This window comes from Mya arenaria, chromosome 8 (assembly GCF_026914265.1).
Source record: "Mya arenaria isolate MELC-2E11 chromosome 8, ASM2691426v1".
NCBI classification, from domain to species: domain Eukaryota; kingdom Metazoa; phylum Mollusca; class Bivalvia; order Myida; family Myidae; genus Mya; species Mya arenaria.
In genome coordinates, this window is record NC_069129.1 from 28291157 (window position 1) to 28363245 (window position 72089).

At 34.1% G+C, this 72089-nt stretch overlaps 3 protein-coding genes and 2 long non-coding RNA genes across 6 annotated transcripts; 1 reads left to right on the top strand and 4 right to left on the bottom strand.

Annotated features, from left to right (window-relative positions):
- Positions 1-7011: 7011 nt before the first annotated feature.
- Positions 7012-15654, bottom strand: LOC128242280 (uncharacterized). 2 transcript variants are annotated; one of them, XR_008262570.1, is made up of 4 exons: positions 15532-15654; positions 11849-12007; positions 11420-11607; positions 7012-10718 (listed from the first exon to the last, which is right to left on the bottom strand). It is a non-coding gene; the product is annotated as an uncharacterized LOC128242280 (long non-coding RNA). The 2 variants fall into 2 exon arrangements; XR_008262571.1 differs by lacking the exon at positions 11849-12007.
- A 122-nt stretch (positions 15655-15776) lies between these two features.
- On the top strand, positions 15777-25627 carry LOC128244958 (uncharacterized). The gene is made up of 3 exons (XR_008263017.1): positions 15777-15911; positions 22819-23218; positions 25408-25627. It is a non-coding gene; the product is annotated as an uncharacterized LOC128244958 (long non-coding RNA).
- Positions 25628-44375: 18748 nt separating this feature from the next.
- Positions 44376-45711, bottom strand: LOC128244106 (heat shock 70 kDa protein 12A-like). Its single transcript, XM_052962120.1, has 2 exons — positions 45618-45711; positions 44376-45460 (listed from the first exon to the last, which is right to left on the bottom strand). Exons 1-2 carry the CDS (start codon positions 45709-45711, stop codon positions 44376-44378), a joined length of 1179 nt encoding a protein of 392 aa, XP_052818080.1.
- A 2846-nt stretch (positions 45712-48557) lies between these two features.
- LOC128244107 (heat shock 70 kDa protein 12B-like) lies at positions 48558-53358 on the bottom strand. The gene is made up of 3 exons (XM_052962121.1): positions 52750-53358; positions 50257-50343; positions 48558-48668 (listed from the first exon to the last, which is right to left on the bottom strand). Exons 1-3 carry the CDS (start codon positions 53356-53358, stop codon positions 48558-48560), a joined length of 807 nt encoding a protein of 268 aa, XP_052818081.1.
- Positions 53359-54140: 782 nt separating this feature from the next.
- LOC128244108 (heat shock 70 kDa protein 12A-like) lies at positions 54141-54915 on the bottom strand. The gene is made up of 2 exons (XM_052962123.1): positions 54703-54915; positions 54141-54365 (listed from the first exon to the last, which is right to left on the bottom strand). The coding sequence occupies exons 1-2, from the start codon at positions 54913-54915 to the stop codon at positions 54141-54143; spliced, it is 438 nt and encodes a 145-aa protein (XP_052818083.1).
- Between the last annotated feature and the right edge of the window lie 17174 nt (positions 54916-72089).

Sequence of the window (72089 nt, forward strand, 5' to 3'; positions counted from 1 at the left end):
CCTATACTTTAGTTAGAAGGCTTCAGTAAGGTATGATTTTGGTGTTTTTTGTTTGCGAAATGTTTTTGGAAGTTTGTCTAATTGACCCGCCAACTTCGGGCCCCAGCGGAGTTTTCGCAGAAAAACACGGGGTTTTTCACTATCCCGCGGGATTTTTCTCCCGTTTTTCAAAAGCTGGGGAAAAATCCCGCGGGGTTTCAATAATACACGATTCAAGTTATTTTAGCTCAAAACAACATCTTATATCAAAAGGAGCATTATGCTTCGACACCGGAAGTGAAATAACGCGAAACAAAAAAACCCCGCTTTTCAGTACGGGGTTTTTCTCCTGCGGGATAAAACTCCAAGATTTTACCGATAATGCAAAATCCGTAAAAACCCCACTTCTAAGCTAGTATATTATTGTTATGATGTTAATTATCACTTGTTTAAGGATTTTGAAATACTTGCTTTTTATTAAAAGAACAATAGAAATTTTATGAATGTTTTTTACGGTAGAAAAACCCAGCAAAACCTGTTTTGACTATTTATGATTTAAACGCGATTATTGCACTTCATTTAAAGCAAAAACAAATGTTACTACATATGTATCTTATATGTTTAATATAACAACCATGTTAGTTATGTAAATGATATTATTAAAGGTAATTTAACTAATTTCGAAACTTATGAAATAGTGTAATGTAACCTTTTAAAAAAAATCTCCTTTTTTAACCGTCTTTAAAAATACTGCAGGAATGAAAATTATACGTGACATTAAAGATTTGTAGCGTTAAAAAGATGATATTGCTTAAAATTGTTTGATTATTGGTACTTGAATCTGACTTTAAACCGGTTTAACACAAACATACAATTACAATAATCAATACCAGGGTACATATATCGGTTAGCCTAAGGTACAGTACGGATTGTAGTATTGCCAGATAAACGACAGTACGGATTTCAGCAGGTGCTTGGATGGTCTATTTACGTCATAGATATTTGTGTAAATAGAAAAATTTGCCTTTGCAGCAAAGTATTAAGGTTGACAATGTTTATCATAAATTTCTCTTGTCAAAATGAACTCAATTTTGATTGTGTTTATATAAATAATAATGTAAGTAGTTGCCTCATTTTCCCATGATTATTTTATGAAATAATTTGGGTAAATCAAACAATTAAGAAATAAAGGAAGATCTACACTGTACTTTATCTTTGATTTAGATTTAGCTAATACAGTATAATTAAGTATTTTAGTACTCCATATAAACAGCTGCTTCTGAGTCTTTAACGGTTTTTGAATAGGCGAAAGTTCCCTATAATCGCATTATTGTGCCTAGTATTTTAGAAGGTGTAAACAAAGGTCCATGCCTTTAATTTTAATACCTATCAATCCTTTATTTATGTTCATCATGAAAAGCATCCAACTTTGACACTGAAATTTAAGACATCCATTACGTTTTGAAGTATTTTGACTGTAAATCATATGACTGTAGCAATCATTGCTTTGGAACACGTTCAAAAGCACTGTAGTTTATCAAATGACCATATATCTCTATGCTGGTGGTCATAGCTTTGGGACACGTTCTAAAGCACTGTAGTTTAACAGTTGACCATATATCTTTATACTGGTGGTCATAGCTGGGGGACACGTTCTAAAGCACTGTAGTTTATCAAATGACCATATGTCTTTATACTGGTGGTCATAGCTGGGGGACACGTTCTAAAGCACTGTAGTTTATCAAATGACCATATATCTTTATACAGGTGATCATAGCTGGGGGACACGTTCTAAAGCATTGTAGTTTATCAAATGACCATATATCTTTATACAGGTAGTCATAGCTCGGGGACACATTCTAAAGCACTGTAGTTTATCAAATGACAATATATCTTTATACTGGTGATCATAGCTGGGGGACACATTCTAAAGCACTGTAGTTTATCAAATGACCATATATCTTTATACTGGTAGTAATAGCTCGGGGACACGTTCTAAAGCACTGTAGTTTATCAAATGACCATATATCTCTATACTGGTGATCATAGCTGGGGAACACGTTCTAAAGCACTGTAGTTTATCAAATGGCCATATATCTTTATACTGGTAGTAATAGCTTTGGGACACGTTCTAAAGCACTGTAGTTTATCAAATGACCATATATCTCTATGCTGGTGGTCATAGCTGGGGGACACGTTCTAAAGCACTGTAGTTTATCAAATGACCATATATCTTTATGCTGGTGATCATAGCTGGGTTACACGTTCTAAAGCACTGTAGTTTATCAAATGACCATATATCTTTATACTGGTGGTCATAGCTGGGGGACACGTTCTAAAGCACTGTAGTTTATCAAATGACCATATATCTTTATACAGGTGATCATAGCTGGGGGACACGTTCTAAAGCACTGTAGTTTATCAAATGACCATATATCTTTATACAGGTAGTCATAGCTCGGGGACACATTCTAAAGCACTGTAGTTTATCAAATGACCATATATCTTTATACTGGTGATCATAGCTGGGGGACACATTCTAAAGCACTGTAGTTTATCAAATGACCATATATCTTTATACTGGTAGTAATAGCTCGGGGACACGTTCTAAAGCACTGTAGTTTATCAAATGACCATATATCTCTATACTGGTGATCATAGCTGGGGAACACGTTCTAAAGCACTGTAGTTTATCAAATGACCATATATCTTTATACTGGTAGTAATAGCTTTGGGACACGTTCTAAAGCACTGTAGTTTATCAAATGACCATATATCTCTATGCTGGTGGTCATAGCTGGGGGACACGTTCTAAAGCACTGTAGTTTATCAAATGACCATATATCTTTATACTGGTAGTCATAGCTGGGGGACACATCCTAAAGCACTGTAGTTTATCAAATGACCATATATCTCTATGCTGGTGGTCATAGCTGGGGGACACGTTCTAAAGCACTGTAGTTTATCAAATGACCATATATCTTTATGCTGGTGATCATAGCTGGGTTACACGTTCTAAAGCACTGTAGTTTATCAAATGACCATATATCTTTATGCTGGTGATCATAGCTGGGGGACACGTTCTAAAGCACTGTAGTTTATCAAATGACCATATATCTTTATACAGGTAGTCATAGCTCGGGGACACGTTCTAAAGCACTGTAGTTTATCAAATGACCATATATCTTTATACAGGTGGTCATAGCTGGGGGACACGTTCTAAAGCACTGTAGTTTATCAATTGACCATATATCTCTATACAGGTGGTCATAGCTGGGGGACACGTTCTAAAGCACTGTAGTTTATCAAATGACCATATATCTCTATACTGGTAGTAATAGCTTGGGGACACGTTCTAAAGCACTGTAGTTTATCAAATGACCATATATCTTTATACAGGTAGTCATAGCTCGGGGACACATTCTAAAGCACTGTAGTTTATCAAATGACCATATATCTTTATACTGGTGATCATAGCTGGGGGACACATTCTAAAGCACTGTAGTTTATCAAATGACCATATATCTTTATACTGGTAGTAATAGCTGGGGGACACGTTCTAAAGCACTGTAGTTTATCAAATGGCCATATATCTCTATACTGGTGACTATAGCTGGGGGACACGTTCTAAAGCACTGAAGTTTATCAAATGACCATTTATCTTTATACAGGTGGTCATAGCTGGGGGACACGTTCTAAAGCACTGTAGTTTATCAAATGACCATATATCTTTATACTGGTAGTCATAGCTGGGTACACGTTCTAAAGCACTGTAGTTTATCAAATGACCATATATCTTTATACAGGTGGTCATAGCTGGGGGACACGTTCTAAAGCACTGTAGTTTATCAAATGACCATATATCTCTATACTGGTAGTAATAGCTTGGGGACACGTTCTAAAGCACTGTAGTTTATCAGATGACCATATATCTCTATACTGGTAGTAATAGCTTGGGGACACGTTCTAAAGCACTGTAGTTTATCAAATGACCATATATATCTCTATACTGGTAGTAATAGCTTGGGGACACGTTCTAAAGCACTGTAGTTTATCAAATGACCATATATCTCTATACTGGTAGTAATAGCTTGGGGACACGTAATTTGTTAAGTGTTAAATCATAAGGAAAGGAGTGTTAAAACAAAAATAGCAAAAGCTGGAACCCTTTAGCAAAATAATGTTGAAGACCACAATTTCAAACGTGTATTCAAAATTAATTACGGCTGATGTGTTGTTTGATTGGTTGATTGACAATGTATCATGTGATATAATGAATGTTTCCATAAGGGGCCAACATATCCACCATTTTTGTTAAAGTCCCGGTGGCTGTGTTGACTAGCCGGCTGTTTTTTTTACTGTTCACTTGGTTTTTCCTGGCGTGGGTTTGAACCCCACAAAAACCAAAATAAAATTTTATGCACTGGATTTTTTTCTGCATTATTCATAACATAAAAAAATGATAAAAATAGTTTTTTTCAGATGCATTACCGGGAAAACTAATATTTGGTCCAAAAACAAAAGCGAGTCACTTTTAAGTACTGCATTCAGTTTACTTGGTATATGCCTTCCAGATGCGTAGTCAGGCTTTACTGAATGTTACGCACGAAAGGGGGATGGTGTTGAAGGAGGAATATCCCTGTAGCTGTAGGGGGGCTCCCCAAGGAAAAAAAATGAAATATAGAACTAACATGTTGGGCACTGATGTGTATTTGGAGGGATTTATAGGTTCGGGGCCGCCGACCTTGTAGTAACCAAGTGATTGATTTAGGCTCAGTAAGCTATCCAACACAGAGAAAAAATGCTTACTATAGCTGATCTTCCCTTTATTCTGATATCAATATTTAGCTTAGCCCTTGAATTTGATGCCATTTTTTGCCATATTTATTTTTTCATTTTTCAAATTGATGTTACACACATGCGTAAGTGCATAATGCTGGCTACGCCCCAGCCTTCAATGCTTCATATGAGTAGTTATGGCGGTGACAGCTGATGTGAAGTTCTAAATCTTAAGCAATGCAGTTTATCAACTGATCACCTGGAATCATGACTTGAAATTGGATGTTCACCTGGATACACTTGAGGAGCAAAGAGGTCATGTTATGTTTGGAAAACTATGAAAAAAAAGTTGTTTGATTTGAAGTCTACAGATAAAACTCAGGATCTATACAAGTGTAAGAAATGTGGTTAGAATCAGTAAAGACTTAAAAGAAAGTCTTCACTGGATGTGTTAAGAAATAGGTAACTTTTGGTTTAATGAAGACATGGAATTAGAGAAAAAAGGTCACATTGGATTAAGAAAGTGATCTACAAGAATAGGTTTATGTGAAGAAAACTACTAGCTCAACAATTGGATTCACCTGAGGAGTTACAAGAACATTGGATTAAGAAGATATACAAAAATAGGTTGGATTATGTGAAGCAACTACTAGTTAAACGGATTTGGATTCACCTGAGGAATTACAAGAAACTATATGATAAAGGTCTTTTTTACTGTGCTTTGAAAAAAGTTCATCTGAAATGGGCCAAAGTTGAAGAGAAGATTGAAAAAATATGAAAGAATTGTGTGGATTTTAGATGACATGATTGAGTCTGTGACAAAAAACACTTCCATTGTTGGTAGTTTTCTATGCTTGGTGAAATTGAGAAATAATTTTTCATACAAGTATGGTTACTTATCTGCATGGAAAAATCAACATAAGTGGAACTTATGTGAACTGTGCCACAAATTAATTCTCCTGAAAGTACACAGTAACTATTATACACTTTCGTTTGCAAATCACCCTGGAATACATAGATCAAGGGTCTGAAGCATTGATTGATCTTGGCTTTTGTTCACGCTTAAACCACCAAGTGAATTTCCTTTCAAGTCTGACAGCTATGGCCTGTCATTTAACTTCATGCATCATTTTGCTAACATCATCTGCAATTTGACCTGTTGTTTAACTAATCACATAGAACTTTCTACCAAAAAAGTGGGCTCATTTCCACACAAACCATCCATGTTCAGTTTGCATTGATCTCCCCTTCACCAGGGCTTTAAAGTATGCTTGCAACAACTGCATGGTTACAAAGGGAAATCTTTAAAGAGTTGATCATGACTACCTGGGTTATCTTTTAAGAGTTGATCATTACCGTACTACCTGGGATATCTTTGAAGAGGGGATCATGAATATCTGGGATATTTTTTAAGAGTTGATCATGACTACCTGGGATATCTGTGAAGAGGGGATCATGACTACCTGGGATATCTTTTAGAGGTGATCATGAATATCTGGGATATCTTTTAATAGTTGATCTTGACTACCTGGGATATCTTTGAAGAGGTGATCATGACTACCTGGGATATCTTTGAAGAGGTGATCATGAATATCTGGGATATTTTTAAAGAGTTGATCATGACTACCTAGGATATCTTTGAAGAGGTGATCATGAATACCTGAGATATTTTTGAAGAGGTGATGATCATGAATATCTGGGATATTTTTAAAGAGTTGATCATGACTACCTAGGATATCTTTAAAGAGGTGATCATGAATACCTGAGATATCTTTGAAGAGTTGATCATGATTGCCTGGGATATCTTTGTGAAGAGGTGATCATGACTATCTGGGATAGATATCTTTGAAGAGGTGATCATGACTACCTGGGATAGATATCTTTGAAGAGGTGATCATGAATAACTGGGATATCTTTGAGGAGGTGATCATGAATAACTGGGATATCTTTGAAGAGGTGATCATGAATACCTGGGATATCTTTTAAGAGGTGACCATGCATACCTGGGATAACTTGAAAGAGTTTATCGTGACTACCTTTACCTGGGATATCTTTGAAGAGTTCATCATGACTACCTGAAGGTGGTATAAATTAACCATCTGCTTTTTGCAAAATGGAAAAATGATTTTAATCATGCCTTAATACATGTAACAGATACTTTTTCAAGCTTCCTGTTGACCTTATAAGGATTATAGTAATCACTTCATACAAGAAATCAACATTTTTAAATACTTTATTTGAAATCATAATATGAAAATAAAATAAATCCATTCAAACAAGTTCTGACACAGCAATTTGACAAATGTTCTGGACAGGGTTTACTTTACACAGAAAGCCAATTGTTCAATGTTCTGTTTGCATACATAAAAGCCCATATTAGGGAGAAACATTTACAGATGTGCATCATGATGAACCCACTGGTTCAATGAAATTTTAAAAGTTTGAAGGCAAAAGCTGTTACATTTGAGATGAACAGTTACCTTAAATGGAGCTTTAAGCAAAAATCTTAGCAATACACAATCTAATATAAAAGTAAGGTAAAAAAAGTTCTTAGTTTCAGCTAACTTCTAAAATAAATAGGGTTGGTCAGTATGCTTTTTTTCTAAAAAAAACAAGAGGCCCATGAGTGCCTATGCTCTAGTGGCATGGCTCATGTGGTTATTTTTGATCCAGAGCATGTATGTATGAGTAATAGCCAACAAACATATTGTTCACGTTTTGTGTTTGAGTTAGCTTAAAACGTTGCACATTTAACATCTGAGAACAGAAAGTGTTGTAAGCAGATTAGTTGCATGAACTACTAGTATTCTAATATGTGCCAAGTAAAGGTCATCTGAGGAGAATAAAATTTGCTACAAAACTGTACTATTGGTCAAATTTTCATTTTTGTAGCTTTAAAAGGACAAAATGGATGGTGGCCCCGGCCCAGGGCACATAATTTCAACTGTTTTGCTAGACGGTCTACATATAATGCTCCACAACAAATATCAAAGATATGAGCCTTGTGGTTTGAAACAAGAAGATTTTGAAAATATTTCTTAAAAAACTTGTGACCCCTGGGGGCAGTGCCAGTTTTGACCCTAGGGGCATAATTTGAACAACCATGGTAGCAGACCAATAAAATAATCCTTATTCAAAATAACAAGGGTCTGCATAGTTGTTTCAGACATAAAGATTTTCAAACATTTCCCAATTTAGTATACCAAACCGGTGAACCCAGTGGCGTGGCCAATAATGACCCCAGGGGCCTAATTTGAACAATTTTTCACATGAATTTGTGACTTTACATGTAAACTTGTCTAAAAATAGACTTCGCTCATGTAGACTTGGCTAAAAATAGCATTTTTTTTTACTTTTGAGGCCCATAATTAAGGTATGCATGGGCAGATCTGGTTTTCGAAAGGAACCAAGCTCTAATTGATATCTTAATACTGTACAAGTTTCATCTATATACAATTAAAACTGAAGACTGTACCATGTTCACAAGCAATTGTTTACAGTCGCAGACGTTCAAGGCCTATAATCTAGGCATGCATGGGCAGATCTGACTGGTTTTCGAAAGGAACCGAGCTATTGGATATCTAAATACTGTTTTATTGAGATACAATCATAACTAAAGACTGTATGGTGTTCACAAGCAATTGTTTACAGGCGCTAGGAAGCACATACTACGTACACATTACCATCACATCAGATATTCTGATCTTTGGCCAGTAAAGCTAAAATTAAAACCGTGATAATGTACCAAAACTACCTATATCAGGGTATATCACTATTGTATTCTTTTTAGGATATACAAGAGCTGTCATGGGGCAGTGCCCTCAACTATATGCTGCTTTGTCTTAGAAATGAATACAATAATGATAAAGGTAATATGCAATAAAGAGACAAAATAAAAATTAAGCATGAAATGCTGCAATGCAAAAAAAACAACAAGTTTTTAATGATTGACAGACAAACCTAATTAATTAAGCCTTTGTTGTGCGATTAAGTTTCAATATTTTTTTGTTTTAGTGACCTTGATCCTATGGGCCCCGAAAGCAATTCTATAATACTTTGTATACTAAGTTTGTAGATGTATTTGATGCTGCCCTCCTCCTGGCCTGCCAACACAATGACACAGTCATGTCATTTTTATAACCAGGTTTCACTTTACAGGTTAAAAAGAGCTGTCGTAAAACAGTGCGCTCTACTACGCCTCTTGGAATTGGACGTAAATACAATAATAGTGTGATGTGCCTGTAAAAAGCAATAAAACAATCAAATAAAAAAAGTGAATAAGAATCACAATGTGACAAAACAAGGTTTGATTTGGTTAAGATTATAAAAATGTGCCTGTCAAAATAAAAAAAATAACAAGACGCCAACGCGGCAACGCCGCATAAAGCTTGATTTTTTATTTGACAATGCAATTTTGCAAACCTAGGATTTGAGCTAATGACCTAGTATTTTTAACCAAAAAGACCCATATTTATATTTATCAGAGATATCATTCATACAAATAACCTGATCAACAGAAACTATTCCATTTGTGTGAGGAAAAACGAACATTTTATAAATACATCAGCTTTTCCAAATATTTTTAAAGTTAATTAAAATTTAAATTTTTGAAAAATATGGTTAGATCTGAAATTCATGATTGGGATGTGTGTTTATAAAATAACAATTGAATTTAGTTATTAACTGATATGGATAGCTTTGGTAAGCATGGATTTTTTTTATGACATCAGGAAAGTGTTTCCTAAGATTTGACCTAGTGACCTAGTTTTTGATCTGAGGTGACCTATATTCACAAATGATTAAGACAACATGTAGACAAATATTCTGACCAAGTTTAAAAAAAGATTTGACTAAAATTAATGAATTTTTATGACTGTGGGATTCTTTCTTCTAAAATTTGACCTTGTGACCTAGGTTTTGACCGGGGATGACCCATATTATAGAACTTTTAAGATATTATGCAGACAAATATTCTGACCAAGTTTCATAAAGATTTGACAAAAATTGTTCAATTTATGATGTGGAATGATTTTCCTAAGATTTGACCTAGTGACCTAGAATTTGACCCGGGATGACCCATATTAAAAAACTTTCAAGATAGTATGCAGACAAATATTCTGACCAAGTTTCATAAAGATATGAAAAAAATGTTGAATTTATGACATGGAAATATTTTCTCTAAGATGTGACCTAGTGACCTAGAATTTGACCAGGGATGACCCATATTCATACATCTTTAAGATAACATGCCGACAAATAGTCTGACCAAGTTTGATTACCATTGGATAAAAACTCTTGATTTTATTACATAAAATGAAAACTTTAACGCAGAATTGTTAATGATAGTATAGCCCACCTATTCTTCGAATAGTCGAGCTAAAAATGAACAAATAATAATTTGCAATGCTAATAAGCTCTTGCTCAATTTCATCATGTCCCTTTCACATATGAGTTGGACTGATATATCAATCACTAAATATTAATGGTCCTAGGTCAAAGAATTCAAGGTTCATTGTGCAGAATAACCACTGTTAGCCATTACCTTCACCTTCGACCAAAAAACTCCGAAAACAATACTTGTCATGTTCTGGTCAAATATAACCTACCATTAATGTTTCATGGATTGAAGTCAACCTACAAAATGTATTTTCAAATTATTCCAAAATATAAATGTGTCTGTTTGAAATATAAATGTGTCTGTTTGAAAACATACGCTAAAACATATGCCCATTTGTTTTTACAATAGTGGCATAATACATATAAAATACAATAAATCAATGACACAATGCAGCACAAAAGAGGTCTTTTATATCACAGATTCTCTGCAAGCCAAGGTAGGGTAATCCCATCCAAAGAGCATGCAAACTGACAACAGCCTGTTGAAGAGATTTTCCTGAGGAACAATCCTGGGTATTCATTCCCTTCCTTCTGTCAGAGTAGAGACGTTTCAAACTGACAGCCTGCAATTTTAATGTACATATTTGAAAACTGTTTATATTCACAGTGACTTTTTATAAAAAAAAATTACATAAAGTGATGTTACATAAAATGTTGCCCATATACAATAAAATGATTAAACAGACTATCATAAACAATAAGTCTACAAGTACGGTATAAGGCCTTAAAGGGACTGTACACCAGACTGGCACTAAAAAAGTTTTTTTTTCTGTAACATATCTCAGGACAATTATTTAATAGAATGTGTTACGCTTTTATGTCATAATTGTAAAAAAAGTACAAACATGTAAAAAAAAATGTGTCACCGAAATTGAAGTCCAGTGTTGTATCAACTGTGCTACGAAGGCTTACTTCAATCAAGTGGTATATTAAAGCTATACACCTAACTTGGTTATATCATGTGATAACATCGACTAGCCAATCACGCATAAGAAATTAATTCTACTAGGTAGACATACCCAGTAATCTTTTTGAATAGAAAAATATGAAATAACTGCTAAACTTAATAAACTTGCAATTTGATCATCTGGTGCACACTGTTGCTTTAACAGCAATTAAAAAAACAACACATTCATGAAACAAATTATATAATTTACTTTGCCTGTATATAATTATTTAAAACTATATTTATTTTTTTTTTAATTATTTTTCGTTTTAAATACAGAAATGCTTATGCTGAGGACTTGGAAAGTTCTATTCTTACACATGGAAGTGGTGCAGAATGTATCCATTAATAGCCACGGCCGCAGATGTAATTCTGTAGATGTTTTCATGGCTGCTACTGATATCATGGACTCAACGGCATGGTCAACTGTTGGTCCAGGCAGCGATATATCTGCCATCTCTGTGGAAGGCTCTGGATGAAGGGCGGCAAAGGTCCATGACCAACTCCTAATAGCAAAATGAATTATTATTCAGAGTATGAGATGCACTATTTATTGAACATGTAAATGTACATGGGTATATCATTTTTGTTCTCACTCATCAACTCAATACTCTTTAAATCGTTGTTTATATTTCAATCCTGTACTTGTGTATAGACCTGTACTTGTTCATAGACATTTCCTTTAGGCCTGGCGGAAACAATAAATGTCTTATCATACAAAATTACAAACACAAAGCACAGTCTTACCAGTTGGCGTTTCAACACAGTTTGTTCTTCAACATTCTAGAAGCAAGCACGTGTAGACAGACACCAAGCACACACTTTAGGGTGATAGTGGTGGTGGTCATTTTGTGCTATTGTGCATCTAATAGCTTGTTAACTGCTACAGGTCTTTTTAAGCCAAATCTAAAAAAAAATGAACATCTGTCAATTGACCTACAGTGCATGAGAAAGTCACCTTTATAGAGTTATATGGTAAGAGAATTTAATAAAAAAACAGAGCTTTTAAGGTAAAGTCCAGTCAAAATCTCTAATATAAATGTGTATGGTCAGTGGAATAAGAACACAGCTGAAGACAATATACTTCCTGCCATATAAACCAGTGTTAGGTATAGATATGTACCGGAGTATATACAGTCATCTGTTAACTACAGTGCTTTAGAACGTGTCCCAAAGCTATATGATAACTAGTATAGAGATATATGGTCATTTGATAAACTACAGTGCTTTAGAACGTGTCCCAAAGCTATGATAACTAGTATAGAGATATATGGTCATTTGATAAACTACAGTGCTTTAGAACGTGTCCCCCAGCTATGACTACCTGTATAAAGATATATGGTCATTTGATAAACTACAGTGCTTTAGAACGTGTCCCAAAGCTATGACTACCTGTATAAAGATATATGGTCATTTGATAAACTACAGTGCTTTAGAATGTGTCCTCCAGCTATGACTACCTGTATAAAGATATATGGTCATTTGACCAACTACAGTGCTTTAGAATGTGTCCCAAAGCTATTACTATCAGTATAAAGATATATGGTGATTTGATAAACTACAGTGCTTTAGAACGTGTCCTCCAGCTATGACTACCTGTATAAAGATATATGGTCATTTGACAAACTACAGTGCTTTAGAATGTGTCCCAAAGCTATTACTATCAGTATAACGATATATGGTCATTTGATAAACTACAGTGCTTTAGAACGTGTCTCCCAGCTATGACTACCTGTATAAAGATATATGGTCATTTGATAAACTACAGTGCTTTAGAACGTGTCCCAAAGCTATGACTACCAGTATAACGATATATGGTCATTTGATAAACTACAGTGCTTTAGAACGTGTCCCCCAGCTATGACTACCAGTATAAAGATATATGGTCATTTGATAAACTACAGTGCTTTAGAACGTGTCCCAAAGCTATGACTACCAGTATAAAGATATATGGTCATTTGATAAACTACAGTGCTTTAGAACGTGTCCCCCAGCTATGACCACCAGCATAGAGATATATGATCATTTGATAAACTACAGTGCTTTAGAACGTGTCCCCCAGCTATGACTACCTGTATAACGATATATGGTGATTTGATAAACTACAGTGCTTTAGAACGTGTCCCCCAGCTATGACTACCAGTATAAAGATATATGGTGATTTGATAAACTACAGTGCTTTAGAACGTGTCCCCCAGCTATGACTACCTGTATAAAGATATATGGTCATTTGATAAACTACAGTGCTTTAGAACGTGTCCCAAAGCTATGACTACCAGTATAAAGATATATGGTCACTTGATAAACTACAGTGCTTTAGAACGTGTCCCCCAGCTACGACTACCCGTATAAAGATATATGGTCATTTGATAAACTACAGTGCTTTAGAACGTGTCCTCCAGCTATGTCTACCCGTATAAAGATATATGGTGATTTGATAAACTACAGTGCTTTAGAACGTGTCCCAAAGCTTTTACTACCAATATAAAGATATATGGTCATTTGATAAACTACAGTGCTTTAGAACGTGTTCCCGAGCTATGACTACCAGTATAAAGATATATGGTCATTTGATAAACTACAGTGCTTTAGAACGTGTCCCCCAGCTATGACTACCTGTATAAAGATATATGGTCATTTGATAAACTACAGTGCTTTAGAACGTGTCCCCCAGCTATGACTACCAGTATAAAGATATATGGTCATTTGATAAACTACAGTGCTTTAGAACGTGTCCCAAAGCTATTACTACCAGTATAAAGATATATGGTCATTTGATAATCTACAGTGCTTTAGAATGTGTCCCCCACCTATGATCACCAGTATAAAGATATATTGTCATTTGATAAACTACAGTGCTTTAGAACGTGTCCCAAAGCTATGACTACCAGTATAACGATATATGATCATTTGATAAACTACAGTGCTTTAGAACGTGTCCCAAAGCTATGACTACCTATATAAAGATATATGGTCATTTGATAAACAACAGTGCTTTAGAACGTGTCCCAAAGCTTTTACTACCAGTATAAAGATATATGGTCATTTGATAAACTACAGTGCTTTAGAACGTGTTCCCGAGCTATGACTACCAGTATAAAGATATATGGTCATTTGATAAACTACAGTGCTTTAGAACGTGTCCCCCAGCTATGACTACCTGTATAAAGATATATGGTCATTTGATAAACTACAGTGCTTTAGAACGTGTCCCCCAGCTATGACTACAAGTATAAAGATATATGGTCATTTGATAAACTACAGTGCTTTAGAACGTGTCCCAAAGCTATTACTACCAGTATAAAGATATATGGTCATTTGATAATCTACAGTGCTTTAGAATTAGTCCCCCACCTATGATCACCAGTATAAAGATATATGGTCATTTAATAAACTACAGTGCTTTAGAACGTGTCCAAATGCTATTACTACCAGTATAAAGATATATGGTCATTTGATAATCTACAGTGCTTTAGAATTAGTCCCCCACCTATGATCACCAGTATAAAGATATATGGTCATTTGATAAACTACAGTGCTTTAGAACGTGTCCAAATGCTATTACTACCAGTATAAAGATATATGGTCATTTGATAAACTACAGTGCTTTAGAACGTGTCCCCCAGCTATGACTACCTGTTGAAAGATATATGGTCATTTGATAAACTACAGTGCTTTAGAACGTGTCCCAAAGCTATTACTACCTGTATAAAGATATATGGTCATTTGATAAACTACAGTGCTTTAGAACGTGTCCCCCAGCTATGACTACTAGTATAAAGATATATGGTCATTTGATAAACTACAGTGCTTTAGAATGTGTCCCAAAGCTATTACTATCAGTATAACGATATATGGTCATTTGATAAACTACAGTGCTTTAGAACGTGTCCTCCAGCTATGACTACCTGTATAAAGATATATGGTCATTTGACAAACTACAGTGCTTTAGAACATGTCCCAAAGCTATTACTACCAGTATAAAGATATATGGTCATTTGATAAACTACAGTGCTTTAGAACGTGTCCCCCAGCTATGACTACCTGTATAAAGATATATGGTCATTTGATAAACTACAGTGCTTTAGAACGTGTCCCAAAGCTATTACCACCTGTGTAAAGATATATGGTGATTTGATTAACTACAGTGCTTTAGAACGTGTCCCCCAGCTATGACTACCAGTATAAAGATATATGGTCATTTGATAAACTACAGTGCTGTAGAACATGAGGCCCAACTAGGAATACCATTATAAAGCCAATTGTCATTTGTTTAACTTGTTTAGGTTAGTTTAGGTTAAATGTCAATAAATTTTGTAAAGGTCAAAATTCAGCTCATTCCCACCAAATCACTGTGTGCTTTGCTGAAAAAAATGATTTGCAAGCATCAATCGTTAAATAATGCATAAAATTATGGAAATATTTAATACCGTCTTCCCAAAATTCTTCGTACTAGAGTCAGGCACAAATTATCTTGCATTTCCAGCTCCTGGATTTTCCTTAAAGCCTCTTCCAAGGTTTTACAAACCAGCAATTTTGTTCGCTGTGGTGTACTCATGTGTTTTACACAGATATCAATGACGTAATTGTGTAAACACGCACCTGCCTAAATCCACACTGTCGTTTATCAAAATCCATACTGTATTTAATTTTTACGACATATATCATGCTGGAAAATTACGAATGTGTCAGACGAATTATTTTGTTTTTCATAGAAGATAAACAAAATCATCGAGCTTTGCAGAACGATGAATCAGAATGACTGAATGACACTAAGTTTTGGAAAATGGATATATCCCTAACTTCCATGGTAAGTCATATATATTTTATTCTATTGCATTTGTGTGTGGCTTGTTGAATATGTATCAGCTAAGAGTAAGAACACAGGTAGATCTACTTGACACAAACAATTTTAATAAGAATATCTTAATACACTTATCCCATATATAAGGCGATTATTGATTATGTGACTTGCACCTGTGGCTAAGAAGTAGGACAACTCTTGGTTATGCACCAGTCAGTTGTAACTGCCCCCCCCCCCCCCCCCCCCCCCCCCCAGTCCAGGGAATGGCAGGGACTTTGACTTTCGGTCTAGCTAAGCCCGGGCAAAGGCCCATTTTCCCCAGCTAACCCCGGTATACACCCAGTCTCGGGTAATCACGGCCTCCCCAGTTCCGGAGAATAGAGGGGACTTTGACTTTCTGTCCAGCCAAGCCCGGGTAAAATCCTTGTCCTACAGGGACGAATTGCCGGTAAAATCCCTGCCAAATGATCCCGTACCCCAAGGACCCTAGGTAAGGCCTCCGGTAATCACAGCCTTCCCAGGTCCGGAGAAAAGCGGGGACTTTGGCTTTCTGTCAAGCCAAGCCCAGGTAAAATCCTTGTCCTGCGGGGACAAACTGCCGATAAAATCCCTGCCAAATGATCCCGTACCCCAAGTAGTCCAAATAATTGTACGTTGACAGATTTTTGATATGGCAAATCCTTAATGTACAAATTGTTTTGTACCAAAAGTGGGTAGTTGTTCCGGGTTAAAGCATATTGCGTCCATTAAATATCATAAAAACAAGTAATATTACCAGATTATGTTATTTTATATTAGTTCCGTACACAAAAAATAAGTATCCAACGAATAATTATGAGTTTGACGGTCTATCTCGAAGCTTGTCGGATGTGGCCTACTTATTACGATTGTGTCGAGTTGTTCCGTTTGGCATAATTGTTGTCTGTGTCAGTCAACTTTCATTTTATTGGAAAGGTAAATGTGTTTTAATGCATTTAATGCTTGTTTTGTGCAAAATAATATCTTTTACATGTATGGTAAATTATGAATATAAACCTTTATGATCAATTTCAACCATAAAATACTGCACTTAATACAATTTCAATATTTTTCAAACACCTCTGGTTTTTACACAAACCCGTTTAGACATTAGGGATTGGAAGAAACCCGTATAACACGTCTATTATTTTAGACTTGTACCCCAAGGACCCTAGGTAAGGCCTGTGGTATTCATGGCCTCCCCACTCTCCTAAAAAAACGGTGAGAAAAAACAACATTATTATTAAAAGTATTTATTCTTTTCATGAAAGTCTTTTGCCTGTAATTGCGCATTCAACATCCTAATGCAATATAAACTGTCATGATCTGCCCCCAGATTTCAGATTTAGTAAGCTTCTTATGACACAGACAACAGTTTTGCCTATATATGATCTGCAGGTTGGCGCATGATTATTATATATTAATGGCATATTTAGCTGACTGCAGTGGTCAAAATTGACACCAGCCCAAATTTTATTTAGCAGGGCTTGATAAAAAATTTAATGCCAAGCATTATTGTTAGAAGTCGGGCTTGTACCTTCAAAAGTCTAATTGGATGACTGTGACTCAGTATGTGCATGTTTTGACATATTTTTGTTACTGTTTGGACTTTCTGGTTGCATAGTTGTGCTTGTTAGATGTAAATTCTTCCCTCAGAAAAAATCTATCCATGGTGTGTGTTTTTCCATGTAAATGTCATTATAACTATAACTATAGTATATATTATGTCACTGTTATATTGGTCTAAATAACTGTTTCAAAGATGTGATTACTTTCAATGTACCTGTCCTCAGAATTACTAATTTGTAAGTTGTATACATGAATGTAATGTCTGTTCGTGAATAACTGTTCCCATGGGATGTCCCGTGCCAAAAAAAAGCTCAGCTTTCTAAAAAGCGCAGCTTTAGCTTAGCTTAAGCTATGCTTTTCAAAAAGCTGTGTTTTTTTAGCTAAGCTATTTTGAAAAAGCTTAGCAAAAGCTGTGTTTTTTATAGAAAGGTTAGCAAAAGCTGTGCTTTTTAATAATAGCTTAGCTAAAGCTATGTTTTTTTCTCTAAAAAGCTGTGCTTTTTCTTCAAAGCTGCGCTTTTTAAAAAAGAGCTGAACAAAAGCTATGTTCTTTTCTCTAAAAGCTGAGTTTTTTCTTCTAAGCTGCGCTTTTTGTTTATGAAGATGCGTTTTTTAAATCAAAGCTTAGCTAAAGCTGCGTCTTTTGACTAGGTAAAAGATTGCCTCTTAGAAAAGTTGCGTCTTTTTCATATTAGCTGCGTCTTTTCCAAAATTAAAATTGGGTTAGTATTTCTTTAAAAGACTAAGCTTTTCAAACAAAAGACTAAGCTTTTGGAGAAAAACAAAAGTTTATATTGTGAAATTCATTTTCAAAATTTTATTATTTATTTATAACACAGTTATTAAAATAGAAATGCCAAATATTTTTCTGTGTTTTTTTTTTATTCAAAACGCAGGTGTCTGAAAATATATCATTTTCCTAAATACCTTTAAATTGTTTTGAAAATGTGTCCCATCTCATCAGGTCCTGATTATTCTATTTTGGATTTTTTATTTTAAACTAAAATTGAATCCATGTTGGTCAAGTTATTCTTTTTCTCTGTACATGCTGATTCGATTTAAAATAAGACAATTTTTGGCTGTCTTTGGCATTTAACCAGTGCCATTAAACTGGGTTTATGTTTAAACTTTTTGCTACTCAGAGCTAGTTTCTGTAGTTTTTGGCATAAATATTTTGGCAGGGACAAAAGATACATCTTTTTTTTATTGGCATCCCTTTTAAAAGTATCTTTAGTTTTATTGATAATCTACTGTCATTAAGGAGTGCATTTAATTTTTTAAGTGTATCTTTTTACTAAGAAGTGCATCTTTTAGTTTAGGTAAAAAAAGTAGTATCTTTGTGTAATAAAGTAAACATTTATGAAATACACACATAAATACAATAATATGAATGAATGAATGAATGAATGAATGAATGAATGAATGAATGAATGAATGAATGAATGAATGAATCAATCAATCAATCAATCAACCAGCCAGTAAATAAGCATTTTATTATTGATCAATATACCTTCAAACTAAAATAAAATAAAATAATGAAATAAAAAGAAAGATTATTTTAAAAATCAAAAATATATTATATTTTTTATTTAAATTAAAAGAACACATTTTACTTATAGGCAATAATCAATTGCATGTAATAACAACATTTATAGAATTATTATTCCTTAAATTTCTTGTAATGCCACTACCAAATTCTTTGTCATTTCCTTTCCAATTTTACAACATGCATGATAAGCCTGATCTTATCTGATTGTACCAAGGACCAATTAAATCTCAGCATTTAGGGAGCCAATTTCAAATCAAAGCTACTGGTAGCCATTTTGTTGGGATTTCATTAAAAGAATTATGATGATGTTTTAATTAATAAATGCATTCACACCAATTAAAACAAATTAATAGTAAAGGGATTAGTGAAGTAAAATAATGATCATTAGATCAGATAAATATGAACTATGATTAGAAACATGACATACCTTTATTGGATGATTTGTGATAAACTGACATGTGAAAGCACTCAGGTCATGGTATGTATTCTTTATTTCAGTTGTTAATTTCACTGTTATGACACTTGACTACTTGTGGGACTTTTATTTGTCAACTTTCAATCTAGTGCACATATTTTAATAAATGTTGTAGATAGTAGCTGGATGTAGAATTATTGGTCCCAGATAGTAGATTTACGTAGTTTTAAAACTCTATGAAGATGCACTTGTTTTCAGCCTTATATATATGTTAATATCATATTAACATATTAAGCTGAAATTGCTATGTTTCCATACATATGCACACTAGCACCTTTAATGCTATACAAATGATTACAGTGTTGGTTTTTGGAGGGGTCATAAAACTGCCATCTGCCACATGGCTTACCAGTTATTGGAAACTGGCCAAATTGGGTCAATCAATTTAAGTTAAGTACTAATAAAGTCATTACATATTTAAAATATGACACCCTGTTTTATTCCAGAGCTGTCAGGAATCTCTAGATTTGACAAAAATATAACAAAAGATCCTTGAGACTTGTCATTTTCCAATTTGTAGCTTACAGTTTCATGATTTTCTATCAATTATTTTTGCCACTGAGTAAAAGGTTATTTTATTATTGCTAAATTTGACAAATATGTACTTGTTTGTCTGTCTGTAAATACATTATGTCCAGTTACAAGGTGTCATGTAAAATTAAATATGAAATAATAAAAATATATGTAACACAAACTCATGTTTAGGATATTTAAATAAAGCAAAATGTCTATGTATTTATTCAAATGTGTTCTATTTTTGATGGTTCAATATATATATATATATAAAAATATTTTTGTAAAAATGGACACTTTTAATGCAGGTAAAATGCACCTGAGTGAATTTGTGCTCTTTTTTAACACAGAAAAATACACTTTAAACACAGCTTTTTTCATAAAATTTGGGTGCAAAAGATTCCCTTTCAATCAGTAAAAAGGAAGTGTGTTTTAAGCACTTCTTTACTGAAGTGTGTTTAACTGCGTTTTTAACACCAAAATGCGCACTTAAAACGCAGTTGAGTGCGTCTTTTTCTAGAAGTGTGTTTTTGAAGGTAATTTTGAGTTGCTTTTTGGAGATAAAAAACGCAGTTTTTCCCCGCACCTTTTAGTGCCCTTTTGCACAGAAGTGTGTTTTGAGTGCGTTATTTTACCCCCCAAAAAACGGTTTAAACACACTAAGTGCATTCTTTTTCTTTAAGTTCGTTTTAAGCGTATTTTTTTTGTTAAAAAACGCATTTTAGATACACTCAAGTGCGTTTTTAGTGTGTTTTTTTGTAAAACCTTTTCTTCACCTGTGGTATTTTTCATGAAAAAAGGAGCTACGTTTTTTTAAAAAAAAGCTGCGCTAAATTAGCTAAGCTATTTGAAAAGCTTCATCATAGAGCTAAGCTTTTGGGCCATTCGCCATAAAGCTGCGCTTTTCATAATTAGTTCAGCTATTTTGAAGAAAAAACACAGCTCCATCCAAAAGCTAAGCTTTTTGGCCAATTCTGCCATAAAGCTGCACTTTTCATAATTAGCTAAGCTATTTTAGAAAAAGCTAAGCTTTTGGGCCAATACCGCCATAAAGCTGCGCTTTTCATAATTAGCTAAGCTATTTTAGAAAAAGCTAAGCTTTTGGGCCAATACCGCCATAAAGCTGCGCTTTTCATAATTAGCTAAGCTATTTTAGAAAAAGCTAAGCTTTTGGGCCAATACCGCCATAAAGCTGCGCTTTTTATAATTAGCTAAGCTATTTTAGATAAAAAAGCTAAGCTTTTTGGCCAATACCGCCAAAAAGCTGCGCTTTTCATAATTAGCTAAGCTATTTCAGAAAAAGCGCAGCTCCATCAAAAAGCTAAGCTTTTGGGCCAATACCGCCATAAAGCTGTGCTTTTAATAATTAGCTAAGCTATTTTAGAAAAAGCTAAGCTTTTGGGCCAATACCGCCATAAAGCTGCGCTTTTCATAATTAGCTAAGCTATTTTAGAAAAAGCTAAGCTTTTGGGCCAATACCGCCATAAAGCTGCGCTTTTCATAATTAGCTTAGCTATTTAAGAAAAAGCTAAGCTTTTGGGCCAATACCGCCATAAAGCTGCGCTTTTCACAAAAATAGCTTAGCTATTTTGCCCAATATCACCAAGAGCTGAGCTTTTTTAAGAAATTAGCTAAGCTATTTTGGCAAAAAAGCATAGCTTTAGCGCAGCAGCTGTGTTTTTTTTCCCAAAAAGCTGCGTTTTTTATATAAAAAAAGCTGCGCTTTTTCGGGCCAATACCGCTAAGCTTTTAGCTGTGCTTTTAGCTTAGCTTTAGCGAACCTTTTTTGGCACGGGCAAGATAAATACTGACATGAAATGTAGATGGATCTTACCAACTGAGGAACTATTTTGATTTTCCTCATTTGCTTGTAATAAAAATTAAACTTTTACATTGATACAAATTTATCAATATATTATTGAATATAAAAGTTAATTATAAAAGCAAAATAATGACACCAAACATGACACATCTTGCATAAAGATTCGCATTTTGATAAACTTCCTGGAATTGTTATAATCAAAATACCTTGTCCTACTCCCACACAATGCAATGTAATAAAGTAAAAATATATACAGTATGCAGCACAACTGTCTTCAAATTAAATCCTTGATTAGGCGAAACAAATATTCTTAGTTTCTACTAACATCCCCCAAAAAAGGGTAGATAGGTAGGCATTACTTTTTTTGGACGACCATAATTCTTTAGCAAACTGACCTGTATCAGGGTATTATTTTAGGTCTCTGAAAAAACGCATTTTGATCAAAACGCCAAAAAAAAAATAGGAAGAAAAAAATAAATTCAGATGGGTGTAAACAAAGATTTGTAATAGGCCTTATTATGTCCATGTTATCTGATATCAGTGATCAAAATAATCACAAGCCCACAAGCCCTGCAAATGTAAAGTTCTTTCTTGGCTGTCAGGGGCCCAGGGCCCACTTCAACTCTTGATTTATGGTAGATTCTGTTGAAAGTGTTTGAAGCAAAATACTAGTTTAAAAATATTGGCTTTGAAGGTCTCCATAGTAACACTTCTAAACCTAACAAATGGAGTGAATTAGAGGGTTAATTGGGGGTAATAAAACACATCTTGATAGTGACAATTTAAGTTTTAATCTTTCAAGTGGTGGTTCAACTAAGGAGGGATATATATATATATATTCTGTAACATTCTAAACTTTAGCATAAAATGTTAACTTAAATTTAATAAGAAAAAATATAATTAAAATGTGAAACTTTTTTGTCATTTAAAAAAACTTGTCACAGCTTCACATTCTCTTATTTTTAAGGCCTTCGACATATTTGAGTGGGATCCTGAAACAACCTCTGACACAACAACTTAATTTACAAGAACAACCCTGCGTATAAGAACTACAATACTTCTGACAAAAACAAACAAAAGCAACTCCAGATTTATGAACAACTCTGATTACTAGAACATGAACACCAACCCCATCTTCAAGAACAACAACTTCAACCCCACAACATCAACACTTCCTGCAGGGACAACTACAAAAACATCGGCTTCAAGAACAAATTCATCCTTAACACAAACATCAGCAACAACAGCTACCCGAATAAAACTACTCTAACTACAAGAACACCAGCAACACACTCTTTAAGAACACCAGCATCATCATCTTCTTCTAGACTTGCAAATGCAACAAACACCAAAGACAAAGTTGAATGGTATGTATATATGAATGCAAAGTTTTGACATACACATGTATAAGATATAGTTATTTGTCTTATTCCATAAATATGACCTACTCATTAGAACGTCATTGATTAAATTATGTAATTGAATAAAACTAAACAATCAATTTGCTATCATGGATTCTTTAAGTCAATGAGCATATGACTTTTTTTATTGTCTTTTTATTTTGTTAATGTCTCAAAAAACATTATTGAAGTATTCAACAATATATTTTGAATAGGCTTTTTTTATTGAAGATTATGTTCATGCAACATAACCTACTTTATTTGTGTGCAATGTAGCCATAAACTTAAAGGGACTAGACACCAGGTTGGCAAGTACAGTATTTCTTCAAAATAAGCCTAGAACTGTCGATGTGATCATTTAGAAGGCTGATAATACAAAAGGGTTATTAGTACTGTGTTTTGATCCGGGAGGTTGTATTTAACTTGAGTGGATTTTTGCAGATTCGGATTTCACAAGGCACAAGCCTCCCGGATCAAAACGCCATACTAATAACCCTTTTATTATATATATATACATTACTAATTTACTTGTTACATCACATAAAAGCCACATGTTTTCATAATAAATGTCATTTTAAAGTGTCTGTCTCACAGATGATGAAATAGCGAAAAAAACAAATTGTCGAAAAATGACATAAACTTGGCATCGATGTGTACAATGCATTGAAACGTACTAATAATTATTGAAGTACCACATAGTTTACAATTTATTTAAGTTATTAGCAGTTACTTAGTATTTTTCCATTAAAAATGATTACTGGGTATGTGTTCAAGGTAGATTTCATTCAATCATGCGTGATTGGCTAGAAGGTGTTATCACGTGAAGTTGGACTTCAATTTTTGCGACGCGGGTTTGACCCGTTCTCCGACACAATCTTTTTTTTTTTACATTTTGGTACTTTTTTTACAATTATGACATCAAAGCGTAACACATTCTATTAGATAATTGTCCTGAGATTCGTTACAGAAAAAACTTTTTTGTGCAAATCTGTGACACAGTCCCTTTAAGGACACATTATTTTGTTTTATGACATCATTTTAACATCACGCAATGACACTTGTAAAGTTGTTTTGACGTGACGTCACAAGAGTTGAAAACGGCTGTAGTGCACTAGAGTGGAATACAGACTACTGTATTTTGCGATATGTATTACGTGTGGATAAATGATGGGTATATAATAAATAATTTTACATGATTAAAATAAACAGAGCAATCATTTGACTATCTCATTTGGGTTTCATTGTGTAAAAATAGTGAATGAAGTTTTCCAAGTTTATATTATATCCATTTATGAATACAGATAAATATACTGATGCTTTTTTAAACTTACTGGGATATTATATGTGGTAAACACACCCCAGAAAGTTTCATATCGACAATATGTGCAAAAGCTGTGAAATTATGTGTCTTAAGCAATGTTATATAGCTATTAAAGTAAGATTAAAAGTTATACACTAGTACTAGTATATCAATTGTATGTAAGTTTTTGACAGTTATCTATTTTTTTTGCAATTGTATCATCTGGTGTCTAGTCCCTTTAATAAACTCTGTTTGAATTAAATTCATACATTAATGAAAAAAATGACAAGCAGCAATTGTCATCACTTGATTGTTATCCTTGCCTTGGGGTTAAATTTTGCGTTCAGGTCAGTTACATGAAAACTATCAAAGTTGTCACTTTGAAACTTGGGGAACTTGTACATCTTATACCCTTCTTCACATTATACCCTAAAGATATTGAGTCTCACCTGTTTTTAGGGTAAAAAACGTGAATTTTGGTTGATTTTGAGAAATGGACACTAAGCTTCTTCATAGAAAATGAAAGGATTATGCCTTCAATATATCAAACTCATTTAGAAGGGAATGGGGAGGATGGGGGATATTTTAGTATTTGTGGACTATAGTCTAATTATTTTAAGTTTAATAAAATAATGTGCTTAGAAGGCGGCTTACAAGCAAACTATCAGAGCTATCACTTTTAAACATTGGAATATTCACTTTCAAATGTACAATATGAAATAAATTTACAATAAAAGGATATAATCAGACGAGCGTTCAGAACCCGCAGGTGGTGCTCTTGTCATATGCCAAATGTGCTGGTATAAACAAGTGCCATTTTTGTGTGAAATTAAAATTTTCCTTTCTAAAATTGCAGGCTAACTTCAATGGAGAGGACAGAATAATGCCAAAAAGACGATCATTTTAAAGACAGGAGGAAGAGGGATATGTAAAGAGTGTTCTGAGGCCAGGATATCAGCAGTGCGTTCAGTCAGGCGAGCGTTTTGTATCTCTGTTGCAACGCAGCGCATATACGTTAAGCGGGAAACCAAACAGCAAACGTTCGCCGCAAACATCTTTCATCTTTACTGAACGCGTTGCAGATTCAAGATGGGGGAGGGAGGGGGGGGGGGGGGGCGGTGGAACAATTTTCGAGAATTATTGACATACATGTGTATAAATATATATATATCATGGTAGGAACTGTTTGCCTTGTCAACTGTGACTTAAATATTTAGTTCTTGTGTCAGCCTGTGCTTATCTCAAATATTTAATGACATTTTTTTTGGTTTATTTGATAGACATGATAATTATATAACTATTAAATATAAATGGCAACAATTATAGATAAAACATTGTAACTCAGGTTAACTTTATAATAGATAATTAATTGTTTAACTTTATATGCAATATATATTAAAGGATGCATATTTCTTTTATTCTTGAATCTATTTTTTGTGTGTTTTTTTTCATATATATCGAAAATATTTTTCATGAATGTGGGTTTTTAATTCTTTGTCAGTCTCAGAAGAATTAAACAACTTGTGTTGAATTTATTTGCTAGACTGAAACTAGGCTGTTAATATTGGTCAGACTAATTGAATCAGAGAATAATATGTACAGCTAATCGGATTACTGACCAATAGAGTGAATTTAGTCAATGATGTATGACCCTAAGATTAAGATTGACTTAAAGCTGCACTCTCACAGATTGAAGTGAACTTCTTTATTTTTTGGCTTGGAAAGAGCCAATTTATGCGAAAATGCATGAACAATAGTGTCATAAGACTGCATACTTTCTTATTTAAGTTCAAGAAGTGATGTTGAATGCCATTACATTAATTTTCGAACAGAAATCTACAAATCTGCGATCTGATCTTTTGTCAGCAGTCTGATTTGCAAAAAAGAATGTAGAAATTTGCTCATTTAAGACAAAAAAATAGAACAGCTGTCAAAACCGTAAATCTGTGAGTGTGCAGCTTATTTGCATATTTTGAACTTATGTTTCTTCATTCGTTTTTTTCATTTTTAAAGTTATTATCAATTTAGATCTTAGAATATTGTTTTTATATTGATTTATAAAATATATAACAGTATTATACTAATATCAAAGTAAATTTGTACTGGCCAATTTTAAATGGACAGTTAAAGCTGTACACTCACAGATATACAATTTTTACAACTCTTATATTTTTGTCTTGGAAAAAGCACATTTTTGCGTAAATATCTGTAAACCAGTGATAAAAGATTGCTGCCAAAATATCAAATTGCGGACTTTCATATTTATGTATGAAAATTAATGTTTTATTGCATAAGACATCAATTTTTGAACTGAAATATAAAGATCTACAATCTAATTTTTCAGCAGTCTTATTTAACTGTTTTCTATGGAATTTCGAAAACTATGGCTCCAAAACAAAAAATAAAAAAATTGTCAAACGTTCAATTTGTGAGAGTGCAGCTTTAATAAATGGTTAAATGTTGTTGTTTTTTAATTCTGATTTTTATAATAAGTTGATGATCGCCATGTATCATTGATAAAACATGTAAAAAAAAAAAATCTTGTTTATTTTCCAACGCTGTTTTGCATTTAAATTTGCTCTCCAAAAACTTCTGATATGTGGTTTTAAAATGTGTGTTCATCCTTTATTCAGCTAGTGGATGGAATTCATTAAACTCCTGTATTCAGTACACCATGCAGCTCTTCCAATTGTTTGAATGCAATTATTTCACAGAATCTGATAATAGAGGGACCGGACTCAAGATTCTACATTGCAAGAAAAAGTGAAAATTGTCAAAATTTATCATCAAACTGTTATGTTTCAACAGTGTACAGTGCACTGAATCTTACTTATGTAATCATATAAGTCGAAATTAACTCACTTTGTCTACCATGTAAATCGAAGTAAATTTAGAAATAGCAATCATGTATTTATCTGTATGTATGTATATGTGACCTTTACATGCTTAAAGTAGATATGATAATACTAATAAACGGGAAAATCATTATGTGCTATTTTTTAAAGATTACTTGTCTCAGAGAGAGAGACTGTGAGTGATGAAATCTTTTAAACACATTAAATGATGTAATATCAGTCTCATAATAATTGGTATTGATTCGGCTAGGCTTGTTTTGAGGTAATATTGAAAATCTTGTTTTTGGATCATCTGGTGTCCAAATCCCTTTAATGTATGTCTGGGTGGGAATCAGCCACCGGGGTCAGCCACCGGGACTGAGTAGGCGACAATGCTAGTGCATTGTCTATCATGGGTTTAATCCCCATATTGAACAGTCCCTTATCCATACTGTTTTACCAACCCTTTAACATTCAGTATAAAACATTGTGGACACAGGGTATAGATTACAAAAGTATTACATTAGTATTTAATGGGTTGTGTCACTTGTGTGTGTGTCTATGGGGGAAAGATTTTTGTTAAGCAAAAAAAAAATTGTAGTCATTAATGGTATTTTTCCTAGACAATAAAATAATTATAGATAATTATTAAAGCTGCACTCTCACACGTTTTGACAACTTCTTTAATTTTTGTCATGGAACCTGAAAGTGCATTCAAGACTGCTGACAAAAAAATAGTCACAGATTTTTTCTTTATAAGTTAAAATTTTATGTTTCATGCTTTTTTCTTGAACCGTAAGAAACGGTTTATAGAGATAAAAGATAAGTTTTCTGACTGAAATTTAAAAATCTGCTATCATATATTTTGACAGCAGTCTTTAACCACTGGTTTCAAGATACCAATAATGGGTAATTCGAAGACAAAAAATAAAAAATCTGTTAAAACGGCAAAACTGTGAGAGTGCAGCTTTAAAATGTTAAGTGGCAGTGAAGGGGAGTGGGGTTTGGGGTTAGTTATCCATTATTTAAACGAAATTATATATCACTTGGTAGTTCTTAAATGAAATTTTAAAGTCTTAAATGAAAGTGATCATGTAGACAATAAATAAACTGGAAGATCACTGATGGCTATAACGGCTGTATATCGACGATGCCGACGGTTACAAACAACTAATTATTAAAATCTGATTTTTTTTTATTACAAACACATGTTAACTTAATATTATTGACTCAATATAAATATGTAAAACAACTTCACTTCCTTAACAACATCCAACCGCTGGAAATTGAAATGGCTTTTGTCGGTGTTTTTTTTTTCGTTAAATAGCATTCCTGATTTTTGCTGGGTTTTTCTCCCGTAAAATATGCATTAAATTAATAGATTTCTCAAATGAAAGAAATGACTCTAGAATAGTCATTCAAATTAGTATTTACATTAAAGTAATGTATAAAATCTCAAAAACATAAAGCTTGAATTGATTTCTTTTTTTTGCTAAAATGTAGGAATTTTATCCCGCAGGAGAAAAACCCCGTACTAAAAAGCGTTTTTTTTTTGTTTCGCGTTATTTCACTTCCGGTGTCGAAGCATAATGTTTCTTTTGATATAAGATGTTGTTTTGAGCTAAAATAATTTGAATCGTGTATTATTGAAACCCCGCGGGATTTTTCCCCAGCTCTTGAAAAACGGGAGAAAAATCCCGCGGGAGTGTGAAAAACCCGTGTTTTTATGCAAAAACGCCGCTGGGGCCCGAAGTTGGTGGGTCAATTAGACAAACTTCCAAAAACATTTCGCAAACAAAAAACACCAAAATCACACCTTAATGAAGCCTTCTAACTAAATTATAGGTCAGTATTCGATTACAGCGTATTTAAAGGGTACTTGAGTTTGCGAAATCTAGGATTTGCAAACACAAATTGGAGGTCGTTGTTATAGTAACTTGAAAGTGAAAGTTAATTAAGGTTCTAATATCATGGCCATCATTCCAAACTATGGGCAGCTTGATACATTTTGTGTATGATTTTCAGGATTTAAAACCAAACAAAAAATATAATATATATATTATTTATTTATACCCCCAAACTCTGAATTTTTAGATAATACATTATCAAGAACTGAAATCAAACTGTACTGAAATAGCAATATGGTACTACAAAAAAAGTTTCCACCGCTGACCTTTTTTTAAAAGCAATGAATGTTTTATAAATGTTCAAGTTCAGGTTTTTATTGGCATTCTACAGGCACAAAAAGGAGAATGTTCCGTAAATTCTTCTTTGCATTCATTTTCTTTTGCAATTATTCAAATTTGCTATTTAAAGAACAAAATTATGGTGATAACTTTGTACATAATATATGTGAATTCGCTGAAGTATGTAATATCCTTCAGAATAATACAACAATTGCATGTTCAGGGTAACTAGGCATCAAAATCTTACTTTACCGTACCATTGTTAATGTTCGGAATATTATTTTGAAACACACTAACCATCAAGTGCTTAGTAAATCAAGGCAAACGCCTTTGTAAATTTCATCCAATACTTTGAAGAAAAGTGTAACAAATAACCCAAACAAATCTTTAATTGTATTTCAATAACAATTGGTTAAAATTCTTGCAAAAACAATGAAAAAGACAACACCTGGCTGACAGAAATAATAGGGGTTGAAAAGTCTTTGATATAGGGGTTGAAAAGTCTTCAATATGGCAATCAAAATATTTCAACTAGGGGTTGAAACGTCTTTAAAATAGGGGTTGAAAAGTCTAAGGGTTGAATAGTCTTCGTTTTGAGAGGGGTTGAAAAGTCTTGGGGTTGAAAAGTCCTGCTCCCCATTTCACAACAACTCGATTTTCATTGGCACACGCATAGTTCCAACTACTAAACAAGACAGTATAAATTTTTATCTAGAAGGCTTCGTTCGAGATGTGCCCTTACGCCGGGTTCTGCTGTTTTTCGGTAGTACATTACCGAAACAAATCACTAAGATATTACTAAATGTATTCATTTATTATCTTTCGTAGCACAATCTCTTGTTTTGTTTTTTTAATTTTCCGGGAAATGCAAAAAAGCGACATTGATCAACGGACATACTATTTTCCGTCAATTTACTGAACATGTCTCTCTCACCGCTTTCATTCGTATCAGTTTTTACTCAAAATTTAACGTGCAAAACAACATATTTTGAAGAAAAAAATATCAAGAGAAAAAAAGCAGCAGCAAGTCAAGAATATCGAAATTTGAACATTTGAACATTTCATTTAATCATAACCCTTGCATGATTTTGTATATCAAATTGATATTATTATTTAACTCATGTGAAGAAAGACTATCTTTGATTTGTGCGAAGAAGTTCTTTGGCACGATATTTACTTAATTTTTTCGACACCCGAGATTTCTTCTCGACTAGCAAGAACTTTCATACAATTTCGTATTTTCGCCTATATGCCAAAACAAAAACGCAAAAACATTCAATTGATGCCTGTTTGCCTTTCAACCCCCTTAGCAAAACACGACAAATAGAGTCGGAAAAAGCAGGACAATTGTACCCTACAATGCTAAAACCGATATTTTGGACAATTCAGACATCTATTATCTGTAAATTCGTTACATTTTACTTAAAGGGGCTATACACCAGATGATACGATTGCAAGAAAACAAAAGAAAATTGTCGAAAACCAACATACAATTGACATCGTTGTGTAGAAGACATTAAATCTTACTGACTTATGTATCACATCGCTTGCGAGACATGCATCATTCGCAGTTTTTGCGCATTTTCCTATTTGAAATATACTAGGGTTGTCTACTACGTCAATACCATGGCAGTAAGTTTAAAAGTTATGCGCTGTGTTTCAACGTTGAAACACAGATGAGACAGCAATCATAGCAACATTATTGTTGCGTTTATTTTTTTTAATCATGTAAAAGGATGTATTATCGACTTCCTGCTAGCTCGCATTGACAATTCTAGGCTTGTTTTGAGAAAATATTTCCCGAATTTGAGACCATCTGGTGTCTAGCCCCTTTAAGTTGTTTTATTAATCATAATATGCATTGAGAATATTTGCTCAAATGTCATGTGCAATACTCTAATTATAACAAGAGACGATAGGTTGTCCGGTTAGCGCATTGGTTAGCACAGTTTATAAAAAGGTGTTCCGGGTCAGTTTTTTTGCTGGGCGTATGTGAACTTGGTTGGTGGTTACCAGACCGGAAAAGCGATTTGCCGGCACTTCGGTTTCCCACACAGCACAAGACCACACTCTCGCGCATAACCCTTATTTACATTCGTTTTAGAATAAATGATGTTTATACTTAAAGTCGTTTATGCAAAGACAATTTGTAATTTTCACATTAAGCATGATTTATTTGCGTATATAACCACGAACGACCACCCGCCTAGCTATTTGAAACCCCCCTCATAATTTGCATTATCAAGCTAAATGTCTAGGTAAGAGTGTCATGGATGTGAAAGTGTTTAATAATTTCAATAAAAAACATTTTACATGTTTTATTTGTTTGAATCTTTGATGACATTTGTCAATGGAAACACATAGAATTAACTCTAAACAAGAAATAGAAGTGTAATAATCGGCGATTTATTTGAAAACGAGGTCATGAAGGGTGTATGAGAAAGCAATATGAACTTAACATGTGCATATTGTTTTATTTAAATATCAAAAGAGTTTTAAGTTTTGGTGAGGTCGAAAAAAGTTTAGTTTTTACACAAATTTCTTACTTATCAGAATGATGAAAGGCATTGTTGTTATGTTGTTTTGTCTCAGAAAATATATTCTTAGGATCAACAACAGCTTAATTATATTTAACAGTTTATTCACAAGAAGTTTTAGGTTCAGCAAAAGTAACTTATCCGAACTTGAAAACGGAATAATCGATATTATGTTATTATTAATTGTGAAAAATATAACGGAATTATAAACAGCTCCATGGTAATATAAACAATCCGTAATTTTGTCGAACAGTTAAGTAAAGCAACTCAGCCATCATCGGTCCGAAGTTATCATAGTTGAACGAGCAGTCATAACAGCTCTAGTTCCTGAACTGTTTTGGTTTTTACGAAGTTATATTAAGGAAGTCAATCTCAGCGCGAGGCTGCGAGGTAAGCAAAACTATTTTTCTTTTTTCCCCCTCAAAATGGGGAATTTAAAAGACTAATTTTGGGAAGAATTAACATTGTTGTTTTCTATAATCACTTTTCTGATTAGAAGCATACGGCACATAACTGGATATTATGAGAGGCTCGCATTAAATTCTAAATTTCAATGGAAACTTGCGCAAAAAAGCTTGCCTCCTAAATCAGCCACAATGTATCGGTATCCTACCGGAAACTCCTCTTATACAATGCTATTGTCATGCTTTACATTTTTACATGACTTTTGGAAGCAGCAATAGAGAGACGAAGCCTCTGGTTCCAAAGTGAATTTAAGGTCTGTTATACCAGCCTAAAACATAAATTTAATTCATTCACGAGGAAAATTTTCAACTCGAAAGCAAGTGTATTATAATATTCGTCAGTTCCAAAGAGGAAATGTTTAAATTGTGAAGCTTAGCTATGTATTATTCATTCAGTTTTTCAAAATTGCTGCTGCTCTCAGAAACTGTTTTGCTGCATCCGACCAGATTGCAGAAACAGTGACTATTCTTCCGCCTGTGTCAAGAACCTTTCATCAATTCTGTTATACGACTCCTCCTTTACAAAAACAAACAACATTTGGAAAAAGACGTCAATTGCTAACATCTCCTTTCAGGTTATGTCTTTGATCTTTTTTTGCGGTAAGTCCCTGTAAAACACAGCCATTTTTTAAATTCATGTTTACCATTTTGTTTTTTAAGACTCTTAAAATGTGATCTGTGTTTTGCTCACCGATATGGTTTTCTTTTTTCATGTGTCTTGAGTCTCTCTTTCGTAATGTTTTTTTTTGCATTACCTCGTATATATTTTCGGTTTACCTTTATATTGAAGAGAGTCATTTTAAATCTCTGAAAAATATAGAGTCCTTTTCCTTCTTCGGTTTCTACCTGCTCTTAATAGTGTTGCTCGGCGTCGTTTCCAAACGCAACCACGTCTGTATTGGTATCGAGAATAACACTCGTCGGAGCTTTTACTTTTTTGTATCCTTCTGCTTCAAATAAACTGCATGAAATGTTATCTTCAAGCGAGTGAATGTAGGAAATTGCAAATCCTGTATACAAAGTTCCAAAGTCAATTGCAGCAACGAAAAGGTGAGTTTTCTGTGTTTTCATTTGAATCGTCTCTGATGTTTTATGATAAGGCATCCGTGCTTTATTGTGTTGCCATTGTTGCAAAACAAAGAAACTTGCGTCTATATTACCATACAGTATACTTTATGTATAATGTTATGTTATCTGACACTTGAATATAATACTAATCCGTTAAACTTTATGTATAATGTTATGTTATCTGACACTTGAATATAATACTAATCCGTTAAACTTTATGTATAATGTTATGTTATCTGACACTTGAATATAATACTAATCCGTTAAACTTTATGTATAATGTTATGTTATCTGACACTTGAATATAATACTAATCCGTTAAACTTTATGTATAATTTTATGTTCTATTCTGTCAGTGTGCTTGGATTTTATTCTGTTAAGCTGATAAATAATTATGTGATTATAAACGAAAGACAATTAATAAACAACTTTGACATTTGTTTAGATTGTACTGATTAAGTCCCTTTAAATGATAAATAGTTACTTACAGTAAAGGGAATTTCCCTTTTGGTCGAACAAAATGACGTTGTTTGCACGAATCAAATAGTTAAGAGCAAAATGCTCGAATTCGGCTCTGGATATTTTATGTTCCCTAAAACGACTTATATTTATTTACTCCTGGTGGCGTTGTTACTTCTGTCCACAAGTCATAGTGAAACGTTGTTGATATTGCTAATGAGTCCGGGTGAAGATACACAGCGATCGTATACTTTCCCATTCAGTTCTTTATCATTTAATCGATATGCTTTCTTGTGTATGGGTAAAACACATGCCATTTTCATTATGCTTAAGGTTGTAAAAGTTATTGATTTTTTTGAAGAAATACTAGGTAATTAACAGTTTTATTGCATCCAAGTCTTTTAATGATATTTGAAGTTTTTTCTGACAAAATGCTTTACACCAATACAAATAATTGTGGCCTCTATGTGATATAGTTATTAATCAGAAAGACATTGAATAAATAGTAAACGTAGCTTTCTCTCTATTACAGAATTGAAAAAAAATATACTTTGTTGTTGTTTGAGTATTTGTGAGCATATTTTCATCTTTACTTTTTTATTTTCGTGTAGAACTTCTCTGTTTCAACTCATTACCGTCAATGAAAAGTTTAAAAAAAAACCCGAAACTGTTGAGTTTAAACTTAAGATGTAGGTAATTATTCCGGAGGATCTCTTCTTCAAAATGTATCTAACCGCATCCTTTGAAGAATTGGCTCAGGTCTCAAGTGACTTTATAACTAACGTCAAGTTCCCGGATGTGATCAAGGATACAATCTCTATATTGCTATATGTATAATGCTCCTTTAGGTTGATATTTTTTAAGTATGCGTAATGCAAACAATGAATAATGTTAAACTTTGAAATTCGGTCCGCGAAACCTGCAATCAGAAAGAGAAGTAACAAAACATGAATATCCAAAATAAATAAACCCTTTTATCAGATACTTGTTAAATCAGCAATTTGTCACATTTTGCCATGTTCGTAACCAATCACGACAAATACTTCTTTCATTTAAACACGTCTTAAAATAGAAATTATCTGATTTCTTGTAATAAAGGACGGTTCACAAATATTGTTGGAAACAATTTATCTTATTTGATTTTTTTCTGAACTTATTCGTGTTTTTTTTGTCGCCTGCGAAGCATAAAAGACGCTATGTACTGCCTTGTCTTTGTCGTCGACGGTGGCGTCCGCCTCGTCTTTGTTTTGGCGCCACCCTTTCGATACCGATCAACAACGTCACGGTGACGTTTAATAGAAATAGCTAGGTGTCGCTTTCGTTTCTGGTTATAATTTTTAAACGTTTCGGAGTAGACATATTTATGCATATTGTTCATGTTCATTGGATGACACTAATTTAGTGTAACATTTAATTTTATTGTGACCTATACTATCAACATTACAAGCGCTTTCGGTGAATACCCTTTTGAACGACTCAGTGTAGAGTTTCAATCTTAGTATGCACATTGCGTGGTCAGTTGTCGACATCTGTCCTTGGGTCAGTAGGTCTAAAGTCAAGGTTGTCGTGACCTTTACCAAAAATCATATGGACGCTCCTGACGGGGAACACATCCGATTCGCGGAATTGTAGTTTTAACTAAAAGCCAGAACATTGAACTGTGTTGTCGTAAATATTACTACTGAAACTCTCGCTTCCACGTGAAACGTACACATGAATAGAACCATACGTATAAATAACAGCATTTATAATAAAACGGTAACCGTGCGGTGGTTAATTGCCACAAACGGTTGTGAATCAATTTACATAAGTGTCTGCTTTTGGAAAAATGTACACACAAATTGGCATGAAAGAAGAGTGAATGACCTTTTTCTGGCCTTTCCCCAATCGATATTTCAGATAATGATATATAACATTTTTATAATATATTGTTTAGCTAATATAACTATGATACATGCAATAGTCTTTATATAAAATTCGACATTTACTCATTGAACATAATCGTTGGCAAAAAAAACATCATACTATTGCATGATTTGATCACACTACATTAGTTTATTAACTTATTGGCTTATAAAGTTTCAATTGTAGTTTCCTTGTTTCATTTTCTTTTTAAAAAAGTGTATTCTATATATTACAAATGCTGTTTCTCGAAAAAACAGTTTGTCAATTTAATGTTTGTAGCATGATCTCATTTTTTAAAACTTTATTCGGAACGATCGATGTTTAAGCAACTATGTCCATGAATAGGGAGTCGGACGAAATTGTTTTTCATTAAATAAATCGAAACATGTCTTAACTGTTTAAAAATCTTTAAGGCATTAAAATGTTTAAACGTAAATAATAATAAAATAATGATAAATGCAAAGTGAATTTAAAACACTATGATTATAAAATGTACCGTATCGACCTAAATGTATACAAATAAAATTAGTTGTATCAGTTGGAAGTGCAATATTTTCCAATTTTAATCCGATGCGCTTTCAACTGCGCTATTATTGATACATAATCCACTATTTTTAAAAACAACAACAACAAAAAACTTAAATATCTCTTTGACGTCATTGGCCCTGAAGTTAACAACACTGGAATTTAAATTCTTACAGGCAGAACAAATCCCCGATAAAGTAGCCTGCCAATCATACGTGGAATAATAGTAATCTAAATTTATTTGTTTAGTTATTTTTTATTTACTCGATTAACAATTCAAACATTTTTTTAACATTGATCAGTTAACTTTTATTATTTTACTACTTTGTTGAATAGAAACCAAATAAACAACATTGACAGTTCCTGAGTTTGACTTATGCATAACAAACATTATAATCGCATAATAACCTTGCTACATAATAACTGCAATAAGTACAACAACCTAACAAAAGTAAAAAAACAAAATATGGCCGTAAAAACGAACGGACTCCATGATAGGTCCTATTGACACACGGCTTGAAGTCCGAGTGGGAAAGATCTATTAAGTTGTATTAAGTGTATATTCAAAGTGTACTATTTTAATACTATAGTATCCTATGATTTGCCCGTGCTGGAATATAATGTTGGGCAAAATGAGACAACCCAGCAACTACGGTTTACGTGCAAATGCTCCTTTTGTCAAGCGCAACTGCAAAACCCGCAATATATCCGCAATCTCCTAACAACGCAACGCAACAATGCAACCACCAATTGCCAACAGCAAATGCAATATCCGCAATATATCTCCGCAATCCCATGGCAACGCAACGCAACAATGCAACCACCGGGACGCCACGTACTAGAGCCTTCCCGGCCTTGAGAAACAGACATGTAACAGACTCCTTAAGAACGTGTTATTCCAGCAACGGAATAATAAACGTTATTTATATCTGTATTCATCCTAATTAATTGATTTTAGTGTATAATTCCCAATTTAATATGTATAGCCCTCTTGTTGTTTCCCACAACGAGTGATAACTAACACCGAGGTGATCGACCAAGGTAAAAGGACTCAACAAGCCCAAATAGATTTAAATAATAAAATATATTGTTATGCATTTTTAAATTGAAATAAATGACAGCCTAGCCAGCTCTCAGCTTGCGATTTTTTTCCCGCCACATAATTGTTAAACAATTTCCCCAAAAATATATGTTTATGAAATTATAAGTTATCGAAACCCTTAAAGCGTCAGTATAAAATTCAATTCCCAGGAAGCCGAGCTGTACTCCATCCGGGCGGAAAAACCCCCCCGGTCCTCGTGTTTAATATCTATGTTGAGTAACCCATGAGCCCTTGTGCGGCCTGGTTGTTTCGAGAGAAATTGTTATTTGCAGGAGTTACATTTCCATTCGGGTTTGGCGGGGAATGACTGCAATGAATCTCAGCATGCCTTGCACCACACCGTGAACAGACATGGTTAAATTTACACATGGCCCGTGAACATTTCCTTTTATTAAAATCAATGCACGCAAAATGTGTAGACGATCGTGTTTGGCTATGATTTACCGGGACCGTTCGAGTTCCATGGGGCGTGTCACGAAAAATCATACAACGCCACCACAGATCATTATTACTTTTGGACCATGATGACGGAGTTTATGGCCTGTCGTAGCCTGAACTGCTCGTCATTTGAGCGCCATGCAAAGCCGCCTTAGCGTGAAACACCCTCTATATTATTGTACATATATATATATATATATATATATATATATATATATATATATATATATATATATATATTGGAGTTGTTCATTCACTTTATGAGGCTGCATAGCCAAATAGATGGATATGTGAATTTAAAATGCATCAGTTCACTTTTTGATGAATTGTACCTTGTCCTTTCACTCTTTTGGTTTGGCCTCAAGGGAGCCATTCACTGATATTGACAGTATGGAACGTTGGCACATATCGTCAATTCAATTGCCCCATTTTACAGAATAGCCAAATTTATATATTCCCCCTCATAATTTGCTGTTTCAATTGCGTTGGTACATGTGTTGAAAAATCATCATTCGCTAACCTATACATGTCCAAGCTACCATCGAAATTTGAACCTATGGGGAAATCTATGGGGTTTGCCTATTTTCTGTAGGACCACATTTCCCTTAGTTAAAGGGTGCAAAATATGAGACCTAGGAATGTTTACTTAAAAATCAATAACATTACCCTCATTGTTGTTTCCCGGCTCCGCGTCTGGCAAGGGTAACTGCGGCGCCTGGGGGAGTTGTGGTTCCAAGGTGACACGTGGCGGTTGCCTTTGTCGCCGTGCACGTGGCTGTGCCTCTTCCCTCACATCTACTGTTTCCGCCACCTTCCTTTTCCTCCCTTTAGGGCGTCCTCCACCCGTCATTGTTGTAACAGGCGTATTAAACCGCGAGTTTAAATTATTTAATAACTACACTTCTTTAGTTTCATATTTTTTTTTAATATCGATCCTCTCCGCACGAGGTTTCGCTAGCAAAGAAAGATTCCCTGTTCATAGACCGGTTTAATTTAATTCAAAAGTGTACTTAAAACTAGTGTCAAATATCGAGAACCAGTCCGTATTGACTTGACCGATAGAGACCGAGTGTTCCGATTGCTTAGCAACGGAACGACAACCCTTAAATTTAATCTCGCGAAAATTAAAAAAATCTATTTTAAAGCAAAAAAAACAAAAAAACTAATTGTATTGATGTCCAAAAATAACTAAACATGTACAAAACAAATTCAATTGAACAACTGTATACATATGGCCATATTACACTGGTCGCCATTTAGTGAATAAAGCATTGCACAGTCAACTGTGAAAATAAAACACATGTAAATGAATGACAGTTTTACAAGTTTTTTAGTTAGTTTTATAATGATCAATCACCCCTTTGGTCAGAGATCAGTCAGATTTGCTTGTAGACGGGTATTTTTCCAGTTGAAGACTACGCTTTGTTGTTGACATTTGAAGTATTTCAGATTCATGGTGGGGTATTTTAGATTATTAAGTGTTATGTGGACTTTTCAAGAAGTTCGAATTACAAAGTCAGACAGGTTGAAAAGGCATTAAATAGATGATATCACATTGATTTTAGGTTCAAGCCTGTGTATTTATGCCTCTTAAGGGCGGCATACAGTAATAAAACCGTCAATCCGTTGTTCCTCCCCACGGTTTCGAATCAATAACTTGTACACGTTTAAGTTAAGGACCTCAAACTTATAGACAGGTTGAATAACGCTGTTTCTCAGGTTGCTGAAACAGAGGTAGACATATTGAACATAACCAATAGAGAAACCCTATTGATTTCGATGTCAGCGGGTCAAAGGTCAAGGCATTGAGCTAAAGATTCGTTTCCGATCAATTACTGCAGAATGCTGGGATCCAAGCATCTCAAAATTGGTATACTGCCTGGTCATCATCAGTAGATGAACCATTCTGACTTTGAGGTCTGTTGAGCAAATGTCAAGGTCGTGGTGACCTTAAGTTGCAAATATGTTTCCGATTATTAACTGAAGAACACTAAGTAGGAAAATTGGACAAGATAGTGACATCGAGTTGAAAGTCTGTTTCCGATCAATAACTAAAGAAGGGGCCATTAAGGTGACCGGCCGGTTGGTCATGACCAAAATATGAGCCGTATGGATAAATAAGACAAAGGTTATGGTCAATAGCTGATAAACACTAGGGTCTAGAAACCTCATACTTGGATGATGTTTAAACACTGCCAGCGGGTATTCCTATAATGGATACCAGGATTTCAATAAGGTAAAAATGGTAAAGCCATTTCCATATATCGTTCATTCAAAAGTGCGAGTAAGTTTGTTTCTTTGTTCGCTCTGGGTCTTCATTGAATAATGAAATCCTAGCAAAAGAATCTTTTTTAAGGAATGAATTGCGGGGTTGATGTCATTATCGGGGTATGAACGCAATTGGGTTGGTCAATGTGTGTGGAGTCCGAAGGACATCAACCCCGCAATTCATTCCTTATATTTACACCAATAGTTCATTATTTCATTCAAGAATTGTTAAATTTAATTTCATTTAAGAAAACCTTTAAGTAATCCGTTCTTACCCATTCTGTTAATAGAACGACCCGACTATAACCGGAAACATTTTTTTCAAATGACGTCACAATTACGCGGGAAATGATCAACCACTTGAAATCACTTTAAAACGTAAAATTGAAACACTTCTGGTACCATTATATTTAAAATATAATAAACTAACACTTTTAAAAATGTTGATTTATATTTAACGGGACCTGCAGACACAATACAACCAATAACAAGATCAATAGCTTTCATGTATATTGTTATGCAATGAATTACGATCCGAACATATCCGAAGATGTTGCGTTCATTGATTGATGAACGCAATTGCCGAAAGGCAGTTCATTTAAGGAATGGAAGTTGAGGTGTAGATGTATGTTTGTAAAGTGTGCTCATACATACATATTCAATAACGCCCATCAATCTCATTTAAAAGTACAACGGAGACAAATTGACATCCATCCCATCTTGCAGTGACTCATATTCATCATGTTTATACTTAAAAAACGATCAATCTTTCTAAATCTCTTGGGAAGATTGTCATCAAAATATGTTATATACAAAAGGCTTTCTGTGAATATATGCCCAAATATTAATGGCTATCTGCCCAACAAGGGCTTTCGGGGCTCTTGTCAAACTCACGTGGAAGCTCTTGGTAGTGTTTGTCACGGTTGGTATTTAGTCAAACGACAGATGTTCGAGCGTTCAGCTCTATGAAAATGTTTAAGAATGGAATTACCATTTTCTTATTAAAGTTGTTTTTATTTCCAATGGAATTAGTATGTAAACTTATGCATTATGTTTTAATATCAATCATTTTGTTGAGTTATAATCTTAGTTTGAAAAATAAGATAATTAATTTTGATCAAATGGAAGTAACTTCAATGTATATTAAAAGCAGTTGCTAAATGTATTGTTTCTTCTTCGGTACTGCTGTCAGTTCTCTAACAATACTGATTATCTCACCAAAAACATGAAATAAATAGAAGATATTTGTTGATTTCAGTGTAAAACTGTAACTTATTGTACGAGTTTTATAGAAAATATAGATTATATAGACACGATTATCGGAGCCACTAGTGAAACTGTAGTTTTCCTAAATACCAGTATATAACCTCCTTTTGGAAACAAAAAACCCCATAATTTCTATGTTATTATTTTGAAAGTCTCAAAGAAGCACTTGGAAAACCGAAAAATCCGATGAACCTTAACAACATCAGCTTTCAACATGACAGCAAAGTATGTCTAGGTAACAGCATGCATGAAAATCAATTACAGTCTTATACCACTAGATGTCGGGCCTCATTATCCGTAAGCTCCTTAAGAATTATGCATAGAAAACATATCAATTTACATGATTCGTGTATACGTGCGATATTGAGTTGTACAAGTTTATATTATATCGCTATGTTCTTCATAGAAGAGTGTAAAGAATTTGATAGTTCATATGATGAACTTACATAATATATAAGACTTTCACAAAAACATTTTTTTGTAAAATTTAACAATCAACTGAATCGATGTTAACGTATCGGTTCCCCAAAGCATTCATGTGCGCACGAACCATTCGTGCTCATAAACGCCACCTATTATTACTTTAGTATGAATTAACAAAATAATTTTCTTCTAATTTCTCTACTCGAAAATTTTATTTTTCTATGACCATGAGTGAAATAAAATACAGTCTTACCCTGAAATCACCAACATTCTCTGTCGTTTGTGCAAATTTTTTAGAGATTGGTATTTTATTATTCTAAATACCCCATTTTGAAAATATACCCCTTTGCTACTCGGTCACCCGTTTGAGCCCCTCATGTGCAGTATTGATCGCCAATGTCGTAGACAGTCATACATAGGCCGGCTTGTGAAGAAATAGTTATACAAGATTTCTTTTATTGTTGATTCATTTCTCGTGTTGCTGTTTAAATATGTTATAAACACTCATAAATAAACTTTTATTAATGCATTTATGTCCTTAATAATAACAGATTATGCACGCATTCCATTTAAATTCAATTTATAAGAATAAAAATGAAAATAACAAAATCTTTGGTAAGTAATAACTGAAAAAGCAAAATCTTGAATGATGACTGAATAAAACTTTTGATATCACTGTGGAAAAAACTCTCACAAGTACGAACCGCTCCTATGATTCTGTATGAACTGGGTCTGTGCATGTATGGTTTAGACATATGTTCTATGATCCAGATTGTAAGGCTATCAAAACTCGTTTATTAAATGTGTCCATGTTTCATGATGTTTATTTTGTTCTGTGTTTTAATTCTTTAATATTTGTTTATTGTTTTGAAAAGAGATCAACTCATTCAACTCTTAAATTTATTATTATTATGAAATACAAATACTTACTGGTTTAATTTTAAACAATAAAAAGAGTAGTTGATTACAAGGTAATCTTAAAAGTAACTTTATTCATTGATTGCCATCTTTTAATAGAAACTGTTACCATATTATTATTTGCAAATTTTACAAAAGCAAATTATATTTCATAAATAATGAAAACATTGAACTTATACTTCATTGAACATAAGCTCACATTAATAAGGCTAATTGACTAGATGGTGTGATACCAGTATGACACAACCCATATTAGGATGGATATTATTGGTAAACATATATCGCGGTATAAAATTATGACGATATTTTGATAACTAGTGGCTATACATATTCGGCAATATATCGTTCTAAATTAAAAGTAGATAATGCACATATATGAAAATGATAGATATCATGTTTAGATTATTACTTCTCTTTCCGTTTTGATAACCTTCCTTTACAGAATGCAAATGATTATTTTGTTCATTTTAACCGAAACCAAGCTATCAAGAACGTTTAAAAAGCATTTAAGTTCGGCAACACATACTTCATAGTACAAAGAAAATATCGATATGATTGCCACTACGTACAGTTACGTGTCATTTCAGTTCCGTATCGATTTATCAATAAGATCGCACACCCCTTCATCCATATGAAGTCCATTTAACAACAACAAATATTAATCAACAGAACAGGTAACAATGAAATGTTTATGAATCTACATATATCGAAACTGAAATTAAGGCACTATCATATTACTTTGTGTTATAAGTACATATGATTCCTCTGACTTTTCACAAACTTGTGAATTGTTACTGCGTTGTTCATTAACTGGCCAATGACTCGGTGCTGAAGTCCATATAAAAAGTTTATAAAAAAATATTTACACTTGAATTTTTTTTTTGGCGACTAGTCACTATTTGGAGCAATCAAATGCGCACAATATAGTTTGATTTAAATACAAACTTGTTGTATGCGTTATCATGTATAAATCATTTGACTTTAATCAAAACGAAAACTCATACGATTTAGATACAGATAAGAAATAAAGTGATTTTGGCGCTTTCTTAAAAGGGGAATATTTGATCACATAGCTGTTAAATAAGAAAAAACAACAACATTTGTCAAGGTAAATATATTTAAACTGTTCCTAAATAGTTTTGTTTTGATCATTTAGTTAAATGAATTAAACATGAAAATGCATTACAAATGTTTGCATCAACCTATATTGTTTAAATAAATGTCACCCTTTTGTCAAAAGTCAGTCAACATCGATTTGTATATGAGCATGAGTTCACCATTGGTTGAGACTACAATTATTTTTTTTATTTTTGAGTGCAAGTTAGGAAACCTTTAGGTAACAGAATGTTATTTTTTACGAAGTAGTTTTGATACAACCATTAAATAACATCGCCCGATTGCACAGTGTCATTACTTCATTTGTAGAACACTTCAAAGGCAGTCAAATTTTGCTGCGTATATTTGCTTGGTTTTAACGTTGCATGCAAAGGAATGCATTTCACTATCACCGACGATTAGTCCTTGAATTAGAACGCTGACAGGAGGCCACCCTGAAGGTGGCGGATGTATGATAAGTTTTCCTAGTTCTTCACACTCTTCTTCTGTGGTAGTGTACTTTGGATCTTCTTTTGTTGATTTGTAAACTTTTGCCACTGCTGGAAGCAATGATGATAACATAAAGCTCAAAACTGTATTGGTTTCGACAGTATGCCCCATAATGTTGCCGAACACCTCGCCCTTTTTCAATACTTCACCTTTTGTGATCAACTTTTTAAATACCTTCTTACAATACTGCATTCCATTTATTGTTATTTTCAGCTCTTCCGGGTCGGTTTCCTCCTTGAAAGATCTAGCAACGGAAAACCCATAGGAATATCTTGCCATTCTTTCCGTTATTGCTTGTGGATTTTTCCCATATAAAACTGCACCTTTTAAAACAGCCAATGAAGGATCGATTGGAATAACCAGCCTTACTCCACGTATATCATTTTTAATGCGTTCTTGGACATATTTTGATTCCGAAAATCCTCCAACCATCAAAATGGTATGGATCATACTCAGCTCATCGTTTGAACGCAACTCTTTGATGAATTTGACAATTCCATCAACGGCCTTATCAAAAAAACACTTCATGATGTCAGCAGAAAATTTGAACATATCACGTTTAATTTCAGCCTTTCCTGTGTACTTTGCATTGGCTTCACGAACTGTGTCGTTATAAGACACACTGCAAGCTTCAAATGCGTCTTTTAATTCCAACAATGGAATATTAATATTGATCCATTTTTCGTCGGATTTAAATCCTCGTTTTTTAGTTTCAAATTTCCTCCGAAATTCCATATACCCATGTGTTTCAATTAAGTGTTGTACTACGTTAAATCCGAAAAAATCTGACAGAAATTCTTGAAACGCGTTGTCCACTAAAATACCCCCGTATGCGTCACCATCCGACCTTGCGATCTCTCTTAAATTTTGATCGTCTAGAATTTCATGTACAGCTAAATCAGCTGTTCCCCCTAAAAACGAAATACGATTGATCAAATATAGGCTTATGTAATTTCTTACCCGTTTTTTTTAATTCGTATACTGTATCAAACTTGTATCATAATTTCTACAGAACACGTGCATATTTGATATTTATATTAGAGAAAATTAATGTCAGAAAAAGCTTACCCCCTAAATCAGCAACAATGTATCTGTGGCCGACGGGGAAAGAGTCCAGTTCCACTTTGCCATCAAACTTCACAATTTTGCACAATTTTTGCATGTTGCAGTAAAGAGATGCAGCCTCTGGTTCCAAAGCTAGTTTTATGTCATCATCTCTAATTTCGGCCTTGAACATTAAAATGGAATTTTGATATCTTTAAATGAAGGCCTACGCTTCCTCTATATCATATTCATTTAATAAATACAGATATGCAAATTGTTAATATAAGAAATGCATTAATCAAACCTTTTTTGCTGCCTCTCGCATGAACTGCTTAGCTGCGTCTGACCAGATTGCTGGAATCGTTATAACCCATAAAACGTCATCTGGAGCAATTCCCGCCACTTGTTTTCTCAATTGTTCGTTAAGTTCCTCTGAAAGGTGCTTAATCACTTTCGAGAAAATATCTATTGCTAAAAGTTCTTTCCCTTTTTGGTCTTTGATCTTTGTTTCAAGAGAAAGTTGCTGGAAATGAGATGATAAGTATCTTCCATGGTCGTTCGTGTAAGAACCCGAGCGCATGGTGTTTTGTGGAAACGATGTTTACCGAGTTTCCGCAGAACATCCTGCGCGAGGGTTAAGATGAAGCAATCTTTAACGATCGGCCACGGAGGATGCTTTTTCTCCCACCTCAACAAAAAAGTAAAAATGCAACATGTAATATCATTAAACATATAAAATCATTTTTAAAAAGAGTTAAATGCTAGACTTAATATCCTCATATAACAAATAATCTCAAAGAAATTATGGAAATTATTACCTTGGCTTTGTAGAGGTTCATTTTAAAGCGCTCGAAGTAATGATATCCATCGCTTTCATTGTTTAGACATAGCTCCTCATATTTTTCTTCTGCGTCGTATCCAAATGCGCTGAATGTTTCGTCTGAATTTAGAAGGACGCACGTGGGAGCCTTCTCACTTTGAAATCCTTCTGACCGAAAAAGGCTGCAGTTGATTTTATCATCCAATATTTTTTTGGTGGAAAATGCATAGCCAGTGAATGTCGTGCCAAAGTCAATAGCGGCAACAATAAGATGTTCCTTTTCTGGCTTTGTTACTATAGGTAAGGCATTTTTTAAAATTTTCTTTGACATAGATATTTCCTCTTTTTCTGTAGCCATGGTTTATAAATATGGTTCGGAAAAACAAAATCCACACTAATTAAACTTTTGATGACATTGCAGCAGATCATTATATCTCTCAAATTAATCACATGATTTCATCGAAATGAATGATATATCGGAAACTATTTTCGTGTTCGTAGTATTCTTCTCTAAGGTATTAACTGTAATGTTTGATATGATAATTCACAATTAAAAGTGAAAGTCGGGCAGATAGGATTCGCAGTGATTTTAGCCGGAGGCGAACTACATGTTATCAAAGTTAACTACAATCTCATTTATACATACGAGTCGCATCCAAATGTCGCATAACCTCTGTTACACTAAGATTTACTACACTATAATAATATACTATAAGTTTGAATATTTTCAAACCATTCCTATCATTATAGTCCAATTTCAGTATATTTAAATTAAATATAATGCATTTCTGAGTCTCTAAGACATTCATAAATATGAGCTAATTTGTATGAATCGACCTAAGCTTTGGAAACGGCCGCTATGACATCTTCAAGAGCTAAGGACATTCATAAATCGAATAAAGCGTTGTAATTATTATACAGATTCGTGTGGGACTAAATGCTGTTGATCATAGTGAATGATTCTAATCTCATGTAAGATATTTACTTGGATTTATTGAAAATACGAAATTGTTTTATGTTGAATGATCTTTTTATGTTGATCTTAAGCTATTCTGAGCACGTCACAACTCATTTTCGTCATAAAAATTGACTTACGGCCAAACGGATATGCGATACAATTTTGGTCTATTGGTAAATTCATAAAGGAGAACTGGCAAAATATGACAACAATTTTCAGGCAATACTGGTATTGCTCAAAACTGATACTGAGTTTGTCAAGAAGTTTAGCCTTTTGTTACAATCCGCTTTGATATAATCAACTTTATAATGTTGTAGTTTCGTAATAGGTCATGTCCAAAATGAATAGACGGTCTACCCTGCGGCGGCTTATTGTTTGCATTGAAGCTACTGCGAATGTCTGATTTTGGAAAAAAATAACAAGAAAGTTTTGTGTTTTATCTAATTTATGCTTTGTTTGTTATACAACATTAAAATATTAGCTTTGCAGTATTGTGTCTTTATATGTTAATTTGAGTATTTCCCAGTTTATGTTGTTGATTTCATACGTATCATTATTCAACTTTATTTGCTCAATAGTTTAAGCTCTACTTTGTGTATAGAAACGTCGCATTGCTATTAAATGCGATCGACATCATTCATTAAAAGCAGATACATCAGAGATAAAATCTGATAAGTCAATAATAAGAAAAGACTTTGTCCTGTCCGACTTTGTGTACATACTCCTACTTACCTGTTGTAATGCGCTACACCACATCGACCTAATTATAAACAGAGAGATATCGGGAGACCTTGCACGTAAGCAGTGTGTGTGTGTGTGTGTGTGTGTGTGTGTGCGTGCGTGCGTGTGTGCGTGCGTGCGTGCGTGCGTGCGTGCGTGCGTGTGTGTGTGTAATGATGCCTTATTTAGAAATGACCATGACTGTGTTGATTTGTACTGCATGGGAAACATAAATGAGAACAAAACTATTCCGATTTACATTTCATACACACTAGCAACCATTTCCTCGTACTTTTATTTTTTAATTTGAGTGTTTTCAATCATTTATCTTATTTGATTATTTACTTAGATCTAGGTACCTCATTCACCTATACATCGTGCTTCATGCAAAATGCATAGATATGCACAAATCCTACAAAACGGGCTTTTCAAAACTTACATCATGGATGGTATACACTATTTATTCTCAATTGTATTCGGGATTCCAGTCCAAAATTGAGTCATTTTCCAGATTCGGTCCAACATTTGGCAGGATTCCGGATTCCACGAAGAGAAGGGGGTGACACTCTAATTGAGTCTAGGGTGTAGAAATTGTAACTATTAAAATCATATTGTTTTTCGACCAGGTACTTACTTATTACAGACCATAACTACTTATTGCAAATGTATTTAGAGTTAAAAGTTTATGAAGTATTTTATGATCGTGTATTTGCCTCTTCACCAATTCATTAAGTGATTTGAAATGAAGTAATAGATAAATAACCTGTCGATCTACTTCAACAATCAAAGAAACCGACTGCTGCCATTAGCAATATGGTGTATCCTTGAATATTTCACGCGTAACTGACTAGGGGTCATACCAAGTATTGTACATTGTCTTTTTACTTTTACCGACCAATTATATCATTGAAACTTACTGTTCGAATCCAATATTGATGCGGTATAAATCGACCGCAAATGACATTGCGATTATGCTTTTGTTAAATTGACGAGTACGTTTCGCTTAGTTTTAAATAGAAGTGCGTGGATAGTATCAACAGTATGGGCCAGATTGTATTTACTATCATACTTATCCATATCTTTAGAAAGATATCAGTGACCTTATTCAGTGCATATTTGTTTTCAGTGAAATTTATCTTATTGTTCAATTCAAACTGTCATAAGTTGCTTCATAGATTGTGTGTATCGTATACATCCACCTTGAGCCCCTGGTGTTCGGATATTAAGTTATAACTAGTATGGCCAAATCTGAAAACCTTATCCCTGTTTATTCAAATACAATGTATTTACCGACGTTTAAAAATAATAAATTAGGCGGGTATAATTTTCTTTGTATGATAATTTCATTACAAACTTGTTATGGTAGTCAGCTGACCAATGGTGGTCAGTCAATAAACATAGATGTATATTGGTCATTTAGCGTTAGACTTTCGTTTTATACAAGCCAGACAAATACATTGTATATCAAACGGTATTTTATGCAAATTCACATTTCATTAATACGTGATTTGACTGGCATATACGTGTGTTTGTAACAGCATTGTCTAAGCGCTTACTTACACTTTACTATTCAATTTTTAAAGATTCAATAGTTTTGTATTGCTTTGTCAATGAATTTGGAATGGTGGGTGGAATATAATTTCTGCCTAAATAAAAGATAAATCGCTTGATGAACCACTGGTGTGTATTTCAGACAGATGTCCATGGAAGCATTAATATGACAATTGGCAATTTATTAAACTAAACTAATAAACTGTTTTCTTGCGTAGTTTTTATCCGTTTTTTTTTAAAAATATATTTACATGGTCGTTGTTATGATACGTTCGGATAGTCGACATACATTATGAACTAGATTTGTATTTGGCTGAAGAAAGTGTAAACTTTTACCATCGGTGTCGTCGAAGTTGTCTCCTGTTATATAAGAGGAGACAACTTCGACGACACCGATGGTCAGAGCATATATAAGCTTGATGCCTTTTGTCAGCGATGGGTAGCAACTCCGGGTGAGCCATGACTTCAATATCATTTACCGTTCAAGGAAGTTGAACATTTAAGTTGATGACCTTTCGAAACAACGACCTTAGACTTAAGAATCTCACTTTGCTGCACCATCTCGAGTACTGTCACTTGTTTCTCTTAATACAATACTTGATGAGGATACTTACCTGCAGGAGACACCGCAACAGAGGAAATATTTCAGAGATTATGACCTGTTGTTCCTTGATTATGGTATCTTGTGTCATAAAGTGGTCCTAAAATTTTATAATGTTATCCCAGTTTTATTTCCACAATCTGCACGGCTCACTATATTCAACGCATTGGACAACCATCTTGGTCGACAGGGCCGTGATCGTATGGTCAGTTTGTTTAAGGAAAACTTTTTCTGGGTTGAAAAGGTCTTTAACATCTCAAAGTGAATGTGACCGGTGTATACGTCTGAAAAATATCACTTTAGTGGCAATCAGAATACTCGTACCACCGCAAGTTTCAATTTTGATAATTACGTAGTCCATTATAGATTCCCGGGTAAGTTTTACAGGGATCGCGGACAAAACGTTTTTCTCGAGTTATACAGAGGCTCTGCAGGACAGTTGACATCAAGCATATCAACCGCAAGGGAATGGAAAATGAGTACGATGTAATGACACTCTGTTTAAGATGCAAGTCAGCAATTGAACATGCATGTAATTACACCGCCCATAAATCGACTGGATCAGTAGAAATCGACATATAAGCTTTTCAGAATTGTATTCAATTTGAGCTTGCTACAGAATTAAAGATTTTTTAACAGATTTAAAGTGTATAATTAGCGTCTCTGAAAATATTCGATAATTGCATGCTAGAAAAAAATGCACTTGCTTTAGATAATGGAAGGAAATGGTTAAATAATATGTATGAAGGATGTCAAAGTAACAACTGCAATATTGTTTGATTAAGGTATCTGATGTACAATGGTGAGAATTTGGATGCTTGAAGACCAAACATTATTTTGAAATAGTTTTATGGGTAGAAAAATCATATGTCAAACGTACACCAAACCAATATTGGTTAAAAGATTTCTTAGCAATTGGTGTTTGCAAGATTGGCTATTTCATGTCCAATTTCAGGTTGATACAAACTCTCATAACATCTGTCATGCCTTTTCGGTAAATTTATTTCTATGTTATTGATGCTAAGTAATATACTTTCAAATATACCACAATTATGAGGGGTCTTTTAATTAACATAAAATTTAATTTAACATAAAATTGACGTGCTTAATTGTATAATTGGATATCTAAACATTCATAATATGATTTATTAATAATCAAACGTTGTATTGTTATTCTTAAAGTTGTTATTCCATTTCAACTTTGTACACCTTATCATCACTTTTATCGCATCTCAGATTTTACAACTCGTTATTAAGTTGGATAAACAGGGTGAGATCACGAATTTAAGTAAAAATACCGAATAAAAAATCATTTATTTTATACAAACTGATAATAAAGTTCATGCAATCTGAAATAAAGTTATCAGGAACAGACAGGTTGAAAAGCTTTAAATACGGAAAGCACATATGCCATATACTATATAAAATATTGAAATGTGTCCCTATCCACCGATACGAATCAACTCTGTTTCGTATCGCAATATTATAAGTTACGGGGTTAGTAGGTGACCCGATATTGGCTATACGGGGCAAAGAAACCATATCGGGCGAAGCTCAAACGCGAACATGGTTTCCTTTACCCCGAATATCCGATATCGTGTCACCTACTAACCCTGTAACGTATATATCACGTCATCGTCTTGTTTAAATGTTTCTTTTTTTCATCGGAATATTCATTTGGATCTGAAAAAAGACGCCATTTTGGTACGATATAAAATTGGTGACAAATATGGAAAAATATTATGTCACCGCGTGACCAACCCTGAACAAATGGCGTTGCGTCATTTATGTTGGAGGCGTGATATATCGGGTTATCGATAATATACCACAGCCTTAAACCCATATTTAGTATTTTTTAATATGCTGGAGAAATACAAGAACATATATTATTCAACAACACAGTAAACAATGTAATGTGTACAAATCTACCTTTATATAGGCACTGAAATATTACTTGGTGTTATCAGTGCATATGATTCATTTGACTTTTCTCATACTTCATGTGACATGTTTGTTGCGTTTGTAACCGACCAATAATTATTCGACAAAATTCAACAGAGCTTATACAATGTTAAAATACGTCACATTTGTTTTATTTCTCGTTAGCTTTTGATTTATATAAACACCCGAAACGCTTGTTCACTTTTGAGTGCATTCTTAAAAATTATTTTAAACAACATCGCACTGATTTATAATAGTAAACAGTCAGCATCGCTTCGTATATATGTATGGATTCAATGTTGCAAAAAATAATGCAAATCACCATCGTCATTGGTGAAGACTACATTTAAGCATTACCCTTTCAAGTGAGTAAAGGTACTTATTGTTAGTAGAATGTTACTTTTGAAAAGGGTCCTGAACTTTTATTTTTAATTCACCCTATTGCTAAGTTTCTTAATTTTGATTGCACAATACTTTATAGACAGTCCAAAGTTGTTTCGTGCATTTGGTTTGTTTCATTGTTGCGTGCAAAAGCTTGCAATTCACTTTCACCGACGATTAATACATGATCAAAGACGCTGACAAGAGGCCACCCTGTCGGTGGTGGAAGTATTATTAGTTTTCCTATTTCTTCACAATCTTCCGCGGTGGAATACTTTGATGGATCCACTTTTGTTGATTTGAAAATTGGTGCCGCTGCCGGAGCCTTTGATAACATTGAGCTTAAATCGGTATCGGTATCTAAAAAGTAATTTATTTTGTCGCTGAATATCTGGCCCTGTTTCAGTATTTGTCCTTTTGTTATCAACTTTTCAAATATGCTGCCACAATATTTTTTGCCGTTTTTTGTATATTTCAGTTCTTCAGGATCAATGCCCTCCTCGAAAGGTCTTCCAACGGAAAATCCATAGGAGAACCGTGCTATTCTTTCTGTAATAGCTCTTGGGGTTTTCCCATACAAAACTGCACCTTTTAAAACAGCCAATGAAGGATCGGTTGGAATGACGAGCCTAACTCCAGGTATTTCATTTTCAATGCGTTCTTGGACGTATTTCGATTCCGAAAATCCACCGAACATCAAAATGGTATGGATCATGCCAAGCTCATCGGTTGTGCGAATCTGTTGGATGAATTTGACAATTCCATCAACGGCCGTGTCAAAAAATCCCTTCATGATGTCAGCAGAAAGTTTGAACATACCATTGTGCATAAATTCAGCCTTTCCTGTGTACTTTGCATTGGCTTCACATCATAACAATGATTGCAAGCCTCGAATGCATCTTTCAAATCCCACAACGGAAGTTTAATATTGATCGCATTTACATCGGATTTAAATCCTCTTTTCTTACTTTCAAATTTTCTTCGAAATTCCATATACCCATGTGTTTGTTGCTCTATTAAAGTTTGTATCACGTCCCGTCCGAAAAATTCTGAGAGAAATTCTTGAAGTGCGTTGTCCACCAAAACACCCCCATATGCGTCACCATCCGACCTTGCGATCTCTCTTAAATTATGATCGTCCAGAATTTCATGTACTGCTAAATCAGCTGTTCCCCCTAAAATACAGAAACACGACTGAACAAATAACGTTTTGAATTCGAATACTGAATCACACCCTGCGGAACACCTGCATGTTGAATATGTATGATATAGAAAAGTAATGTCAGAAAAAGCTTACCCCCTAAATCAGCAACTATGTATCTGTGGCCAACAGGGAAAGATTCAAGTCCCACTTTGCCGTCAAATTTCACAATTTTGCATGATGTGTTTATGTTGCAGTAAAGAGATGCAGCCTCTGGTTCCAAAACAAGTTTAATGTCCTCATTTCTAATTTCAGCCTTGAACATGCAATAAAAGTGGAATTTGGATTGTTTAGTGTAGAGTATCGTTAACTGTATAACATATTGATTACGTTAATAAAGATATGCAAATTGCGTAATAAACGAAATGCATGAATCAAACCTTATTTGCTGCTTCTCGCATGAACTGCTTAGCAGCGTCAGACCAGATTGCTGGAATTGTTATGACCCATAAAACGTCATCTGGATCAATTCCCGTCACCTGTTTCCTCAACTGTTCGTTAAGTTCCTCTGAAAGGTGCTTAATCACTTTCGAGAAAACATCTATGGCTAAAAGTTCTTTCCCTTTTAAGTCTTTGATCTTCATTTTACGAGAAAGTTGCTGGAAATAAGACAATGCGTCAGTTTAAAATTTAGGAAAACTATTCAAATATGACTTTGTAGAACTACTTATGTTATCAGTGCCTCTGGTCCATTAGGGTAACAGTACCATCCAACATTAAATCAATTATTTAAAAAAGTTAATGCTTGAATTACACTCATCATTCAACGATCATCTTCAATGAAACAATGGAAGAATACCTTGGTTTTGTAGAGGTTCATTTTAAAGCGCTCAAAGAAAAAAAGTCTTCGCTTTCATTGTTAAGACATAGATCTGCATATTTCGTTTGTGCGTCGTATCCAAATGCATTAAAGGTCTCGTCTGAATTAAGAAGAACACATGTTGGAGCCTTCTCACTTTTAAATCCTTCTGCCTGAAAACTGCTGCAGTTGATTCGATCATCCAGAATGTTCTTTGTTGAAAAGGCATAGCCAGTGAATGTAGTGCCAAAGTCAATTGCGGCAACCAGAAGATGATCCGTTTTCTTTGCTATAGATATGTCATCATTTAGAAGTGTCCTTAATGAATCGTCAACTTTTGTAGTAGCCATGGTAAAACCATATGTTTCGAAAAAACTTAAAGTCACGCACCTATAATTTGTTTAAAATGCTTTCATTAGATTATGTTATCTCTTAAATGTATCTTTAGATTTCATCGAATTGACTGATTTCTCGGAAACTATTTTATCTTTCGTTTTATTTTTATCCATGATGTACTAATTGTTATATTTAATATGATAACACACACTAAAAATGAAAATCGGACAGATAGGTAAGCAGTGATATTGACAGCGGGTAAAATACTATATAATCTAAGTTTCTTAAAAATAATTCAATGAAAACTAAAGGGACAATACAAATAGAATATAGATAAAATATAAACCCGGTTCAGATGCAAGATCCTAGACGACACTAAATTAGGGACACGAACGTATAAACACCACAAACACAAATACAAACACAACAAACATACCTCACACGCATTAAAATAGCTTTCCGATGAATCACGCGATTATCACCGTGGAAAGGTAAGTGAAACTCAAGTTCACTGGAAAACGAGTCTACTGGGGGCTAAATCAAATGCATATGCATCCCACTTGTCCCATGTCATTTATTAAAAAAGTTTCGCATCAACCTCGGTCTTATTGTTATAGACATAAAGTATAAAGGTGTATTAAATAGTATATTTTCTTCTAAATTTTCAAACTTAAAGATATTCACAAAGTTATATGGAAAATAAAACACATTTTGTAGTGAAAAGTAAAAATAAAACGTTGAATATTAAATGAACTTAATGTAATAGCTTTTTTGTTTGTCCTTTACTGTTCACTCATTTTTGACATAAAAAAATCGAATGTTGGCCGATACAAAGTTCGGTAAATTTTTTTGTAAACTCATCAAGGAAAACTGGCAAAATATAATTTAATTTTAAGACACTATTGGTATTGCTAGGGACTGATACTGAACTCTTCAATACGTTAAGTCTTCATCGACAATAAAGTTTGATACGATCTACTTCATTATTGTGGTAGTTTGGTAGTACGGCATGTCCAACAAGAACATTGTATACCATGCTGCGGTTAAATGTTTGTATTCAAGCCTGTGCGAAACATTATTTGTAACAATTAGGAAAGTGTTGTCTATATCAGATATTCGACTTCATGTCCTAGTGTGAATTTGATACATGGCGAGTTCAACACTGCCTACGTTCAAGCGACCGGGTATCTCTAGATATCTATTTAGGTCAATGACGTGTACCGCATCACAACCGGTTGATAGGACGTGAATCAAGTCAGACGGGACGAAGACCTCATTTTATCTCATTTTATATGATGGACTCATCATATTTTATCTGAGATGCAAATGTTAATAGAGAAAGATAACGAGCATTGCAACAACAAATAACATTGATAACATGCGACCTTTCTTTATAAAAAGAAGTGCAATAACCAGTGTGTGTATACCACGTGATAAATTGCGTCATAAATGCCACGTCGGAGGGCAACATTTTGCTTCGAATGGAGACTTTAAACAAAAATAACATTCCTATTTCTTTACCATTTTAAATGAAACAAAGCGCAGTCTACGCCTCTTATGGAGCCCCGCCATCGGTCTTTACCAGAGTTTGATTCAGGGTTTAGTTTCTTAAAACAATTCGACAAACCTTTTCACAATATGGCCGTCTGACGGAGCACTGTCAAAAAATTAGTTTGGAAACAGGTTTTTCGAATCACCTTATCAAACTCCAGTAATAAAACGAAGGCGGGACTCTTTAAACGGCATATACTGCCCTTTGTTTAATTTAAAATGGTGTAGTAAAAGAACAGTTATCTTTGATTTAAGTCTTCATTTTAAGCAAAATAATTTCGAGATCATATTGTAACCTAAAAATAAATTATCTCGGGCATTTTGACGTGTCCACAGCCTTAATTTCTCACCAAATTTCACGCCGGAGATGAAAGTGAGTCATCCATGATATGAAGATTTTTATATTTCACAAACAAACAAAGCACTATTTTCTTTTCCGAGGAAGAACAGGGTCTTTTGGAATTGAATTGAAAAACTAAGTCCTGCCCTGGGTAGGTATTCAATATGCAACTTAAGTCAATCTTAAGGTTATACAACATTGAGTTCATTAACTGTATAGGTCCGTTATCAATATCACGTCATCCGATTTGCTACAGCGTTCTAATTAAGATCAAGATTAAATACCACCGAAGATCCCTATCTGTTGATCTTGGGAAGTGTAAATTATGTTAACCTTATACCATATTCAAAATAGTTGAAATATGCCTTTATTCGTGTCTTATTAATCTTGAATTATTTCACACTTATTATGACTTACGTGTTTTGGCGGTTCACACTTATTTTTGGAAATGATTTTTCTCAATCACTTTCGTAGTATTATTTCAATACAAGCTAGATTAATGTAAATGCTGCCACCTTTTAAATCTAGAACCTTTAACATTCCAGAGATTCTTACATAGTTATTTGGAAGACCATAAACACAAGCTGCTTCGTAACACTTTTCGGCTTTTGCGCTCATGGACCATGATGATATATCACCATCCTTTATGCATCGATATATTTTTCCATATTGTTGCCATTTACTCGTCCATATGTTGATAAGACTACATTAGTTTAATGACTTGTCCTAGTAATCTCTTGTTTCTCTGACCGTCCTAAGGATGATGTATGTGCAGTCTGGCTTTGATGTTTTGTGCCGTTGTATGCATTAATTAGTTTAGTGTATATTAGCCGTTTAATCTTCTCTTAACATGCTATTGGTAATTGTTTGGCGTCTGGGTTTGTTTCTGTATTTAAAGGTTTCATTTTTTTCATTAAAGCAAATATGCAATAGTAATATCAACACGGTTTCGCTGGGTACACCGTTATGTTTGTAAAACTATAGCATAAAAGTGGTGTACATTTGTAAAAGGTTTATTTTAAACAATGGGGTGCATGCTAATTGTCTGTGGCGAAATATATCATTTAAATCGATAGGAAAATATCTAAACATTGTTTATCATCTTACTTACAAGAGTTTGAAAAATAATTAATGAAACTCAAGTTAATCTATAAATATGACGATAATTTTCAAATAACCAATTATTTGTTTGCCGCAATGGGGACTCAAATATATCTTAACGATTTGGCGCTTTGTATACCGCGTCTTTATAACTTTTAAAGCCCTCATTAGGAGAACGCATATCACGACACATTTGTTCTTGTAAGTTATTTTTCTGTTGCGTTAAATGTACCATATCTGATCAGGGTTAGCTCTCACTTGGACTAACACTCCAGAAACATTTGTATTTGTCCTGTAAAATGGTGTTAGGGAGAACGCCATACATAGTTGCTTTCTAAATTATGTTCACTGTTTGAAACGTGTTAACTATGCGACACAAACATGTTTAGGTATTTATTGTTTTTTTGCAGCTTCCCTAAAATAATTATCGACTTTATGAATATTCCTTCGTCTTGTGTATGTTATTACCTATTGCGTCCTCTTTTGAGGATATCTTGTTATAAAGATTATATGCTGCCATACCTGTCTTGGTATTTCCTCTTATTAAACATGTGAGCAGTTATGTTCTTTGGGTGAACATGTAGGCTAAAAACTTTCCTTAAACGTTTTATAACAACATTCTGTTTAAAAGTTGTTGCCACTCAATTTGGTACCATTCCTCATTGTATACAATAAATAACGAGGAAACTGAACCCAAAGTCACCGTTTGCTAACAAAAACGTACATTTCATGAAATGATAATCTGAATAAAAAACATGCATTTATATTTAAGGCCCAATTATGTATCAATGTATTAGAGACGAAGAACTACTTTTCAAAACGTAGAAGTATTACTTTAAGGAAAACTATTTTAGCAATATAAAATATGATTTTTTCCATAATGGCATACACAGCTGTTTGTTGTCGGAAAACCATTTTGGATTTGTATTAAAAGCGTTTTGTTTAGTTTTAATGTTTCTTGCTTACCAAGAGATAGTGTCGATTTAAATGGAACTAAACTACAAAAATTAATATATGACTTAAGTTTCAAGTCAGTTTCTTGCCATGGGCCTTTACCAATCGCCATATTCCATGCAAAAGGGAACACAATGTCATTAGTGATAGATGCGAACATTTGCAACTTTTACAGACACAAATGTGTTATTTTTTAATCAGAGGAAATTGGGATTTTGGAAATAAAGTGGCTAGGGTGTTAACCGTTTCATGCGAAATTGATTCTACCCTTCTGAATTTTCTGGGTGTGTAAGGACAAACAAAGAATGTGCGAACACTGTTTTGTTGAAAAATATCTTTCTCTGGACCTTTTAAAGTATTATTACTTTTCCGGAAACGTTGAAATATTTCTAAAATATTATTTGTGTTTTGGATTATTCCGGGATTTTGGCAAGGCTTAAGTGTACTGGCGTTTTACAAATAATGTTGGAAATATATGTACTAACTTGATATCTTTAAGGAAACTTTCGTTGGATTTTATTGAAAACTAGATTATTGCACTCAAATAGTATTCGAGTACGTCTGAAATATTCTACTGGCAACCTCTAATATCAAGTCAATCATACATAGAAATTTTGCGGTGATTTTCATAGTCACAAAAGCCTGTGAATCAATAATCAGAAATCATTTGACAATCTATTTGGAACATACATGTTATCATTGACTCATCCATATTTTGATCACAATACGTTAGTTTATTGATTTTGAGTGGGCTCCTGATTCGCGGGCCCTTTTAAAGTGGATATCTCTAAATTATTAATAAATGAAATATCAATGTTTTGTGTCGCGTCTTTAGTATATGTGAGCCGCTTTATCGTGTGCCTCTAAACAGGGTCTTCGTTCACATTTTGGCATTCATCAAAGGAGGGACTTAAAAAAGGAATAGCTTAAAAACAGTATCTCTCCCTTTGAGGAAGGTTGGGACATGATTACAAAGACTATTTAACAAACCCCTGCGGCCCCTGGTGATGGCGCCTTGCTAAGATGAGAACAAAAGTGAAACAAATTTCAATTTGATATTTTCACTGTTTGAAACAGTGACATATCATTAATATTTCTATTTCATTGATAATTCTCTATAAACCATCATAAACCATATAACGGGATCTAAACCGAGCGAAGCTCGGCAGAGCCCTATTACGGTCACACATAGCACTACATTCGTTCGTAAGTTGCACATACAATCAGCCTGAAAAAAAGACGTTAAGGTGATGGAACCAGTATTTTTTCTGTTCATAATCTATATTGAGCGCGTGCATGCCGGACACCAACGTCATCAGAGCGTTACGACACGGAAGAAAACAGGCCCATGAAATTTAAACTATGCGATGCGGCGAAATAGCGCCCCACAAGTTATTAAAATAATTCAAAATATGCTTATAAACAATTACTATGAATACTTTGGTAAACTCAAAAAGACAAATAAAACATATTTCTTTAGATTGTCTGAGATATATACTTTGTTTTCACTTGTTTATTAAAGATATTCATACGCATTGTTTACCATTCTATACGAAGGTCACACTTGACAGTTAGTAGTTGTCATTTTAGGCTTTATAATATCGATACTATTTAGATGTTTGACAGTTGTTGATCGGATAGAAATTGCGAAGAACTAATTCCTGTTGGATTACCGATTTAATTACGACCAAGGATTATACCGGTACACATAGCAGAGCTTGTCACATCAGCCAGGTACAGTATGATTATTTTGTAAAAACACTTTTCAGTAAATCATGCAATGAAGATATCAATTTCATAAACTTATGACATGCGGTTGACCAGTTAAGAAATCGCTATGGCTGAGCGAGATATTGTCACTGAAAAGATGGATTGGGTGTACCGTCTGGGACCCTCAACAATTGATGAGTGAGATGTTTTGACTGAGATCAAAGGATGGGAACACCAACACGCTGGTTGAGAGATTGACACTAAAAAAAATATACAGGAATTGTGTGACAGGTGACCTTTTGTGCCATGCAACACCACTTTTGTGTAAGTTAAGAAGTTGGGCTGGGAGGGTGCGAGAGGGATATCCCCTCCTGCCAAGTGAAACCATGGCGGAGCGCAAGATTATGACTGAAAAGATCAATGGACGGTTACGGTTGCGGTCCGACACCATGGCTTTGTGAGCTATTGTGACTGTAAAGATGAATGGTTTTGCTTTGATCAACAGATTGTGTGAAAGGTTGCAAATAAATAGTGCCGAGTGACCCCTCGTGCCAAACAACACACACTATGGGAGATGAGCGATTGTGACTGAATATGTTGAGAGGAAGGCTGACACCATACGAGTGCAATATTGTGATTGAAAAACAAATCGGCAAATGTGGGTTGATGGTTTTGCTGTGGGCCACAGATCGTGTGAAATATTGTAACTAAATTGTCAGTCCAGGGTGTGGAGAAGGCGAACCATCCTGCCAAACAACCCCCATGACTGAGGGAGAGTTGTTACAATGTAACAACATGGCTTTGTGAGAGAATCATCAATGTTACTAAAATACACTTACTTTACAGGTGCACCTGTATGTTATCAAGCTGTGCAATTCTTTATTCATACGTTCTGTTCTTTATATTTTTTAAAACTTTAAAATGGAGGTGCACCTCTTACATAAATACAACTGCACCTCTATATTTAAGATGGAGGTGCAGATTTTAAATATACAGCTGCACCTCTATATTTATACCGTCATGCCTTTTCTTAGACCTGCACCTTACAAAATTAGATGCAACTCAATTTTTTTAATTTACATCACCGTTTAGTAATTTTTCACCCAAATGGTAAGTCAAACTTTACTGGCTTGCTCACACTCAATTTCATGGTCAAGTTTGTTATAAAATTGCCATTATGTCAAAATGTCTGCTTGTTAATAAGTAAAAAAGTCTAAATGAGATGCCTACAGAAGTTTGTTTGTTGACAATAAATACTGTAAACACTCTCTGCGATTTACTCTAATCTGCATGCGATAATGCACCAGTCAATTGTACCCCCCAGGTCCGGGGAATAGTGGGGGACATTTGGTCCAGCCAATTCTGGCTAAAATCCCCGCCCTGTGGGGACGAACAGATGGTAGGGTCCCCGCGAAATGCCCTTGCACCCCAGGGACCCTAGTTAAGGCCCATTCCCCGCTATTTTTAAAGCGAAGACAAAACCACCGCATTCACCCGGCACATTTCCCCGTCTATCCCCTGTATACCCCCGGACCTGGGGGGGGGGGCGTGGTTACAATTGACTGGTGCATAAGACCCCAGCTTCTCGATAAATCTTTAGCGTAACGGACTTTAAAAGCTTGAACCTGTTATAAAATATTTCCATAAATTGGGGCAAAGAAACATGACATACAAAATAAAAAAGTACATAAAGTGAGCTAATGCTCAAAAGCAATATGTTTGGTCATAAAGAAGTTGTGTTACTATAGTTTATATTTCAGTGTATATCACTTGTAAATGGTATATATAAGATTAGCACAAATTACAGACTTTTTTTGTATTTCAGAATGCATCCATGCAACCTGGTTTTTGACATTACTGCTGTGGACAGATTTTCAGCAATGCAGGTATTGCCATGTTATGTATTACTGGAGGCAATAAGTTTGGAAATATACCAGACTTTTGTCAAGGTTTCCCTGAAATAAATTGCCAGTATGTTTCTTGCTTTTTGATATTAACATTCGCTTGTTATGACATCATGATCAGTGTTTATTTCAATAGCTCATTGATAAACTGTTTCTTTCCGAATTGAATTACTTTCATGCCGTTTTTGTTGCGGCTTTGAGAGAATATCATTTTCTAATAAAACTGCTGACCTTCATTGGTCTTTGGACTGTATTGTTCATCTATTCGCACATTTTGTTTGCTATTTTAAGCAAACATTGCATTAATTGCAAACAAGTATCACAACTTACTACACATGATGCAGAATTATGTTTCATTTAGTGTGCATATGATTTTAAGCTTATGAACATGAAAAACATCTACTTAAACAATCACAGCAACACAAGGAGATCCCTATCTAAAGAAATATTGCTTCTTTTTATTCATTAATACTGTCAATCATTCATGAGTATATTCATTTACATGAAGTTAATACATTGAAAATATGTTCATCTCTGATGGCAAAAACAATAAAAAGGGAACAGGGGGATTAAGATAAGTACCTTTTCCCTTTATGCATTAAAGAAAAAACCTAAATACACTCAAAATGCCTTAAAGGGTACACCAGATTGGCACCAAAAAGATTATTTTCTGTAGCGAATCTCGGTACAATTGTTTCATAAAATTTGATCAAAACGTTCAATCTGTGAGAGTGCAGCTTTAATAAATTAAACACTAATTTATTGTTTATTTAATATAGTCATCCTGGTTGCTAAAGCCACAGAGGTATTTTCAAGGACAAAAACCAATGCTGATCAAAACATGGTCTAGTGATGGAATTCCATACACGTTCTTGGCAAGGATTTTTCAGAAAAGAATATTGTCTGCAAGTAAGAAAGATTTCTAAGAAAGTCTGGTTTAAAGGCTTTCAAAATGCATCTATGTACTCGATTAGTAAAGATTAACCTTTGAATTGTTAAAAAAGGTATTGCAAATCGTCCAAAAGACTGTATATTTATTTATTTTTGTCATAATTTTTTGGAATTAATGAACTTTTCTGCACATTTATCGCATTAATGCACCAGTCAACTGTAACCTTGGACCCTCCAGGTCCAGTGGTAAACCGGGGATAGCCGGGGAAAAAGGCTGTGTTTTTACCATTCAGGTGTCCATGCAGTGCCGGGTGAATGCGGTGGTTTTGTTTTGGTGCAAAATATAGCAGTGCAGGGGCATTTGGTGGGTATTTTAACATCATTTCTTCCCTGTAGGGCGGGGATTTTACCCTGGGTTGGCTGGACTAAAAGTCAAAGTCCCCGCTATTCCCCGGGCTTGGGTGGTGTTTAAAATTGACTGGAGCATAATTCCTACATAAAAGGTTATGTTTGTCTCAAATGAGTGTTTGGTTTTGCTTTGATCAACAGATCGGAATTCATCACTATTTTACCATATTCACCAGTAAGGTTTTATCCAGGATACCAGAGTGGCATCTGGGATTGATCTCTTCAGTAAGATGGATTCACCAGTAACGTTTTATCCAGGATACCAGAGTGGCATCAGGATTTGATCACTTCAGTACTGTATTCACCAGTAACATTTTATCCAGGATACCAGAGTTGGCATATGGGACGATCACTTCAGTACCCTATACCAGAGTGCATTATGTATCTTGGATCGATGACTTCAGTACTGTAATCATCATGAACAATTGAAATAAGAGACAAGAATTGCATATGTATCAAATGCAGAGAAATATGTCAATTTTCTTGGAGAGTATTCCCCTATCAATAGATCAATACATCATAGTTTATTACAGTCATCTTGTCAGTAGGCTGCTAAACTCTTGCTCGGGGGTTGGGAGGGGGCAATTCACTATGTCTAAAATACAGTGACAATTAAAACAAAGCCTAATACGTCCTGAACGATTAAGTGTATTGGCAAAGTATATATTTTTGTAGTTTTAAACTGAATGACTTTATGAATGAGCTAATGTAAGCATAATTACAGTACATTTTTGTTATGATAATGTTGTGAACATTTAAATTGCTTTATTGTGCAAATATTACAAGTTTACAACGTAAATATATATGTATCAATAACAATAACTAATGTTTTGTTGAATAATCTATGTGCTTGTTTTTAGCTCACCTGAGCACAAAGTGCTCAAGGTGAGCTATTGTGATCGCCCTGTGTCCGTCATCCGTCGTAGTTGTCCGTCGTCGTCCGTCGTCAACAATTTGACTGTTAACACTCTAGAGGTCACAGTTTGGGCACTATCTTAATGAAACTTGGTCAGAATATTACTCTCAATAAAATCTTGGACGAGTTCAATATTGGGTCAGCTAGGGTTAAAAACTAGGTCACCCGGTCAAATTAGAGGAAAAGCTTGTTAACACTATAGAAGTCACATTTATGAATCTTTATCTTCAGGAAACTTTGTCAGAATGTTAATATTGATAATCTCTAGGTCAAGTTCGAATCTGGGACAAGTGTGGTCAAAAACTAGGTCACCTGGTCAAATTGAAGGAAAAACTTGTTAATACTCTAGGCCCAAATTTCGCGAAACTTCTTAAGCTTAACAGGCTTAAGTAGCTTTTAATATTTCAATAACTCAAAATACATATTTAAATGGAATTTTGATAAATAATGGTTTAAGTAAACTAAAATATAGATAATTCCTATCTAAAGGATAAAAACTCGTAAAGAAGTAAATATTATCCAAATTATTGAAAACCAAAAATATTGAGATTAGATTAATTCGGTTATAAGGGACTTATAGAAAAAAAAAGAAATTTCGAGAAATTGAGACCTTTGGTCTCATTTACGACTTATCTTCCTGAAAGTTGGTCAGAATGTTTATATTGATTAGCTCTAGGCCAAGTTCGATCGTGGTCATGTGCGGTCAAAAACTGGGTCATTAGGTAAAATCATAGGAAAAGCTTGTTACCACTCTAGAAGTCACATTTATGACTGTATGTTCATTATACTTTGTCAGAATGTTTATATTGATTAGCTTTAGGCCAGGTTCGAATCTGGGTCATGTGCAGTGAAAAACTAGGTCACCAGGTCAAGTAATAGGAAAAGCTTGTTAACACTCTAGAGGCCACACTTATGACCATATGTTCATGGAACTTGATCAGATTGTTATTCTTGATGATCTGTATTGGATTAGATGAGCGATACAGGGCCGTCAATGCCCTCTGTTTTTTTTAACTGTTATAGATGTATAATTCAGTTTAAAGACTCATTCTTTAAATAATTAAATATTTGTCTACTTTCTGCATACATCGTTATATTCAATGATGGAATGTTGCTAAAAACATCAACTACAGGGAATTTATATTCATTTCATACTGCTGAGGTGGTCAAACCATTTTTCCAGGTTATTTGCAGAACCTTAAAAATCTAAAATATACACAATGCTGTTACATATTAAAATAGTTTGGTACAGGTTAATGGTCAGATAACTGTAATAATTAGTTTTAAGTAAACTCAATCTGTTTCGTTTACCTTCTTATGTTTAAAGTAGGAATCATTTATTTGTACTGTAAATGCTTGTATGATATTCAGTATTAGGTAAGTGAATATACTTGTGTTTGTTATTATGAGTTTTTTGAAACATTAAAATAATAAATTTGCTTTGCATTGCCTTAACCGTACTTGTTATGCACCTTAATAATCTTATTGGTATAGTCAAAGTCATAGTATGTCATATAATATGAATTTTTGCCTTTGACACTTGTTTACCTAAGAAAAAATGTACTGCATAAGTAGTTTCTGCAGTTGATAACATACCTAGAGCCCGTCTAAGGCAGTGCCTTATTTAATATAACATCTACTTATATTTTCCATTGTAAAATTCGGGTTTTATTCATATTTAAAACATTTTTTTATTTTAATACAAATATTGTTTCTGGACAAATAATGTGTGCCAATGAATGTTTCCAGCATATTTATTAAATCTTAGCAGTATTCATTACCATATTTTGTTTTAAAACCGTCGATTTGTACAAAGCTATTTGATGTCTATTGACAAGGTTGAGTGACGAAAATGTATTTCTTCAAATGAATAGACAAATATATTCAAATGAAATTTGTTGCACGGATGGGAAGTCAAATATTCAAAGCAGACGTTCTAAGAGATTTGGTGCAAAGTTTAAGGGTCTTTACAAACACGCTTTTAAAGCTCTCATTTGGAGAAATTCGGCAAACCGATTAAACAGAACAGTTTCAGTCAACAATATGTTTTGTCGACAACGCAATAATCTTACGACGCAGTTGTTATTTTCTGTAGACGCATTTAAAACTGCAATAATTTTAGCAAAGCATTTTCTCACTTTCACAGACAGGGCATTTGCCCTTTCTCATCATGTGTGTTGAAATGTTGTTATTGCGAACGTCATAGCTGTCAATTTGTCTTGAACTTTAATAACACGTTTGGTACTGTTCGGCATTTTAGATTATAAAAAATCATTTCCAGCCTACGAAACCGCCTATCGCTATTTAATAAGTACCACGCTTTATCGTTAAGAATTGCTGTCTCACAGCTCAATAGACATGGTATGACGTCAAAGTTTTTGCTGCTTACTGAAAAAGTCAGACAGTATTATGTAAATCTAAATGACGAGGAAAGGCACGCACGCTTAATATGTTAATATTACATTACCAGATATTGAAATTGTCGGCACCGGAGTTGTATGGACTTAGTGACAAAAACATATTTAAAAGTGCCATTTTTATTAAAGCGATGTATTGTTTCATCTTTTAATGAAATGAACGAATTCAGCTTTAACGGTATATTGAATATTAGAGTAGTCCTTCTACTCTTGTAAGATGTTACCTATTGGGTCCTAATATCGGCACACCTTGTTGTTGTTTTCTCCTCTTCATAATATGAAAAATTATATGTTTCAGGCAGTTTTACACTTGATTTCCATTCCCACTGTACCTTTCCGCATTGTAGCCAATGTAAAACGACGTAAGCGTTTGCGACAAACAAATTAGGTTATCGACATTTTAGTGGCTCCTAAGAGCATTTCCAGTATTTGAAAAGAACGAACGATCAGATATTATGAAACTGTTTTGAAAGTGCCAGTTTTATACTATTTAAAAAGTATCAGTTTTGAAAATGGTTATACAGGTTTTTGTCATTCCACGAAATGAAAGAATATTCTACTAGATAGGTTTACTTCAAAATCGATCATCCGTTTCATGTTGATCAGTTCATACTAGGGATACAAACGAATATTCGAATATTCGATCAAACGTTTGGTATTCGAATGTCAAAATCGGTATTCGAATATTCGATGTTTTATTGTTGAATAAGTAGAATAATAAACCTTTGGCCTACAACTCTGTTGTTTTGTATAAGGTTCGTTTGCCTTGTTTTTACAACGATTGTCAGAGGTGTGAATGTGATGACAATACACACACGCGTCATATGTCATTTAGGGACATGATCGTCTGGTACTATAAAAAGTCCCCGTTATTTTACAATAACTGGCTATTAGACAAGTGACATAAAAAATGTCAATTATTTTTTTAAATGCCTTTACACTAGTGTGTTGTCTGACTGCAAATTCAAATGTGCAGCATTGCTCAAATCGCCGTGATGATATGAATGACATGTGCCACAATAATGTAGTTACATACATACATGTGCTTTTAAATGTTCGTGCTTGGAAATGTAACTGTATAGCATAATCTTTTAGGCTATATTTACTCAATTGATGTATCATATAACAGTCAAAATCCACATATTTTTTCGTTTTATTATTTTACTAGTTCCCGTGTTGGTTTGATTTATTCATTGTTATATCTAGGTCAATACCAAAACGAGGCTGCTCGTCCTACGGAAAGATCCTAAATTGGCGCATTCACATAACGCCATTTGACCAGGAATCCATCTTCTAAGTTCATTTTTACAAATATGAAGGCAGTGGAATTATAGAGTTTGTTTTGTTTGTTCATAATGTATTGCTTTTTGTCTTTCTGAAAATGGGGAAATTCAGAGGCTTCATACACAAGCGTATGCCTTTTAGAAGACACAACTCCTGCACCTTATACTATACATAGTATACAAAAGGAGTTTTGACGTATCCGCTGAGAGTCGTAAAACTTGTAAATATATCATACAACATAAACTGATGTGTTATCTTCTTACGCCAATGGAATTGTTTATATCAGTTTTTGGCCATATGACATGCTTTAATTGGTCGCGTGGCGCCCTCTTTACCAATGAAAATGAAGGAAAATAACAAGCATGTGTTTAATACAAACGTGCAGTTTGAGAAATTCTTCTCCGTTGCTAAGAAGTTATTTTGAGATTAGATTCCAAAACGTCCCAAACACGGAAATATATATCAATACATTCCAACTGTTTGAATGCTTTTGTAAAATTGAATTTGAAAACGTCCAACACAGGGATATAAATCACGTACAAAGATACCAACTGTCTGAATGCTTCTGAAAAAGTTGTTTTGAAAACGTCCCACACACGGATATAAATCACGTGTAAAGATATCAATTGTTTGAATGTTTCACTAAAATATGATCTCAATTTCAGGACACAACTGGAACCTTGGAACGAAATATCACTGTCATATACCTCTAGAATGATTTGGCTTTTCCCTAGCCTGAATTGATCGCCATCTTCTATTTCTATGAGGACAGTGTGTCATCGGTGATAGATATGAATATTTTCAACAGTTCACGTACACATAATGTATCATTCTCTTCGAGGGAAATTGGGACCTCTTGAAAATGGAATGACATATAACAGCAATAACCTATAATGGGTTTGTACTGGTGCTTCATATTCAATGCAAACTGATACCAGCCTTTTGGTTGTTGTCTTAGTAATAAGAAAAACAACAACAAAAAGGTCACAACCTTTGTATTTTACATCCATCAAAAGAAGTATGGGAGTTTGTACTGGTTCTTAATAGTTTTATCTAGCAATTTAAACTCTAGTACTATCAACTGTTTGCACATTTCTGCAAAAAGACTTGCGTATAGTTTTGTAGAACGAATCGAATTAGGAGGTTTCGATTTGATTGCTTTTTAATGCTAGTGAAAAAGTTTGAGGATACGTTGAGAGTCGCACGTACTATTCGTCGAGACAGGTAATCCAATGTTCTTCTGACTGTGCCATCAAGGATTAAATTATCTGTTAGTTTTTCTTTAATATGTTTTTGTTGTCATTGACCCGAAAGCGTGCATTGACACAGCAATTGGAATAAAATATTGGCTTCCGACGAATACGACTGAATGTATTTGAACATCCTACATGGAATGAGAGGCCTCGTTCGGACTGCTTTCTCACTTTCGACTCTTGTATTTTCTAATAAATGTTCAACGTATAGAGGATATTTGTTGAAATCAGTGTAAGATCATATTTCATTTCACGAGTGTCATAGAAAAACATTTGTGAAAATAAGTTTTTTATGATCACTATGAAATATAATACGATCTTACACTGAAATCAGCTAATTGTATGTTTCTTTCCTATGTAAGCTTGTGGAGAAATAAGTTTCCAAAATTATATGTTTAGATTACTTATTGACTCGTGGTTCAGTTCAGATATTTTATAAAAAAAAATCATCAGTAAACTTATTTTAATGCATCTATGTTCCAAATTAATAAACTACAGAAAAAAAAATAATAATTGAACAGCTTATGCATTTGGCCAAATGACTCTGATTGCCATTTACTGAACAGTCAACCGTGAAAATTAAACATATTTTAATTTAACAGCAGTAAATTAACAAAAATGTTCGAGTTCGTTGCATGATATTGAATCACTCTCTCGGTAAGAAGTGAATCTGATTCGCTTGTTAACGGGTCGTTTTCCAGCTAAAGACCTCGAGTCGTTGGTGACATTTGACGTGTTTCAAATTCATGGTTGGATATTTTAGTTCATTAATTGCTATGTGACTTTTCCCGGAAGTTCGTATAGAAAGTCAGATAGGTTGAAAATACATGAACTATATGATATAACATTGAGTTTATTTTCGAGTTTTTGTGTTTAATCGTTTGTAAGGATTTTGTTCTTATTCTTATTAAACTATTCGGGCTTTCAGTTCCTAGAAAGTGTTTTAAAATAAGATTACCATTTCCGTAATAAACGGTTAGGTTCAATTATTTACAAAATAGAGTATGTTTATAAAATACATGTGTTTAATATCAGATGATTATGTTGTCGTATAATTTTATTTTGTTGTTACGAAAAGAGAGACATTCAATCTTAATCAAAGGGAAGTTACTACAATGGATTTTAAAAGTAGTTCTAAAAGTTATTTACTCTAATTCGGCTGCAATTAATTTACTGTTGTTATTGCACTGATCAAAACTCGATTTTCCACGAAAAATCATGAAGGAAACACTGTTATATATGTGAGGCATACTAAGGAACACGCAAGCGTTAAAATTAGTCATATTAGTTTGTTGATCGATTTTCATAGCAACTTAAGTAAGGAAATAACCAAGTACCGTAATCTCATGATTTAGTGCTTTTAAAGATGGGTATATGTTGAGGCTTTGCTCTCACATTTCCAAAATTCAAGATATTTAAAATGATGATACATCACTTGCATCCCCATTGATCAACGATGATAAAGACTGGATACCAAATGAACGAGTTGGAGTGAGTTGAAAGTGAATGCGGTCAATTTTTGACAACTCATGGGTCATAACCCCTTTTTCGGAGGTTTGTGCCTAGGTTTGATAATTATTCTATTACAATAGTTTGCTGCCGTTGCTCTTATAATTTCGTCATTGATGCTGATTTGATATTTGATAAAGGACGAAATTGATATAATGATTTTATGCAAATAACACGTTGTTTTATCGTCATGTATTGGTTTTTTTGGTATCGTCAGTGTATCTCAGCGAAGTCCATAATATTCATTGTTTAAACAAGTACGAGTACGAGTTTCTTTATTTTCTCCCACTTGCAGCGATATAATGACCATCACGCTAGATATTTCATTTGGGGATTTTTACAATATTTTTATAATCATATTTTTTACTTTGATTATATTTTTGACTGCAAATTATCTGAAAGAAGAAGGCGCTAATAACAACACAAATTTACGGACATCTGAGTAATGATGCGGTACGTTTGGTATGATAAGTCCGTTTATAATATAAGAAAATTCTGTTGCAGACTTAAGAAGTTAACACTTGGTGAAATCCATGTGAGCCGCCATATTGGATTGAAGTTGCACAAGCATGACAAGGCAGAGTGGCGATGTAGTGGCACCTTGGCTAAAACACGTTGAAGAAGAGATAACAATACATGGCAGCAGTCCACCAAATGTAATTGGATAGTTAAGTCTAAAGTATCTAAAGATGACACCAGTTATTCAGTTATTCTGCCCAATAGTGTTTGTTCCTTGATAACGAACATGCTTTCCATGTTATTTGATGTGTACTATATGTAGTAAATAGATGATTTAGTAGTCTTTCTTTTGTTATTTGTCAACCAGTTTCTGCCGACGACAGTGTCAGGTACTGTACCAGGATCAGTTGATTCAAATGACTAGATATAAAAAGGACACCAACAGATTGCTGCATTTTCACTTCAATATATGTAAATTTGCTGATTTATGC

Coding starts and splice junctions, on each gene's coding strand:
- LOC128244106 (XM_052962120.1), bottom strand. CDS start 45,711: ATGCAAAAATTGTGCAAAATTGTGAAGTTTGATGGCAAAGTGGAACTG. Junction 45,461..45,617: donor CATTGTTGCTGATTTAGGGG/GTAAGCTTTTTC, acceptor TTTCGTTTTTAG/GGGGAACAGCTGATTTAGCT.
- LOC128244107 (XM_052962121.1), bottom strand. CDS start 53,358: ATGAAGGGATTTTTTGACACGGCCGTTGATGGAATTGTCAAATTCATC. Junction 50,344..52,749: donor TTGTCAGCGTCTTTGATCAT/GTATTAATCGTC, acceptor ATAAAATTTTAG/GACCACTTTATGACACAAGA. Junction 48,669..50,256: donor TGTTGCGGTGTCTCCTGCAG/GTAAGTATCCTC, acceptor TCTACACCCTAG/ACTCAATTAGAGTGTCACCC.
- LOC128244108 (XM_052962123.1), bottom strand. CDS start 54,915: ATGGCTACTACAAAAGTTGACGATTCATTAAGGACACTTCTAAATGAT. Junction 54,366..54,702: donor GTGAGAAGGCTCCAACATGT/GTTCTTCTTAAT, acceptor TCTTATTTCCAG/CAACTTTCTCGTAAAATGAA.